The sequence below is a fragment of the Camellia sinensis genome, chromosome 6 (genome assembly GCF_055761805.1).
Source record: "Camellia sinensis isolate YWXY chromosome 6, ASM5576180v1, whole genome shotgun sequence".
In the NCBI taxonomy this organism is placed as follows: Eukaryota; Viridiplantae; Streptophyta; class Magnoliopsida; order Ericales; family Theaceae; genus Camellia; species Camellia sinensis.
In genome coordinates this window covers 189,298,402-189,370,490 of record NC_138966.1, presented here as the reverse complement: position 1 = coordinate 189,370,490, position 72,089 = coordinate 189,298,402, and the positions used below count along the sequence as shown (strand labels likewise).

The 72,089-nt window shown below is 40.4% G+C and overlaps 1 protein-coding gene across 1 annotated transcript; it reads right to left on the bottom strand.

The window, feature by feature from the left end:
• Positions 1 to 62,981: 62,981 nt before the first annotated feature.
• LOC114262630 (endo-1,3;1,4-beta-D-glucanase) lies at positions 62,982 to 66,325 on the bottom strand. Its single transcript, XM_028203002.2, has 7 exons — positions 66,042 to 66,325; positions 65,197 to 65,218; positions 64,503 to 64,629; positions 64,011 to 64,101; positions 63,790 to 63,879; positions 63,618 to 63,718; positions 62,982 to 63,340 (listed from the first exon to the last, which is right to left on the bottom strand). The coding sequence occupies exons 1-7, from the start codon at positions 66,187 to 66,189 to the stop codon at positions 63,200 to 63,202; spliced, it is 720 nt and encodes a 239-aa protein (XP_028058803.1). The 5' UTR covers positions 66,190 to 66,325; the 3' UTR covers positions 62,982 to 63,199.
• Between the last annotated feature and the right edge of the window lie 5,764 nt (positions 66,326 to 72,089).

The following is a 72,089-nucleotide window of genomic DNA, read 5'->3' as shown; positions in this document are numbered from 1 at the left end:
ATGGGTCGGGTAGTTCTTTTCATGCGGTCTTAGTTGTTGGGAAGCATACGCAATCACTTTACCATTCTGCATCAAAACGCATCCCAAACCCTTATAAGAAGCATCACTAAATATGGTAAAACCATCCGTACCTGAGGGTAGGGTAAGAATCGGTGCAGTCACAAGTTGAGTCTTTAACTCTTGAAAAACTGATTCTCTCTGATCGGTCCAGTCAAATGATATCCCCTTTTGAGTCAACTAAGTCAATGGTAAGGCAATCTTGGAGAAGTCTTTCACAAATCTCCTGTAATACCCAGCTAAGCCTAAGAAACTTCAAACTTCTGTAACATTAGACGGTCTGGGCCAATTCACTACTGCTTCAATTTTCTGCGAGTCAACTGTAATACCATCTTTACTGATCACATGCCCTAAAAACATTATATTATCAAGCCAAAATTCACATTTTGTCAGTTTAGCATACAGTTTCTGTTCTCTTAGGGTCTGCAAGGCAATTCTTAAATGATGTTCATGTTCTTCCGTACTTTTGGAATAAATCAAAATGTCATCTATGAAAACAACTACAAATTCATCTAGGAATGGTTTGAAAATTCTGTTCATAAGATCCATAAATGCAGCAGGTGCATTGGTAACTCCGAAAGGCATAACTAAGAATTCGTAATGTCCGTACCTCGTTCGAAAGGCAGTCTTTTCAATGTCTCCTGTCTTGACTTTCAACTGGTGGTATCCAGATCTAAGGTCAATTTTGGAGAACACTTGGGCACCTTGTAACTGGTCAAATAAATCATCAATACGAGGCAATAAAAATTTATTTTTCACTGTTACCTTGTTCAGTTCACGATAGTCAATGCAGAGTCTCAATGAGCCGTCTTTCTTTTTCACAAATAAGACCGGCGCGCCCCACGGTGAAGTACTGGGCCTGATGAACTTCTTATCTAACAGTTCTTGCAGCTGAACTTTCAACTCTTTCAATTCAGTCAGTGCCATTCTGTAATGAGCTTTAGATACTGGCGGTGTACCCGGAATCACATCAATGGTGAATTCAATCTCCCTATCAATTGAATCCCCTGGCAAATCATTTGGAAAAATATGTGGGAATTCTCTGACTATAGGAATACTGTTCACATCAGTTTTAGCATCAGTAGGTGCAGTCAATACACAACACAGATACCCTTTACACCCCTTTTTAATCAGTTTAAAAGCTTTCATGGATGAAATCAGATACGGGGGAGGTACTACACCAATTCCACTAAACACAAATTCAGGCAATCCAGGTGGACGAAAAACAACTTGTTTTGTTACACAGTCTATGGTAGCATGATATTTCGTTAACCAGTCATTTCCCAATATCACATCATAGTGATCAATATTCAGAGGCAGTAAATCAATATACAAATGAACATCCCCAACAATAATTTCACATGTAGGGTACATATAAGCACAAGTCATAGATCCTCCAACAGTTAAAGATACAGCTAACAGATAGTTCATAGGTTCTAGTGGTCTATTTAATTTTCGCGAAAAAGCATGCGATACATATGAATGTGTAGACCCCGAATCAATCAGAACATAAGCATTTTGAGTACAGATTGAGAGTATACCTGACACAACGGTCTTAGTATTCTGCACATCTCCCGGTACGAGTGCAAACACTCGGCCTTGCCTCATAGGCTCTTTTCTGGTAGCTTTCAGATTTGGTTTCGGTGCAACAATTGATGCTGCGACGCTGGCTGTAGCTTTACTATTGCCCTGAGGAGCAGAAGGGCAATCTTTGACCATATGGCCTACCTTGCCACACCTGTGACAAGCACCAGAAATCTTATAACAAACTCTTTTATATCTCTTACCACATTCTGAACAGGGCGGTATGGAGCCACTCCCCTGACTGGAATTGGTTATTGACCCTGTATTCTGCTTTTTGTTCGATGAAGTATTTCGGCCTTTTTTGAACTTAAAGCCCCGTCTCTTACCGCGCCATTTAGTTCCCGGTGTTTCAGTGCCTTGATATTCGGCTCGGCCATTATTGCTCGGTCAAGAACATCTACATATTTCAATAGTTTCAGAACGTTGATTCTGTCAAGTATTTCAACATTAAGGCCGCTTTCAAACTTCCTGGCCTCTTTGTAATCAGTGTCCACCATGTGTGGTGCATATCTGACAAGTTCAGTGAATTTAGATTCATACTCTGCTACCGACATGGTTAGGGGTGAGCATGGTCCGTATTAGACCGGATTGGGGTAAACCAAGACCAATCCGTTATCTACGGTTCTTGAAAAATTGGAACCAAATCCAATCCGTTTAAATCGTGGAACCAATCCGAACCAATCCATTTAAACACGGATTGGATCGGTTTAGGACCACTGATTTACATAATTAAATAACAAAAAAATATATATAACACTTTAATTTCATAAAAATATAAATATAGCACCATATTAGTTTCACAATAACATGTCTTTTCATAATAGCGACATACTGTTCTAGAATTTAAACAACCATAAGAAAATTGGTTCCACCATAAGTATTTAGACCATTACAAATTAACATTAAAAACTAGCAAACAAAAATAATAAAAGAAGATACTATGCGAGTTTAGGTTTGGATTTAAGTTTTATATAAAATAAGAGAAGATACTATGCAAGAGGGTGTATAATAAAAATATAGACTATTTGTATACGGTCCAGATCTGTTCTAATCCGGAACCGTGGGGTTCAATCTGGAACTAATCCGTGAACTACGGATTTTTAATTTTTCAATTCGAAACTGAACCACGAATTCAAAAAACCAATCCAAACCTACTAGATTGGACTGGACTGGATTAGATTACGGATTTCACGAATTCTTTGCTCAGCCCTAGACATGGTGCCTTATTTCAGTTGTTCAAACTCAGTCACTTTGCGGTCCCTGACACACTGAGGGAAGTATTTCTCAAAGAAGGCTCCCTTAAACTGAGCCTAATTCAGGGCAGTATTGGTGTCGCGGACCAGCATCCACCACCTTCTGGCCTCCTCTTGCAAAGTAAAAGTGGCCAATAGGACCTTGTGTGCTTTAGAACACAGAAATACTTCAAATAATTTCTCTGTTTCAAGAACCCAAGCTTCGGCCTTTAATGGTTCAAGGCCTCCTTGGAATAATGGCGGTTTCATTTTACTAAACTTCTGTGTCAGAGCAATTATATCATCATTAACATTCTGCTCGAGTTGAACTGGAGGAGGTGGGGGCTGTTGGTTCTGTTGTAGCCTCAAGGCCTCAGTCAACAGTTCAACTGTTCTTTTCAATCTTGCCATTCTGGCATCAAATGATTCTGTTTCATCGGTATTCCTTGTATTGTCCATTTCACTATATGCAATACAATGATAATAAACATAGGCAGTTGCATACTTAAACATATTAGCACATTAGCACATATATTCATGTCATGGCCACACACTTTTTCATGCTCATACAATGCCCTAATTACTTTTCTAAGACATCCTATAGCTCAATTGGATACGTGTGTGCAGTATAACTCGTGGTTTAGTATCGCTCTGATACCACTCTGTTACGACCTAAACCCGCCCCTATGGGTTTAGCACCGTAACCGGCCAGTAATCCGTGATTACCGAAGGCCTGCTTAACAGTAATAATAGTAATACAGAGTACAGGGGCTGGCGGAAGCCACAACAGTAAATGAAAGATGTCCAATGAGCTGTGACAATCTGTATGCAAAAAGACTTTTCATAACACATTCACATTCAGAATAAAAGTAATATGTACATACATCATATACAGGCATTCAGGGTAGGGACCAAATCCCTACCATAACAGTACAATACAAGTCTATACAATATTACAAAACAGAGACAGAAGGGTGAACTGAGACACCCCAAAAAGCCTACGCTTGGACACACTTGGAACCTCGTAGTGAGGCACGTTGGTTGGCTTGACAAAAAGGAAGTTTAACCCAACGCTCATAGCTCTGATCCGGTGCCTGGACACCTACATATATATATAAACAGTGAGCGAAAGCCCAGTGAATAACATATGCGTAAAGAGGTTAGGAATGAATGTCCTTCCAGTATTTAAAACAGTCATTTGAACAGTATATCAGTTATTTGATCATAGCAGTCATAAGTGGTACATCCAATAGCAAACAGTACAGTAGGTCTTAACAGACCGAACAGTCAGTTGATGGCCATCATATCAGTAAACAGTAGTGGTTCCAAACATGGGAACCAACAGAGATTTCTGTGACAGTAGCAGCACAGTACAGTAACAGTAAATTGCTATAGATGCCACGAATACAGTTCGCAAATAGGACAAGCATTCGTTCAGTAAGATATATCATTTCAGAAAGTAGTACAGTTGATTATTCAGAAAATATTCATGATTGAATATATCTTTACAACATTGTTACTCACAGAGCACTGGGCTACAGATAGGCTAGAGCGTCCTCAGATGCCAACCCTACACAGTTACAGAATGAACACACACTAAGTTACACACTTGGGAATCAACGACCTAGTCCCTAACTTGACTCGGTGTGGTTCTACATCAATATCCTCATTAAGATGCCTTAAACTAGGCCTAGGAATGCCTAGGATGAAATGAGGATGCAAAGATATACTTAAAAGCACTTTTCAAAATTTTCAGAAAACAAGGGTCTCGCTCGAGCATGGCTTTCTTCGCTCGAGCGAGCTTGTCAAAACAGTGGGGTCGCTCGAGCGTGAACTTCCTCGCTCGAGCAGTCTGTAAAAATGCAAAAAGTGCTGGATATTGAAAATTTTCGCTCGACGCGTGCTCGAGCGTGAGACACAGTCTTCGCTCGAGCGTAGGTTCTCTCGCTCGAGCGTGCGTCTGCGTGCACCAAAAACCTAAGAGCTTGCAATTTATGCTCGAGCTATCATTCCTTCGCTCGAGCGAAGCTCTGAACAAACGATGGTCACTCGAGCGTGGAATCCTTCGCTCGAGCGAGGAAGCCAAATTCTGGAATTTCTAGATTTGCATTCAAAGCTCAAACCAAGCATTCAACACCTCAAAACTCAACCTCTTGCGCCCATTTTCTGGAAAACACTTGAAAACCAACAATATAACATGTTTTGAAGATCAATTTGTAAAATCAAAGCCCAAAGGTGAGCCAATTAAACACAATTTCAAATAAACTTCAAGAACATGATGAACATACGACATGCAAGTGTTCAATTGAAATCAAAGCTTCCAATACATAATCAAATGAGTCGAAACTTCCAAAAATATGATGAATTCATGAACTATAATCAAGATATGGACATGCATGTAGCAATTTCCATGAAAATAACCTCAAAATGCTAGAACATGTACATGCATGCATGATTTAAGCTTCAATTCAACATTTTGAACCAATTCTAGACTCAAATCACCAAACTTCCCGGAAACACACAAGATACAACTTAAATACAAGTTCAAGAAGATGATTCTGCTACCTTAGGTCCTCAATTTCAAGAATGGAAGCTCAATTTGTGCAATTATCCTCCAAATCTTCTAATTCTCCAAGTAATTCTCTATATGAAACAATTCTCTCTCAAGTCTCTCTCTCTCTCTCTCTCTCTCGATTTTGGCCTAGAAAAATGGTTAGGATAGTGTATTAAAATTGAAATGAACTAATGGCCTAAAGATGTCCACTCAATGGCAAAAGGGTAATAAACTCATTTAATGTAATTTAACATTATTTAATCCAATTTAATCATACCAAATCAAATTTTAATTAAACATACCATAAAATCACATAAATTTTAATTAACATGAAACACTAATCAATTTCATATTCGGCCGCCGATAAGGCCTTCAATTCACAGTTTAACACTTAAAACATGAAAAGGTCAATTAACAGCCAAACAGATAGAAATGCGTTTAAACCAATACACTCAATCGATCAGTTCAGAATGTCAGTCAAATCCGTTTCTTAATCATGTTCAGTCACAATTTAGCAGTAATCAGTGGTATTATCAGTAAATAGTGGTGAAGGTTGTCACAGTTTAGCACCGTAACTGGCCAGTAATCCGTGATTACCGAAGGCCTACTTTAAAAGTAATGACAGTAATACAAAGTAAAGGGGCTGGCGGAAGCCAAAACAGTAAATAAAAGATGTCCAATGAGCTGTGACAGTCTGAATGCCAAAAGACTTTAAGCATAAGTCACGTTAATAAACAAAACATATATACATGCGACATATCCACAAACATCTAGGTCTGGGACCAAATCCCTAACTATAACTATACAGTCAAGTCTTAAACATTTATTACAGATCAGAAACAAAAAGGTGAAACTGAGACATCCAAAAATAGCCTTAGCTTGAACAGACTCGAAACCTCGAGGTGAGACACGATGGTTGGCTTGACAAAACTGGAGCTTAACTTGACGCTTCTAGCATTGGCCTGGTGCCTGGACACCTACATATAAATATAAACAGTGAGGTAAAACCCAGTGAATAATAGTTTTGTAAAGAGGTTAAGAATGAATGTCCTTTCAGTAATTAAACAGCATATCAATCATTTAGAAACCAAAGCAGTCATATGTGGTACATCTAATAGCAAAACAGTACAGTAGGTCTTAACAGACCGAACAGTTAGTTGATGGCCATCAAAACAGTAAACAGTAGTAGTTCCAACAGGGGAACTGACAGAGATCTCTGTAATAGTAGCAATAACAGTAACGGGAGGTTGCTATGGATGCCACGAGTACAGTTTACAAATAGGACAAACATTCATTCATTGAACAATAGCATTTCAGTAAGCAGTACAGTTGATCATTTAGAAAATAATCATAATTGAACATATCTTTGCAACGTTGTTACTCACAGAGTATTAGGCTACAGACAGCTAATGAGCGTCCTCGTATGCCAACCCTACAGTTGCAAAACGAACACACACTCGGGATTAATAACTTAGCTCCTAATCTTGACTCGATGTGGTTCTATAACATTATCCTCATTAAGATGCCTTAAACTTGGCCTAGGAATGCCTAGGATGGAATGAAGATGCAAAAGTTACACTTTAAAACACTTTTCAAAATTTGCTGAAACAGGGGTCTCGCTCGAGCGTGGCTTTCTACGCTCGAGCGGACATGCAGACAAAGGAGCTCCGCTCAAGCGTGACTTCCCTCGCTCGAGCGGACTGTAAACTCATGAAAAAGTACTGGATGCACAATTTTCACGCTCAACAGACGCTCGACCTCCACTCGAGCGTGAGCCTCAGATCCTCGCTCGAGCGTGAATTCTCTCGCTCGAGCGGACTGCAAAACATATGAACTTCTGGGCATACGCATTTCACGCTCGAGCGTGACCTTCTACGCTCAAGCAGAAGTGCATGTACTCAGAGTGTACGCTTGAGCGTGAAGTCCTCCGCTCGAGCGTGGATCCGAAATCTGGAATTTCCAGATTGATCCTCAAGCACAAAATTCAACTTCTAAAGCTTCAAACTCGATTCTTTTGGGCTAATTTCCTGGAAAACACTTGAAGATCATAGTACAACATGTTTCAAAGATCAATTTATGAGATCAAGCCCAAAAGTAAACCAATTGAACACAAAATTACGTGTAAATACGAAGAATAATGCAAAATCATACATGCATGAGTTTTCAAGAGCTTTAGTGTTCCAAAACAAGATCAAATGCAATGTTGAGCTCAAAATCATGGTGAATTCATGGACCTCTGCCAAAATATGAACATGCATGAGGAAATTCTCGTAAAACAACCTCAAAATTCAAGAATATGTACATGCATGCATGAATTAGCTCACAATTCAACTTTTTCAAATTAATTCTTGACTTTAAACTCCAAATCTCCATCAACCATGCAAGAAACAACTTAATTTTATAATGAAGAAGGTGAATTCCTACCTTAGGTCTTGAATTCTAGATGTGGAAGCGTAATCTTCAAGTCTCCTTCAATTTCTTCTAAGCTTCAAACCAAACTTTGTTGAACTAATTCTTTTCTTCCAAATCTCTCACTCTCACACGTTTTTCTTCAGAAAATGGGTGAAGAAATGATGCCTCAAATGTATAAATTAAGTCCTCAAACAATGACCCTGAGGTGGCCCACTCAATGGCATAATAGTAGTAAATGCAGACTAATGTAATTTAACTTTATTTAATCTAATTTAATCATTCCAAATTGAATTTTAATTAAACCTACCATAAAATCACATAAATTCTAATTAGCAAAAAACACTAATCAATTTCTGGTTCGGTTGTCGATAAGACCTTCAATCCGCAGTTCAAAGTTAAAACATGAACAAATTCATTCAGAAATCAAACAGATATAAATGCATTCAAAACAATACACTCATACAATCAGTTCAGAATTTCGTTCTTATCAGTTACTTATCATGCTTAATCATAGATTAACAATAATCAGAGGTGAGGGTTGTCCCAAGTAATTATGTTGGGGTAATAATTCATATTGTGTGTTTTTTTCAAATGAAAATGCATTAGCATTTTTTTTTCCATTTCATATATTATTTGCTTTATGTTAGTTTACTTTAGGGTCATGGTCATAGTGTCTATAGTTCTTAATTTCGACCTGTATCTCAATCTCAACCTCCCATGGGTCGCACAAGTGTTCATCATATCACGTATCCTACATATGATGTGAGTTATAATTACTTACATACTTTACATTCAAATTGGTAGTATACATTGTATCAATATTTTAATAAATTTAGCACTATTGCAGGGAAGTAACACGCCTCAGTCAATGCCTTTAGTCTATCCCACTCAGACATCGTTTCAGGAGTTGCTTCGAGGCACTATAGTTCAACACTTTCCAGTCCAAATGTCGCAAGCCTCACATAGTCTTGCTGACAGTCATGTACATGGACATCGTTGAACGAACGATGATGTTATTATATTTTAAACATATTTGGGTGTATTTTTTTATGTTGTTCAAAATTGGGTCATTATTGATGTTATTTTTTTCAATGGGAACAATGTTTGGAAAGGATATGTTTGGGAACAATGGTCACAACGTTTGCAATGAGAACAATGATTGATGCATGTTATTTGTTTATGACGTTATTTTTTTTATTCTTATGCTATGAATGAAAAGAATATTCAAAATTTATTATGTTAGGTGTTTGCTGTATGATTGAGTTAGAGATTTATTGGTTTAAATATTAGGAGCAGAATGCATGCATATATATACTTGGTAATCGGCAGATTAATGTCACTGATTTTGTGTTTTGATTGCACCTTGTAATGGACAGGTTACACTTAGTTTCTATTTGATTACACCCTGTAATGAACAAATTATGCTTATTTACTGTTTTGATAACACCCTGTAATTGACAGATTATGCTTATTTCCTGTTTTGATTAGACCCTGTAATGGACAGATTACGCTTATTTCCTATTTTGATAACACCTGTAATGGACAGATTATGCTTATTTCCTGTTTTGATAACACCTTGTAATGGACAGATTACGCTTATTTCCTGTTTTGATTAGACCCTGTAATGGACAGATTACGCTTATTTCCTGTTTTGATAACACCCTGTAATTGACAGATTATGCTCATTTCTTGTTTTGATTACACTCTGTAATGGACAGATTACGCTTATTTCCTGTTTAATTACACCCTGTAATGGACAGATTACACTTATTTCCTGTTTTGATTACACCCTCTAATAGACAGATTACACTTATTTCATGTTTTGATTACACCCTCTAATGGACAGATTACACAGCTCTGCTAGAAGAGGTTCAACATAACCATAACCATACAAAGTGAACAACATAACCATACAAACATATTACACAGATTACACAGCTCTGCCGGACAAAATGAACAACATAAAAATACCAAGTGCCACCACATAACCATATAACCATACAAAGTTAACAAGTCCAAATAACTATACAAAAAAATGTTTACAAACATAACCACATAACCATACAAAGTCCCACCACCAAGTCCATATAACCAAACAAAAATAAAGATTACAAAACTATTACATTTTTATAACTAACACGATACCAATTACAAGCAAGATGAACAACCCATAAATACGACACGAATTTTGATTTATGTCTGTTTCCAACTTAAGCATCTTCGCCCTCAGAAATTGGAGTTCTTCACTTTAAAATCGAAGTTGTTCGTTCATAAGTCGAAGTTGTTGTTTAGTGACAGTTGGCATATTTTCCATTTGCACTACTCCTTCACCTCTACCTTGTGAATTTGTAGGCAAGCACCATCCAATAAAATCGCTGCAATTTTGACAACAATAAAATAATTTGTTTCTGTTTCGTTCCGTCTCGGAAATTCGAATTGTTGCTTTCTTATGACATTTAGGACAATTTATGTTGCAATGTGTCAACTAATCTGAGGTACCTTTGTTAACACTTAAACTTGACATCTGCAAAATTATATATACAATTCATAGGTAAAATTATATACACAATTCATAAATTTCATTGAAGTCATATTTGTCACAGCCTCAACTCACACACCCTCTTAGGCTAAAGTCACATTCAACTTGGATCATATCATTCCTACATGCTGCTATGTAAATTGGTCTATGTCACACGTGATAGATTGATAACCCTTTCATCTAACTCTGGATTTGAAATCAACAACATCATATAAATCTATTGCTCTAGGTTGTTTTTTCCTAAATGTGAACACAACATCATATATACAGATTATTTTCTATGTATATATGTAGATTCATATATACATACCATTCTGAGAGAGAAAAAAGAAAGATATTTGAGTTTGAAAAACGGGAGTCTAAGTCTTGAATCATCTCTCCCTTCTTACACCATACAAAGTCCATAGTCCAAATAGTTTATTGGCTTATGAATGTCTAATTCATATATAAAAGGTTACACCATACAAACAGGGGTCTAATTCATATATACACCCAGATTTTCCAAACTTAGTTCAACTTATGAATGTCTTGTTTATTGGTTTTTTCCAAAGGAATCTGTTATCTATAGGAATCCAGCATACACCCAAATTTTCCAAAGGAAATTCTGCTCCCAAGTAATTCTGTTATCACATTCACAAAACAGATGTCTGCAGCAATCCAGCATACACACATGAAGAATATTTGAAGCCAATTAACCCATCACAAAGATTTTCCAAAGCTAATTCTATTTTCAACTAGAAGAATATTTCAGAATTAAATTTAAGAGAACTAAAGGGATTAAGGATCACATTTTTAAGCTAATTAACTCATCACCCAAATTTTTCAAAGGGGTGCTATCATTTTTGTACAGACATTCAGAATATGGCTGTTCTTTACACAAATTCACCACGCAGGGAGAGAAATGGTTAAGGGAGAAATAGATTTACGGATCTTAATCTCTAATAAAGATCAAAGGGAGAGAAACGGACCTCGTCACCCTCGCCGACTCTGTCTGTTAGTCTCTCGGCGCTCCAGTCGCCTCACCGCCACCTGTTCTCTGTCGCCTCTCCGTTCATCACCTCGCCTCACCTTGCCTCCCCTCCGTCGCCTCTCCGTTCGTCGGCTCAGACTCTCGTCCAGATCGTCGCCTCCATCAATCTGTCTTCAAGATTCGTCGCCTCCGTCGATCTGTCTAGGGTTCAAAAAAGGAAAGGAGAAAGCAAAATAAACAAAGGAGGAGAAAAAAAAAACTACAAAATAGCGTCATTTTGTAGTGCGGCAGGGAGGGCCGCAGGGTTGTGCTTTTCTTGTGGCCTAACAATTTCATATGGGCACTAAAGTGGCAAAATATTTTTTTAAAACCTTTTGTATTTAAATTTTCTGAATTCATAATTTTATTTTTTTAAACCTACTCAACAAAATTTATTAATCTAGATCTCAATTGAAAATAAAATAAAATAAAATATTTTATTTTTTTGGTCCTGACCAATTCTTTGCGGAAACAGTAGCATCGAACAAATTAATATAATTTATTATGTTATTAGATATTAGGGGTAAATTAAACATATATCTTTGAGATTTATTTAAAATATAGATTATCTTTTATGATTTGAAAAATTACAAATATCTATTATCATAATTTTTTATTTAACAGAATTAATTGTAAAAATAAAAATTTTAACTATTCTCATATACAATAATAAAATAACTTGAATTATTAATTTAAATAAATTTCTGATATCATTAAAAACTGTTAATTAACTTAATAATTTATTAATAAAATAAGTTATTTATTATGAAATTGAACACTTCAAAGAGTAGGATATAATTTCCAAAACCATAGGAGACAATTTATATTTTAAATAAATTTCAAAGGTATTTGTAATTTTCCCCAAATATATTAATTACAAGGACTAGGTACGAAGAAAAAGAACATGAACGGGTAGGAATGGCAATGGGACGGGAGATGACCCTCCCCGTCCCCGATCCCCGACAATAACAAAATTCCTAGCCCCGTCCCCGATCCCCGGCAGGGAACCCATCACCTCCTTCGTCCCCGTCTCCTAATGGGGATCGGGTTTCCCCCATCCCGAAAAATCTTTGACAAATCTATTCAACACACGCACAAACACAAGAACAAAAAAACAATAAATAAAATAATATGTATGTATAATGCACGACAGATCTGTTCAACACGCATACACACAACAGATATAATATTGTTCATCAACAACAACAAACAACAACAGATATAATATATATAACAACTTGAAAAAAAAAATTGTTCATCAATCAACAATAGATATATATAGAGAGAGAGAGAGATGGGGGGCTTCACAATCTATCCGTTGATCAAGACATCAATCGGACCATGATCTGTTCAGATCGGTGGCTTCACGGTCCTGGTCATGGTCCTGGCTTTACGGTCACGGTCCTGGTCCTAGTCTTGTTCAGATCGGTGGCAACGGAAGGCTTCACGGACGGACCACGGTTCACGATCTGTTCAAATCGGTGGTGGTGGTGGTGGTGGATCTAGATGATGTTAATGATAATAAGAAGTGAGAGATGAGAGATCTGAGTGAGTGAGTGAGGGAGAGAGAGAGAGATAAGAGACGTGAGTAAGGGAGAGAGAATTGAGACGCGAGAGACTGAGAGAGAGAAAAGTGTTTGGTTTATATATATAAAGGGGTAAAATAGTAATTTTGCTTCGGGGATAAACAGAAACGGGCTTGGTACAGGGCTGGGACACTTATCCCCATTCCCGGCCGGAAACTGATCGGGGATTGATTTTTGAGTACCATTCCCGTCCCATTGGGGATATTTTTCGAAAAAAAACCACTTAAATCGGGGTTGGGGAGTCGAGTCCCCATCGGACCGGGTTCAAATTGCCATCCCTATGAACGGATCATATAAATACAGAGAATTTGCAAACAAACATGTTGCAAACATAAAAATAAAAAATTATATAAATACAAAGAACACAGTGTTGAATTCATTTTAGTGAGGTGCAAGTTCATTCAACATGAATATATTTCTAGTAACAATACACAGTTCAAGTTTTTCTTTTATTTTCCACTGAAGAGCGAATCTTTGAAAATACAAGAATTTATTGTCTTTGAAAATATAAGAATTTATTGTCTAATAAAATGTGTACCAAAAACCCAACAAGCACAAAATGCATCGATGTCTCACAAAAACCCAACGATTGTCACCCAAGGGCGACTCTTCGAAAATACAATAATTTGTTGTCTAATAAATTACATAACAAAAACCCTACAAGCAGAGAATGCACCGATGTCTCGCAATAACCCAATGATTGTCCTTGGAATAGTGGTGTATCATTCCTCAAACTATTTGGAACTTTTTTCACTTGACATACTTTTTAAACCAGCTCAACATGTCGCCATGGGACTCTTCAGCACTCTTAATGGCTGATTCATCACCAAGATCATATCTTACCGACCATCCATGAGATACACCAGGGAATATTTTCACAAAGCTGTCGATCTGAAAAATAGGGTAAACAAGTAGACAAAAACAGTCAAATGATTCCAGTTCTTTCAGCAGAGATGACAGAAGGTTATGTCAACAAGATATACTGAAATTTGTGTACACAATATGAAAGTTGCATAACAATGCCAAAGTCAATGAGAGTAATAACATGATGAAAGGGTTTGAAAATTTTATTTTTTTCTTAAATAGCTATGCAACATTTTGAGAATCTCTTACCCCGGGTTTTGCTGATAGAATCTCCCCAAACTGTTTCAGTTGTTCAGGTGGAGATGCTCGGTCAATCTCGGCTCCCAATATTGAAATTGGGCACTTAACCTCTATAAGAACAAGCTGTCAGTCACATATATACAAGTTATGAGCTTGAAAAGTGTGAAATTTACCTTTGATTTCATCTTCTGTAATGGGTCCTGGATGCAGTAACACTGCAGCTTGAATGTCATCAGTCCCTGCTAGTTTTACAACTACCACCCCTGAGCCAAACACAAAAATAACCCATAATCTTAGCAGCCGAGTCCTGACTCGTGGGTGAAGAGCAGCCCAGTTCAAATATGTCAAATATCTTACCGCCCCAGCAAAAACCTGCAGCCCCTATGGAAGTGACTCATTTGCTTCTTAAAACAGAAATTACTGGCTTGGCATCTTCAAACCCTTTATCGTGGAATGCAGAAAGTTCACATTAACACAACTAATTGAATTGTAGAAGAAGGAATTATTTTTTTCCAAACCTATTGTGTTCTAATAGGATCAATATGCTTCTCATAACATTTTAGTGATGAATCTATCAGCCTAAAGTTGATCTTTATTGTTTTTTTTTTTTTTTGTTCTATAGTTAACTTTTTAATTTTTTAATTATGTCAAATTTTTTACTTTTTAGCCTATCTCGACTCGACGACCCTAAAAATTTTAAAAATTATACATGGTGACAATTTGGAACCTTTTGATGTTGCAATAGAAAAACTGTGTGCTATCTCACTTCTTTAATCTTTGAAACTAGCATTTCAATTTTGATGACCAACTTTTAGATAAGCGTAGCGAAACCAGAAACTAACCATGCCATGAGCCTTTATCCACGAATCCCAGCCCATATTAGGATTGTTAGGATCGAATGGTTCACCATAAAGGAAATCAGGAACCACTACTAGAAATCCCTTGGCTGCCACTTTGTCTGCAAGTTTCCTTTACAATGACAAAATGCAAAATGTTAAACCAAACCAAACCAACCCAACCCTTAAGTTTCATCAAATAGGGTTGGCTACATAAATTCTTCTTCTCAACTAGGCTCTATCAACTATGTGAGAGCTCTGATAGATGCGTTACTATTAATTAAAGATTGATCATGGTCCCTCATTTCTAAAATTCAAATTTGTTTTTTCAGTTGAATGAACAAAGAGATAGCGTTCACTTAACAATAGATAATAGTAACAATTCAGCATACCTCAGATTTGGAGCTTCATACCCTGCAAAACATTTTAAGAAAACAAAACAACTAAAGTTTAGTTTGCAAAAGAATATTGAGAACTCAAAACATATATCATGATGTAAACTTTTATAATTTTTCACAATAAAAATCATACACATTTTTTTTCTCATAGCTACTTCCCATCATTCCAAACAATCGAAAGGCTTTAATAAAAATGAAGAAGAAGAAGAAAGAAATGAAAAATGGGAATTGGTGATGGAAAAGAAAAGAAAATGTAAAGGAAACAATCATTCCCTATTTTAGTTACAAATTTTTAAAATTTGATCAAGATGTTTTTATTCTTAGGTCTTCCTAGTCTTGAGAATTTATCAAATTTGAAAGAAAAGTTCAAATAAGATAAAAATAAGTCAATTTTTTGGGGGTCAACTCAAAGTTAGCTTGTTTTCATCTTATTAATGACTTTCCAATTTGATTGAATTATTTTCTTTTTCTTTTTTAGGTTCCACATGACTAGAAGATCCTAAAAACAGAAAATGATCACATTATATACATAGTTTGACATAGCTATCAAGATGCACAGTCAATTACCCAGTTCAAGAAACAATAAAATTTGAACTTAAACAAACAACAAATTTGAGAAATTGAACACAAAAGTAACAAAGATTGATGAAGAAATGGAGATGGGTAGTGTGTGAGTGATTTTCTAGTCACACTACCCGTTTAGTAATCAGTTAGAGAGTACCGGTAAAATAGATGGCTTCAGTTAACCTGTAACAAAAAGATAAGGTTCTGGCGGTGGCTCTTCTACCCGGGGGCACTCTAACAATCAAGTCAGTATATTTCTCAAAGATAAATCAAGTGCTAAACTCACTACTTAAAGCATAAATTGCGTACCTTAAACCCACGGGAGTGCCTCTCTTTTATAGTTTACTTAATCCTAGTCCTACTAGAAGCCTCACTTCTATGGATTCCAATTCAGTACTTACTTTGGACTCCTCAAGAGATAAAGATAAACTCCCTAAGAGATTTATCCTCATCTTGACTAAGTCTCCTCTTCATTCTAGGGCTCTTGTCCCTTATCCGTTTATCTCGGATTCCGATTTCTTCAGAAATAACTTCGGCAATGCTGAGATAACCTCAGCATAATGACCAGGACACGTGGCACCTCGGCTGACACATCGGCTTCGCCTTGCCACGTGTTGGTACTCAGAAATATATCCCCACAACTACCCCCTAGGTTCTATTACCTCGGCATTCTGAGGTGATGGAACCTATATCGGTCCTTCCTTCTGTACATCGGCTCAAGAATTCCTCAGCCGAGATCATTTTCTGGTCGACATGTTTTCTTCAGCAAACAAGAATTCCAGTGAATTTTTTTCACGCGTGTGAGTCGTCACGTATCATTTACTCAACCATTTCATTCAGGCGTCTCCACCTTACTGGACCGTGCTCATGATGCGCTTGCAAGCCATCTCTCTCTCACGTGCGCCATCTGACGCATTCGTTCTTTTAGGCGTATTGATTACGTTTTTGCCGCCGTTTCAAATTTTTAACAAAAACCTTTCCCCCTTTCTTCATTTTTCACTTTTGCATTCTATTTCTCTTCGTTTTTTCTCTCTCTAGCTCCCGGATACGCCATTGTTCCAGTCTTCAAGCTCTGCAACTGTCTTCCGTTCTCCCTTCCTATGAAGCTTTCGTCGTTCTCATTGCATCCATTACTGTCGTCTGACTTCGGCAATCTTCATACCGGCTTCACTTTTTTCTAGTAAGCCACTGTTCCTTGTGTTTTCAATTCTGTTGATATTCTTTATTTCTTGTTTCCATTGCTGTTTTGCTCAAGTATTCGATTTCATGAATCATGTATCTCAGTGTGTCTATTTCATGATTTTGTTTTTGCCCAAGTCTTGAATACACACTGTTCACCACTTTCTTGCACTCTTGTTACTATTCTTGACCATTTATTTCTCGTATTCTTTATGCTCTTGATAGCCCATTCTTGTTCTTGATTCTAAAGCACATCTTTGCCTTTCTGTCTTCCAGATCCGTGCCTTCAACCTTTGCTTTCATAGATCTAGGTTTGGGATTTGTTGTGTAGAACCCATGATTTAGGAAAAAACTGAAACTAGTACTTTACCTAAATTTTTGCCGAGGTATTATTAACCCTCTCGTGACATTTTTTCTCTGAAATCCAACCCCTCTAATTCAGGCCGATATTATGAGTATGTGGAGACATAGGGTAGATACCCCGACCAAACTTGAGTATTTTAGGCAAGAATTTTCTATCCCTGCCAATGTCCATCTGAGGCTGGCTGGAGATAACGACTTCATCATGCCCACAGATGATTCGATGCCTTTTCCCATTGTAGCTTTTACTGAGTGCAGACTCCGGCTCCCACTCAACATCCTTTTTCGTGAGATTCTCCACTATTATAAGTTGAACCCCATGCAACTGGCAATCAATTCCTACCGAGTGATCAATGGCATCATAGCCTTAGCTAAATAAGAAAATGCTAGGATCACCCTAGCCGATATCCAGTATTGCTATACCATGTGTGCCCTTAATTTGAAAGAAAAAAAGCTACATTTATTACCTTAAGCCGAGGTCTACAGAATTCAAAATCGTAGCCGACCTCCTAGACTCCAACAAGGGGGCTGGAGATGACTATCTCATTACCTCGGGAAATTGGGAGTTTGCTCTAGACGAGGACATCCATCTCTACACTCTTCCTCGATCAGTTTTAGAGGGCAAGGGTAAGAGCCCAGTATTCAGCTTTGCCTGTTTTCTTTCAAAGTCTTAAATACTTTGTCGGTTTCTGACGTCTGTTCTTCTTGCAGCTGTTCGTCAGCCACCGAAAAATTTTCACCAATCCTTTGTTCCCAGCAAGGATTTGAAGAAACTTCTGGACTTGCTAGTCCATAAAAGGAAAGCGCCTGCGCTTCTCAATTTTATTCCATCATACAAGTCAACTTTGCTCGACGTTCCCAAAAGGAAGAAGAAAAGCCTTTCTCCGCCCTCTGCTACAACTCCGTTGACTGCATCCACATCACAAACAGATCAAGGATCAACATCTGATCCAGCTGATCAGCCATCAACTTTGGCTGCATACGTGGTCCTAATATCAGAACGAAAACGTCGGCGACGACTTGTCCTTACCGCCGAGATGGGTCGCCCTAAGCCTGTTGCAAAAGATCTTCTGGCTAGTATTTCTTCAGCTGTTGATGAGCAGCCAACACAAATGCAACCTCCACCGAAGCCGAAAAGAATAAAGAAGGCTCAACCAAAGGCTAAGATAGCTCAGGTTGAATTTGAAGACACCTTGCCGATCTCAAAGTTGGCTGAGAGTGATAAATCTCAGCCTTCTGCTGGGAAGAGGCGCTCTGAGTCTCAACCATCAGAATCCCAAAATCTAAAAAAGCCGAGGTCTTCTTCTGTCACAACCTCAGGATCAAAAAAACCTGATGCCCCCTGGGCCCCCTCAATTACTCTAGAAGACAAACCTGTTATGGCAAGTGACAGTGCCGAGGATATAAACGTCGGCGTTGCACTCAGCACTGCTCTGCTGTTACCAGGCGATTTGGAGTGAAACGCCCAGTACAGTGAGTATGAGAATTACGCTTTGATGCTTCAGCACTCCGTTCAGGTAAATGTCTTCTGTTTGGTAATTCTCTTCTTTCTTTTTCTTTATTTTGTACTTCGAACATTCTTTAATACCTCTGTTTTCTTTCAGGCCATCCAGCATGCCCACTCTTTCTCAATGCAGTCTTTTGAGAAACGGGAGAGGTTTGCCGAGATGAAGAGGGAGTTCTCTTCCCTCCAAAAGACCAACAAAGGTCTTCAATCAAAGATGAAAAAACTGGAGGACCAAGCCGAGGCCGCAATAAAAGCTCAGACCAATGCCGAAGAGAAGGCTGAGGCTGCTAAAGCCATCAGGAAAGTGGCTGAGTCTCAGAAGAGAGAAGCTGAGGAAAAAATGGCCCAGGCCAAAAAGGAGCTTCAGGAGGCCCTGGCCACCAAGGACGCCGAAATCAAAAAAGCTGACGAAAAGGCGTACACTCAAGGTATGGCCGATGTTACTAAGGCCTATGAACTTCAAATGAAGCAGGCATGCAACAAGGGTTTCACCCTTAGTTGGATGTCCCTTCTGAAGAAACTCAATGTTCCTGAGGACTCACCGTTGAGGAAAGCCGATGCCATCCCTCTTCCATTCCCTCCAGCTCAACCTTCAAGTCAAGACGTCGGCAAATCTGAGTCTGAGGATGGTGACGAGGAAGAGGATGAGGCTTTGGTGAGAAAACCCAAAGATGTTGATGGGGCCAAGTCCCCTCTTCAAAATGAGCAGGTCCTAGACTTGACTCAAGATGAGGAAGACGATGAGGTTAACAAAGATGTTGCTGATGAGAAGGAATCAGCCGATGCCATCCTTGCTGACAAGAACCTTGAAGACACTCTGGCAGAAATTGACGCCGAGGTCACGGCGGATAAGGTTGCTGAGATGTCTTCTCAACAATCATCTGATCTTCAAATTCAACCAACTGGTGAAGAGGAGTCTTAGCTTCATGTTTTTCTTTTGTTTAATTTTATTTTGTTTCTTCTTTATCTTTTGGAACAATATAAGCCTTTTGTATGGCCGATGTGCCCTTTTCTTGATGAATGCTAATGCAACTTTTCTTCTCTAAGTGCTTGTACTCTTGTCTTCTCTTCATTACTTCTGCATGATTCTATACTTAGAATATTCTGCATGTCTTTCACACATTTTTCCTTCTTTGTACAATCTTCTCGGGGAGACACACCTCGGATAGAAAAACTTCTTGTAAACTTTTATCAAGTGTTGAACATCATACTACTTTAACTTAGCTTGTAAATTGTCCACAAATGTCAACAAGTGTTAAGTATTACTTCAACTTGTAAATTGCTACAAATTTTAACAAGTGAAGATAAACAATGATCTCGGCTTAACTTTAACTTTGTAAATTGCTACAAATTTCAACAAGCATTAAGCATTACTTCGGTTTAACTTCAACTTGTAAATTGCTACAAATTTCAACAAGCGTTCAGCATTACTTCGGTTTAACTTCAACTTGTAAATTGCTACAAATTTCAACAAGTGAAGATAAACAATAATCTCGGCTTAACTTCAACTTGTAAATTGCTACAAATTTCAACAAGCGTTAAGCATTACTTCGGTTTAACTTCAACTTGTAAATTGCTACAAATTTCAACAAGTGAAGATAAACAATAATCTCGGCTTAACTTCAACTTGTAAATTGCTACAAATTTCAACAAGCGTTAAGTAGTACTTCGGTTTAACTTCAACTTATAAATTGCTACAAATTTTAACAAGTGAAGATAAACAATAATCTCGGCATAACTTCAACTTGTAAATTGCTACAAATTTCAACAAGCGTTAAGCATTACTTTGGTTTAACTTCAACTTGTAAATTGCTACAAATTTCAACAAGTGAAGATAAACAATAATCTCGGCTTAACTTCAACTTGTAAATTGCTACAAATTTCAACAAGTGAAGATAAATAATAATCTTGGCTTAAGTTCAATTTGTAAATTGCTGCAAATTTTAACAAGCGTCAAGCATTTGTGTCTTCTCTCTGCCCCTAATGTGAACTTGAGTTCCACTTGGGTTCTCATTATTTAGAAACAACATTATGCATCTTTTATCAATTCACAAGTCTTTGAGAATGCTGCTAAGATTTTATTGATGATGTCGGCAAAAAAAAAAAAAAAACAAGGAGCATCTAATGATAGAAAAATTTCAAATTACAAGTGTTCCATAGTCTTGGCAATGCTTTGCCCTCATTATCTTCAAGCCGGTATGCTCCATTGCTCAATACCGAAGTAATTCTGTAGGGTCCTTCCCAGTTTGGGCCAAGCTTGCCCTCTCTGGGATCCTTCTTGTTGCCAACAACTTTTCTTAGGACTAGGTCACCGACCTGAAAATCCCTTGGATTGACCTTCTTATTATAAGCTCTAGCAAGCTGCTGTTGGTACGCTGCGAGCTGAATTGCAGCTTTCTCCCTTCTTTCTTCTAAGAGATCCAGATCTCGGGCTAGAAGTATGTCATTAGTCCCATTTTCTACTCCCTGGGTTCTGATCCCTGGGATGCCGATCTCCAGTGGGATGACTGCTTCTGTGCCGTAGGCCATGGCAAAGGGGGTTTCCCCTGTTGATCTTCTCGGCGTAGTCCGATATGCCCAGAGTACATTGGGCAACTCGTCTACCCACTTTCCTTTTGTTGTCTGCAGCCTCTTCTTTATCCCATCCAAAATTACTTTGTTGGAAGCTTCTGCTTGCCCATTGCTTTGGGGAAAACTTGGTGTTGAAAAGTAATTCTTTATCTTGAATTTCGTACAGAAGTTCTTGATGAGTTTGCTGTCAAACTACGTTCCGTTGTCGGCAACTATTGCTCTTGGAATGCCAAATCTAGTGATGATGTTTCTCCATATGAAGTTCTTGACGTCCACATCTCGGATTTTGGCAAGAGGTTCTGCTTCTATCCACTTTGTGAAGTAATCTGTTGTTACCAGCAAGTACTTCCTTTGCCCAGTTGCTTGGGGCAACTGTCCAATGAGATCCATGCCCCATTGGGCAAATGGCCATGGACTGGATACAGGGTTCAGGTCAGCAGCTGGCTGGTGTATCAAAGGTGCGAACCTTTGGCATTGTTCACACTAATTTATGTAGGATTCTGCATCTTTTTGCATGTAAGGCCACCAATACCCCTGGGTAATGGCCCTGTGAGCTAGTGATCTGCCCCCAGTGTGGCTTCCACAAATCCCTTCATGAATTTCATATAGAAAATCTTCAACCTGCAAAGGATGTTGTAGACACCCCATTTTTGACCGTCCTCGAGACTTGGACGTCACCGTTTGAATACTCGGTGATTATCCATGTTTGTGTTCGTTTGGAGTTCCCGGAGGCCTCGGCTCGCGTGCCTTGCCTCAGGATCTCCGAACTCGACCGTTTAGTGTCTGGTTTTGCACCAAACACTTGTGTTTTGCCTTTGAGAGGCAGGGTAGGGCTTGTAGACCATCCCCACCCACCACCGGCAGTGGCTAGAGGCCACCGGCTGTTTTTTTTTGCTGCTACCGGCAATGCATATTGCCGGCCGGCCGGCACTATTTGTTGCCGGTCAGCACTATTTAGTGTCGGCCGGCACTATTTTTGGCCAAGATGGCATTTTTGGCCAGCCGATTACTGTGCATCTGCTTTTGCAGATATTTTAAGACAGCTGTCTTGCTTTTGCCCCCCTCCATACACGTGTATGGAGGGATCTCCCTCTTGTGAAGCTTGTCTTGTAAGCTTTACACGACAAGAAGTGCCATATAGAGAGAGGTTGGTCTCTTGGCTTGAGAGGTTAGACATTTTAAGATATTTTGAGAGCTTAGACAGCCATTGTTAGGGTTTGAGTTCTAGGGTTAGGGTTAGATACACATTCTATCTCTCTTTCCATCTCTTTTGTGCTCTTGTGTGTGTTTTAGTCCATACTATTGCACACAAGCACCTAGTGTTCCACCTTCCTCTTGGAACTGAGATTCTAGGGGACTGATTTTGAGGTTTTGGTGTTGGATTCAAGCTAAGGAAGGCCATTGGAGCATCATTGTTGAAGAAGGCTTCAAGGGTAAGAATCTCACCCCTTTTTACCCCATTTTTGCATTGTATTTCTACCTATCTTAAATTCGTTTTTGAGCTTAGTGTATAATACAAAAAAGTTCTGTTTTTTAGTCCTCTTGATTGTTTATTAAGAGTGTTTTGTGGTTTGGGTAAGTTTGAACACCCTTAGGCCTTAAAAGGCCTCATTTTGTGCCCTTTTGTGCTAGCTCCGGGATTTTGGTGTTGGGGTCTCTTCACCACTGAAATCTTTAATGCCTTGTAAGGTTGTCATCTCATGCTCCATGTTTTGGTGATTATGCATGCCTTTGTTTTTGAGTCATTTGGATGCCATCTAAGTGGTCCTTAGGCCTTGTATTAATGTCCCAAAACTCTGTTTTTGGCCAATGAGTTCATGCCATGTTTGGTCTTGCTAAGTGTAGTTCAATACTCTATTGATTTGCTTTGAGCATTTGGGCCATTTGTTGCATGCTTGACTTGATTTATTGCTTGGTTTGGCACCATGTTTTAGCATGATTTCAATGCTTATGTTGCATGCTAATTAGTCCATGATTCCTCCTTTCAAATGTGTTTGAGGGTTGTCCAATTTGTGCCTAAGTGTTGGCCTTTCAACATGTGTATGTGTGCATGTGTATTTGGTCCTTCATTATAGCATTTTGGCCACTGTTTTAGGCCTATTTGGAGTTGCCTAAACCATGTATAAGCCCATCTTTCCATTGACGTGCATTGCCTAATGTATGCTTGTATGCTTGCATAAGCTTGTTGCCATGACATGATGCATCCTTAGCTTGCATGCTTATGTTGCATTGTATTTTGCATGCATGCCTTGTTCCTTGAATTGGTGATAGGAATTGGGCCTTGTTTGGTTTGATTTGGTTTGCATGCATTTGAAATCAAAGTTGCATACTTGGTTCTTTGGGCCATCATGCATGGAAATGCTTGATTGGTGGTCCGAGAATTGGGGCACATCCTCCTTTGAGTCATTAACCTGATAAGGAATGTGATGGGTGCATAAATTGCTTGAATTGCATTGCCATGCAAGATTTTGCCCTCTGCTGCTGTGAGTTGCAGGTTCTGCAGGAATTTATTGCCGGCCGGCAGTATTTAGTGCCGACCGGCAGTCAATCGATGGCCGATGGATCTATTTTGTGCCGGTGACTAAATGCTACTGCCAGTGGAAATTCTGCTCAGCCGATGATATCCCCCAGTGTCCTGAGAGGCATCCCTGAGACTTTGGCAGTTTTCAGAGGAGCAGAGCAGAGGAAACAGAGGCAAATTATGCATGGCAGTGCGATTCCGAGCCAGTCCCGAGCATGTGTTGCATCTGGCCCTCGCCCCGAGGCGGTTTACTGTTTTTCTTTAGTTTAGTTAATTTGTTAATTAATTAAGCAATTTGTAATATTTAATTAGCTTGCGTAGTTAATTAATTTGTATTATTATTTTGGTCCCTCCGAGTGAGGGTAAATATGTAATAAGTGTGCGTGAGTGTGTGTATGTCTTCCAACCTCACGTCTTTCTTCCCTTTTATTTACCTGCTTATGATGGTAGATTAGGGCACGTTTAATTTAGCATACCTTATGCTATGCATGCGTGTATTCATGCATTTGTACTGCATGCATTAGGCTCGGCACATCACGCTAACTGCATTTGTACTTCAAATCACAAATTGAATATGTGATAGTTGATCGCATTTCATATGCCATGCTTAGGTTAGCCGAGCCTATCTAATTGCATCCTGTATGTGTTACATTAGGCAATTTAACATGAACTAGGACACGCATGTTTTGCTAACTAGTTTACTGTTTTGGCACGGAGTACAATGTAAGTATTTTCGCTTTAGCATCTCGCATGCGTGTGAATGTTAACATGACAGTATGCTTGTCATGCGGCTAAATGCTTACGTGAGATTAAATTGTTTGAATGCCTGTGGGTGAAGGTTGGATTGTTTGAGTTGGAAAAACTCATTGAAATCCGTGTTTTAGCCTACTTGCGAGTAGCAAATCCAAAACATTTTCCAAAACAAACGGATATGCAATGCTTATTTCCAAATTAGGCAATCTAGTCTATACTTGTTTGCTGCGCGCATAACATAGTAATTCTAGGGTAATAATTGTAATAAGAACACGTAATGTTTTCAAAATCGGATATCGCGGTTAGTAGAGGCCGGTCTCCGGACCGGGCGAAAGGGGGTGCTCATAGCTGACCTTCCCTGATCGTACCCAAGCTCCCGAGCCGAGACAACTCCAGTGATGACGAACATGTGGCCTTCGGCACCGAGTCAGGGTTTCCTAAATTTCTCCATTTTAAAAAAATATTTAGGTGGCGACTCTGTATCTGGCAAAGCAGTCCATGTTTGGCACTACTTTTTCAAAAATCTGTTTCTCAAAACAATTTGCCAGATTTGGACTCTTTGGTTCAGATTGAGAACCGCGACAACAAAAATCGCGAGTCCGAACTGTAGTAGCGAGGCCCCCTCGCGGGACGCGTCTACAGATGTACGCACCTTAAAAGGAGTCCAGTGAAGGACCTTCTGTAGAGATGTCCGTCCGCTGTCAGATTGAATCTTGCCGACTTCAATCTGACCTTGTGTGCTTCTTTATGGTCTTCTGGCAGCTTTCCCTCTTTTAGGAATGCAACAATCACATCCATCCAGCTTGGTCCTAAGTCCACACACATTGCCTCTTGTTCTGTGATCGGTGGTTCTATGCTTGGGTTTGACAAATAGTCAACCATTATTGTCCTTGTTTTTCCAGTTTGTATTGAACTTGCCAAGTTGGCCAATGCGTCGGCGTGGCTGTTATCATCTCGGCTAACTTGCAAAAGTCGGCAGTTGCGAAACAAGGCTGCCAGTCTGATGACTTCCTTTGCGTATGCCGACATCCTATCATCTCGGGTTGCAAACTCTCCTGTTATCTGATTTACTATAAGTTGTGAATCACAAAAAATTATTACCTCATCTGCTTCTGCTGCCACTGCCAGCTTTAGTCCTGCAATCAATGCTTCGTATTCTGCCTCATTGTTTGAGGCCTTGAACCCTAATCGAATAGACTGTTCCAATATCACCCCATCAGGAGATATTAACACTACTCCTGCCCCCGCTCCTTGCCAGTTTGAGCTCCCATCGACAAACAGGTGAAAGGAGTCGCCGATGTAAATACTGCAGGGTCTGAGTTTTTCCTTTCCTTTCCTTGTTCTTTTGCCTTTGGCTGGGCTTCTCCTTGTTTGCTTAGACATCGTTCATCTTGGCTCAACGAAGCCCGATGTTCGATGGATTCCGGCATGAATTCAGCCACGAAGTCGGCCAAAACTTGGCCTTTAATTGCTGTTCTCGGCCTGAACTCTAGGTCGTACTGGCCCAAGGCCACTGCCCATCTTGCTATTCTTCCAGTTAGGTCTCCTTGTTATAACAAAGACTTCAGTGGGTGCTCTGTTAGCACTATAATCTTGTGCGCTTGAAAGTAATGGTTCAGCTTCTTTGAAGCCATTACTAAGGCCAGCATTAATTTCTCTAGTGGTAGGTACCCCGTTTCTGCATCGGCCAAGGTTTTGCTTACATAATAAACAGACTTTTGCTCCCCCTTTTCCTCTCGGATTAGCACTGCACTTACTGCGTGTTCTGAAACTGCCAAATACAAAAACAGTTCTTCTCCAGGTTCAGGTGTTGAGAGGACTGGAGCCGTGGTCAGATACTTTTTTAGGTCGGCCAAAGCGGCCTCACATTCCTCAGTCCATAGGAAGTCCGTAACCTTCTTCACCAGGTTGAAGAAAGGTTTACATTCTTCTAAGCTTTTGCTGATGAATCTGTTTAAGGCTGCGGCCCTTCCAGTTAGCATCTGCACCTGTTTTGCCGACATCGGGCTCTTCAACTCTAGGATGGCCTTGATTTGATCTGGGCTGGCCTCAATGCCCTTTCTTGTTACCAGGTATCCCAAAAACTTACCTGATCCAACTCCAAACGCGCACTTTGATGCGTTGAGTCGGAGCCGGTATGTTTTGAGTATATCAAAGACCTCTTTTAGGTCGGCAAGATAACACTTAGGTTCCTTGGTCTTCACGACCATGTCATCGATGTAGACCTCTACTGTTCGGCCAATCAGGTGTTTGAACATTTTGGTTACCAGCCTTTGGTAAGTTGCTCCTGCGTTTTTCAACCCGAAAGGCATTACTCTGTAACAGTACAGGCCTTTTGGGGTGATGAATGCGGTTTTTTCTTCGTCTAGGGGGTACATGGCGATCTGGTGGTACCCCATGTAGGCGTCTAGAAAACTCATTCTTCCATGCCCTGAAGTGGCATCTACTAGCTAGTCAATTTTGGCAGGGGAAAGTTGTCTTTGGGACAGGCTTTGTTGAGGCTGGTAAAGTCTACGCAGACCCTCCATTTACCGTTCTTCTTCTTTACCACCACTGTATTGGATAGCCATGTTGGGTAGTGTACTTCTCTAATGGCCCTGGCCTCCAGAAGTCTGTCTACTTCTTCTTCTACTGCTTCGACGTGTATCAACGTCGGTCTTCTGGCTCCCTAAATTACAGGTTTGGCCGACCTGTCAACATTCAGTTTGTGGCAAGTGACCTCGGAGTCAATGCCAGGCATTTTGTAAGGTGTCCAAGCGAACACCTCAATATTTGCTCTCAAAAAAGTTTCCAACTCTTTTTCCTTTTCTTTGGCTAAGCCCGAGCCGAGAAGAAAGAAGCGCTCTTCATCCTCATCTTGGACGAGGATTTTCTTTAGTGCCTCTTCGTTCTTCTCAGCTGGTTCTTTGCCGACGTCTTCTAAGACTTCAACGTCCTCATCTTCAATTTCTACATTCTCTGGCTCTCGCACGCTGCAGATAGATTTCATTGCTGCCATGGAGCAATTCTTTACCTGTAGCTGATCGCCTCTAACTTCCTCTATCCCATGCACTGTTAGGAATCGCAGTAGTTGATGCAATGTTGAGGGAACTGCCCCTATTGTATGCAACCATGGGCTTCCCAAGATAATGTTGTAAGGGAAGGGTGTGTCAATCACCATGAATTCTGTCTTGATCTTCTTAGTGCCGGCTTGTACTTCTAAGCTTGTTGCACCTAGTGGCCACGTCGGCATTCCATTGAAGCCGAACATCGGGCCATTGGATTGCTCCAAGTCATCAGGATGAAGGCCCAGCTCTTTGTAATATCTAGCATACATGATGTCACAAGAGCTACCTTGATCAATCAGGATGTGTTTCACTTGGCACTCCTCAACCTGGAGGGATACTACCAAGGCATCATTATGTGGATGTTGGACCATCTCTAGGTCGGCTTCAGTAAAGGCTATCGTCGGTCCCTGGCATTCTTCAGGCCGAGGTCTTTTATGTCCAACCTAGTTTACGTGCTGTAGGTGTTTTACCTTCTGGGTCTCCCCTCGTATGTCATTTTCGTTCACTTTTGAGTGAATTACATTAACCACCCGTAGTCCTCCTGCCTGTGGTTGCTGTGCTGGGGGAGGCGGAGCTGCTGGTGCTTGAGGCAATCTTGTCTGTTCTTCCCTTGTCCTGGCTTCATCGACAAGGTCCTTCAGATGGCCTTGCCTCACCAAGTCTTCTAAGTGTGCTTTTAGGGCTCTGCAACCCTGAGTTGGGTGTCATTCTTCATTGTGGTAAGCACAACGCCTACCGACGTTTCTTCCCATAAATTCCCCTGGTGTTCTTGTCGGTGCTCTGAAATAGGGTTGGTTTCGTATTTGATCCAGGACTTTGTGGACCGAGATTCGAAACACAGTCGTCACTGCCTGTTTAGACTTCAATTCCGTTTCTTGTTTGATCGATCCATTGTTACCTCGGCTTCGCTTTGGCGAGCCGTTTCCTTTTTCCTTCTTTGTCTCTTTGTTTCTCGACACATCCTCCTCGGCTCTAGTGTACTTCTCGATTCTCGCCATGAGTTCTTCCATGCTTTTTGGCAATGTCTTTGCCAAAGACTTCTGTAGTGGGCAGTCATCTTTCAGGCCGCTCTTGAAAGACACGACTGCCACCTCTTGGTTGCATTCGGGTATTCGATTGAACACCTCGTAGTACCTTTTTGCGTAGGCCCTAAGGCCTTCATCGTTGGTGATTTTTAAAGCCATCAGTGCGTCAACCCTCAAGGCCTGTAGTTTGTTCGTCACAAACCTGGCCACAAACATCTCGGCCAGGCCTTCCCAAGTCTTTACGCTTTCATTCGGTAGTTTATGGAACCAATCTGATGTAATCTCCCCGAAGGATGAGGGGAATACTTTGCAGAGCAACGGCTCGTTCCCACTATATAATGCCATTGAATTCAGGTATAGTCCAACGTGCAAGTAGGGATCTGACTTACCATCATATATTTGGAACCTCAGCATACTGAATCTCTTTGGTGCTTCAAATTTGTCTAGTTCCACCGAGAATGGTGTCTTCGGCTTAACTGAGGAAGTTACCTCGGCTTTAGCATTCTGTTGCTTCCTCTTGAGGTAATCTCTCAAGTCTTCTTTACTCCTCCCTGGAGCTCGGCTATCTTTGAACTTCAATCTTTTTGGCACACTACTTTCGGCCTCGTGGTGAGCTCGTTTTGATCTTTCTCCATGGGTTGTGTCAAAGCAGAGAGCCTGCCCTTGAACATGCCGATGTTCTTTGGGCTCTGGGTCTTTCGTGTGATACGTCCTGCGGGACTCCTCTCGTCTCGGCTCCTCTCGTCCGATTTCCCTGGAAGGTCGGTGAGAGTGCCTTCTGCTCCTGGTGTGCTGAGGGGCTTCGGGGATTGTTTTCCTTCCTCCCTTCTGGGTATTAGTTGCTGGAATCGGTGTGTCGTGCAGCAGGTACAGTGGCTGCATGACATTGTTTTGCATCATGAAGTTGACGATCGACTGCAGGTCTGCCAGCTTGTTTGCCAATTCTTTTACTTCTTCATCCCTCCGCAGGCACCTATCCCTCCATACCTAGAGGTTATCTTCGTTATAGTACTTGTTTTGGTTTGTCTTCACCCTCTTGGCCGACGTCTTTCTCTCCATGGCCCTGGTCACGAGTTTCTGCATTGTTGTTGTCTCCTTCAATATCAAGGTCGATAGGTCCACCGCTCCCAGCAGGAGTGTCGTCCCCAATATTTTCCTTCTGTCCGTTATTGGCCATCTACTCTTCTAATTTCCCACAGACGGCGCCAAATTGTGTGAGTGATTTTCTGGTCACACTGCCCGTTTAGTAATCAGCTAGAGAGCATCGGCAGAATAGATGGCTTCAGTTAACCTGTAACAGAAAGATAAGGCTCTGGCGGTGGCTCTTCCACCCGGGGGCACTCCGACGATCAAGTCAGTATATTTCTCAAAGATAAATCAAGTGCTAAACTCACTACTCAAAGCATAAATTCCGTACCTTAGACCCACGGGGGTGCCTCTCTTTTATAGTTTACTTAATCTTAGTCCCATTAGAAGCCTCACTTCTATGGACTCCAATTCAGTACTTACTTTGGACTCCTCAAGAGATAAAGATAAACTCCCTAAGAGATTTATCCTCATCTTGACTAAGTCTCCTCTTCATTCTAGGGCTCTTGTCCCTTATCCGTTTATCTCGGATTCCGATATCTTCGGAAATAACCTCGGCAACGCCGAGATAACCTCGGCATAATAACCAGGACACGTGGCACCTCGGCTGACACATCGGCATCGCCTTACCACATGTTGGTACTCAGAAATATATCCCCACAGGTAGTTACGAAAAACATCAGAAATGAGAAGGATTGCAAGCTTGGAGTCATGGGGACCAGTGACATTGGTCTTAAGCCCTCCAATCTCTTGGAGATTCCTTGATCCACATGTTGAGCTCAGGCTTGGTGCGTTCTTAAAGCACTGTGAGGTTGCCATTTCCAACTCTATAGAACCCACAACAACACTACTTCTATGCAATAGATATATATGTGTATGTGTGTGTATGTATATGTATATCTACAGAAGATTTGGAGAAGGGGAAGAGGGCATTGGTGGAGAGAGAGAGAGAGTGAAGGGAAGTGAATATTTATAGAATAGGAATTTCTCAGTTGAGCTACGTCATGGTGATAGGTCTGGCAGGTGCCTCCCTTAATTTTTGGAAAATCACTATTTGTCTTATTGTCGAAGTGAAGATTTTAAAAATGTTTGGACCCTTTTTGGTTTCACGGCCCTCAATTTGATCTTGACGTTTGATATGTGTGTGTGTGAATTGTGAGAGCTATGTATGTGTGAGGATCTCTTTCACAATTGTGAAAATTTATCAAATTGAAATTTCTTAGTTGAGCTACGTCACTGCTTACGTCATGATTTCGGGTTGTTTTAATTGTGAGTTAACCCGCAAGAAAGGGGAAAAAAAGATATTTTTAAGGGCTAGTCCTATTTTCAAGGATTATTACTCAACAGGTCTTTAATGGAGACTCTTTTTCTTATAAGTCCTAAACATTTTTGTTCATTCCATTTTTTCCCTCATATTTTATACTCAGATTTGTGAGATAAAAAAAGAAAAAAAAAAGCTCTCTCTCTCTCTACACATTCCTCCACCAACAACCACCAACAACCATCGCCATCTCCACTGTTGCCGACCACCGCGGCCTTCACTGTCGTCATTGTCGACGACCTCAATCGGCATCTTCTTCCACTTTCAACATTGCTTCCACCTCCACCAACGTCTACGCCTCCACCACCACCGACGTCTTCGCTTCCACCGCTACCGACGTCTTCGCCTTCACCTCTATCGTCATTGCCAACCACTGCCGCCTCCACCTCTATAGTCGCCGTCACCTTCACCTCTAGATCTAGGATATAGGCTCTTTGTCGCCAGATCTTCTCTCTCTCTCTCTGTATATTGAGGGAAGATCCCAGTGATAAATTAACTTAAATTAGTGATAAATTTGTTTAAATTAGTGATAAACCAGTGATAAGTTTATTTTTGTGAATTTATTATTGTTTAAACCGATGATAAGTTTGTTTTTGTGAATTTATCACTGAAATTTTTGAGTTATAGTGTTGAGTCTAAGGGTAAAAATGAAAAACACTGTTTGATTTTTTTAAGTAAGACCTGCGGGTAATAAGACCAGTCCATAGGACCGGCCCATAACTCCCTTACTAAAAAAAAGATAACAGGTGCCTCCCTTTGGCCTTTTTTTTTTTTATTTTTTATTTTTTGTTTTTAGATAGGTTTGGCTGGTGCCTCCCTTCAATTTTTTAGGATAAATTACAAATACACCCTCTAAGATTTGCTTAATATAGAGATTACCTCCTCTAATTTGAAAAATTACAAATATCTCATTGTTAGAATTTTTTATTTAACATAATTAACTGAAAAAACGAAATTCATAATTTCTCTCTTATACAATAATAATATTACATAAATTATTAATTAAAATATATTTTTAATATCATTAAAAACTGTTAATTGACTTGCTCATTTATTAATTAAAGGGACGATTTATTATGAAATTAGAAACCTCAAGGGGTGAAATGTAATTTTCAAAATTATAAGGGGTGATTCGTATTATAATTAAATCTGAGGGAGTGTATTTGTAATTTATTCAATTTTTTAAAAATCACTATTTGTCTTATTGTCGAAATTACCAACGAAACAAAATAAAAATAAAAATAAAAAAATCTGAGGTTTCATTCTTACAATAAAGTAAACTCTAAGTTTTAAAATTTATCAATTTAAATTATAAAATTTTGATTAATGTTTAATTTATTCCATTAGTCCATTTTTATTGAATAAAACTAACAGGAAAAAATATTTTAATTATTAAATTCACAAAAAAATGTATTTTAGACATTTTATATACACGTGTATATTTTTTTCCGCCGATTTATTTAAAGGAAATAAGTTTATGGTTTAAATTAAAAGTAAATACAAAATTTAGAATTTAAATCAACAAAATTAAAAACTTAATGTTTATTTTGTTATAAAAGTTCAATTCTAATATTTTATTTGTAGTTTTATGTATCTTATTTTATGGAAAATTATTTTTCAATTTGCCCCTTTTAAAATTTGAGAGAATTACATGCATAAATGGGAAGTTCAAAAATTAATTATTAATTTTTTTTTAATGACAGTGTACATGGAAGATTGAAAATAATTAATTACCAAAACATGACAATATATATATATATTTTTTTTTTTTTTTATTATGTGAAACCTAAAGAGGCCCTTAGAGTATTTCTAAAGAGCTTTAAATGATATTTGTTAACTATTATAATTAGTATTAATATATTTCTAAAGGGCTCTAATGGACTAGATATTATAATAGCTATATTAACAAAAAAATGTCTAGGTTAGTTATATATGAACAGTTTTAGGAAATTTTTTAAATAGTTTGTGTGTATAGAAATGTAAAATAAAGAGTAACGTTAGAGTAATAAATAAAAAATGAATAAGGTAAAATAAAAAAAGCATACCTTTCTTATATTTAAGCTGATTTAAAAAAAAAAAAAGTATTGGAATTGCTCTTAATTGCACATTGTTTTATCATTTAGCATTGTGATGTCGTTCTTCCGACATTGTAATTTGTAACATTTTTTTAAGAGCATTTTCAATCTTTCTCCAAATCTTTCATCAAATTTAAATTTGATAAAAATTTTAATGAAGATAAAGTCCAATCCTTTTATCAAATTTGTGTCAAATAAAGGGGGAAGCAAATTTTTTATCAAATCAAGGATAAATAAAATCTTTCACTAAATTTCTACCAAGTCTTTGTTCACCTAAGTTTGATAAAATTATTAAAAAATGAATAATTGGAGTTGGGACTTTTTTTACCAAAATTGATAAAAAGTGAAATTTGAAATGAGAAGATAATTTTATAAGAGATTTTGATGAAAATTTAATAAAAAGATTGGAGTAATTGATATTGTTAGAAATGGTTTTTGAAAAAAATCTGGAAAAATAGAATTTTTTTCTAAACTTTGGTATAATTTTTAGGTAGGACCCATGCGTCAAATTTTGCAAGTCTAAGTTGTGACGCGTTCTATGCCGCGTTGTGATTCACGTGGTATATTTGGTTGCTCAAAACCATAATCGAATGAATGGGAAATTGAAACCAAGGTGTGCTCCATGGAAATGAAGTTTTTGTGAAAAATCCCTAAAGGTTTGAATAAAGGCTTGTCCCAAATTAGTTTGGTGGGAAGAAATTTATAGGTTTATAAAGCTTGGAATTATAACTTTGGGAGAGCCCCAAGGGACATCCCAAGTTTGTAGAAAGGAGAGGTTATGGCCAAATTGGGCTAGACCCATTGGACCCAAAAATAACCACGAGCGTACGTCGCCATCCGTCCAGTCAGGCAGGTTGGGCGTGGGTGCGTGGTATGAGGTTGGTTAAGTTGGGCTTGTCCAGCCCAATACCTATCTTTTTGGAAAGACTCACTAAGAGACATACCCGACATACCCTTCAGAACAAATATCATGCAAAATTATTTGAAAATTTTGAACTTGAGAAATTACCGTTTGGGAGTCAACCATAATGAAATCCAGAAATTTACCGATAACAAATTTCTTCGTACCGGCATCCTCTGTCTTGTATTTTTTCTCCAAAGAATCTCATAATTCTTTTGTTGTTTTCAAAGGGCTGTAAACATTATACAGCATGTTGTCAAGGATATTGAGAATGTAATTTTTGCATAGGAAATCAGAATGTTTCCAAGCGTCTACAGCGGCAACAACTTGCCGATCACTTTCATCCTCTCTAAGTACTGAAGCCTCTTCACGGAGAAACCAGGCCAAATTTAGAGTTGTAAGATAAAACAGTATTTTCTACTGCCATCTCTTAAACTCAGTACCGTTAATTTTTTCCCCTTTTTCTCCATGATGTATTGGAACTTGAACATGGTTCTAGATAGGGACCGAAGTTGGTGTAACAATTGGAGTACCACTTCTAGTTGCAGTTTCAGTTACAGTAGCCATAATATCTGATTACAAAAATCAGAAAAAACCAAAGCACAAATTAATTTTCTAATTACTAAAACCAGAAAATAAATTATGACACAAAGAAATTTTATTTTCCTTGTTTCTAAAACTAGAAAAATAAAATACCATAATAATTTTTTGTAACACAAATTAATATTCTGCAATTGCTAATGACACTAGTATATTACTACTAATTGTCAAAGAAAATAAACAGCATATTATTACTGAGAGGGAGATTTATGAGCTGGATTGAGCCGCGGTAACGGCCGGGCAGATTATGAGCCGAACATAATTAGGCCATGGTAGCATGGGCCAGTCCAGAAAGGTTTTGCTCGGTTGAGGCAAAGGGCATGTGTGGACCGAGCTACTTGGCGTCTTGGTGCTGAAACCGGTCTACTAGGAGTGCGGCTGGGCTGTCCGTCCACCTCTGTGGTTTCCACGGAGGCAAGTGTTAGCTCGACAGAAGGGCCGACGGCTAACCTGACCGACCTCTCTCGGGCTCGGCTCGTCGGAATGCGGCCGAGCTCGGTTGTACAGGAGCACGACGAATGGATCATACAGGTTTGCCGCGCAGCGCGGTCAGGTTAAACCGATGAGGTTCCACTGATCTGCCGAGCTTCGCTAAGGTACCCTAACAGATTGGTTAGGTGGTGATTGCTGGATTTGTGCTGACTAATGAGATAGTAGCACCACGTGTCGAGAGACTAATGGGAGTAGATTTGGGACACAGAAGGTATATAAGCATGTCTGCACCCCCCATGCTGGGACAAATGATCATTTGGTGAGAAAAACACTTACACTCAACTCTCTTTTCTCTCTCTCTACCTGAGTGTGTGTTAACTTGACCGTCGAAGGGGTTTTCCGGCCACACATCGTCGGGTAGCTCACCGCCGTTGTGTTCGCAGGGCGATCGGACAGACAGAGAGCTTGGAAGAAAGAAGTACGAGCTCGCCGGAATATTTGCTCCCCGTACAATTGGCACCGTCTGTGGAAACTTGACAGGCAAAACCTTGTCTTCCAGGCTCATCTGATCGCCGTCCATGGCGAACAATGACGAGATTCTGTTGTTTACCATTGATGGAGTTACCCTAGAGTCAGGCAGACGGAGAGAAGGACATCCCGCCATCCTTCCTATGGCGGACCTAGAGACTTCTCCAGGAGGACATTCAAGAGACGCGCGGGATAAGCGTGGAAGAAGCTTTGGTCATTCACGGAGTCCAGACGGTCACCGACGGCGGAGAGAATCGCATGCCAGACGACTGGAACACAAGCTATGGGACCAAGACGCCGTCATCCGGCAAATGGCGGCGGAGATGGAGGATCTTAAGTTGCATGTCAAAGGGAAGGGTGTAGCTGGAGTGGGAGACCACAGTGAGCGCACCCAACCCCGTCGTTCAGGCAGTCCGAGCCAGCGGCGTACTCCGTCCATCTCAATCACAAGAAGTTACAAGGTTGGAGATTCCGACGTGCACGTAGAGAAGTCCAGCGCACAAGACAGCACCTATCAACCCTCACGTCCGGCGACGACGTTGAGGTATTCTTATTCCGCTCGTTCAGAGGATTTGTGGGTAGTCTTGAAGGAACGGGCTCGCCGGCGGGAGGCTCAGAGGGTGCCGGCGTTCCAACGGCTATCCTATGGGGTTCACGCCAATTAAGATATCGGAATGCCTCCATCCCGCCTAGCTGCGCCTCTCCTTCTAGACACAAACTTGGTGAGGCTGAGTGCCACTCCTTTCTCCTTGGAGATAGAAACAACACTGCTTCTGACGGGCTTCCATCAGCCAAAGTTCACGCTCTACGACGGAAAAACCGATCCATATATGTACGTAAGCCACTTCCGACAGGTCATGGCCAGACATAGGCAAAATGACACTCTTATGTGCCTTATCCTCCCGTCAAGTTTGGGCAAGCTGGGCTTGAAATGGTTCGAGAGGTTGCCGGAGGGAAGCATCGAAGGGTGGAAACAGTTGGCGGAAGCCTTCGTGACACGTTTCAAGACCAACACCAAAACGCCGAAGGAAGTTGACCACCTTCTCAGTGTCAAGTTGGAGCCGAGCGACACACTTAAAGCATACAACTCCAGATACTGGGAAACTTTCAATGAGATCTTGGATTGCCCGATCAACCTGGCAATCACTCAATATAAGCGTGGTCTCCCGGTCAGACATAGGCTGCGGGACTCGCTTACTATGCACCAGCCGACATCCATGGGCCAATTTATACAGCGCATCAATGAGCACATCCAAGTAGAAGATGATGCGGCAGCATCTACCGCGAAGGCAACTCCGGTAGCAATAGACAAGAGGTCGGCTAGCAAGGTGTACGCAATCGGACAGGAGACCAACCGTTCAAATGATCGCGCCGAGGAATCTGACCGAGGTTCAAATCGTCGAAACCGGGGTAGGAGTCGACAGAATGACCGAGATGAATACCCCCGCGACAACGTAGCTGATGCGAACAAAAGGTTGAAAGCCAGGACAGGCATCACTATGGTCTTTAAGATTCCAATTTATCGCATACTTAGTGAAATCCGTGACGAGGATTATGTCTGGTTTCCTGCTAAGTTAGGTGTTGCGCAGAAGGGTTTCAATCCACGGTACCGCTGCACATTTCACCGGGAGCGCAGACACCGGACAAAGGATTGTTTGCCTCTGAAGCAACACTTGGAGGAGCTAGTCACAACCAGACACTTGGACCTTTACATTGATAGGGGTGTTAAAGCCGCACATCCTACTCCGGTTGATCCGCGTGGACCGGAAGACTTGGAGGCACCCCCTCAGGGCATTGTTAATGTTATCCACGGCATTGTGGAATCGGCACGTGTATGTGAACTCCAAGGTATGATCAAGAAAGCGGAGCACATAAGGGAAGTTTTGTTGGTCCAGCCCGCGATCAAAAAGGGCAAGACCGAAGAAAAAGACGTGATCAGTTTCTCTACAAGGGACCTAGAGCGCATTCAGACGCCGCACAACAATGCCTTAGTGGTCACACTTCGCGTCAAAGAATTCGATGTCAAACGCATTTTGATCGATCAGGGAAGCTCGGTCGAGATCATGTATTACGACGCATTCAAACAGCTCAAGCTCCAAGATACAGACTTGGCTCCGGTAACTTCGCCATTGGTTGGTTTCAACTCACAACCTGAGTGGCCTTTGGGAAAGATTATTCTGCTGGTCAAAGCAGGATCCGTGGTCAAACAAGTGGAGTTCTGGGTATTGCAAGTGCCATCCACATACAACCTGATCCTTGGAAGGAGATGGCTTCACGCTATGCAGGCCGTAGCGTCAACCTACCACCAGGTGATGAGATTCCCTTCGACTATGGGGGCAATCGAGGAAGTTTGGGGCGATCAAGTCATGTTGAAGCAATGCTTTGTGGCAGTCAACGGGAGCTGAGCTGCCAAAGGCTTTGTCCAAATGATTGAGGGATCGGAAGACCAGGGAGTCCTTGACGATGTGGGCACCAAGGCTGAGGACAAGGCCGTTGAAGAATTGGTGAAAGTTCGGATTGACACAGAAAGTCCAAACAAGTTCTTATTGCTCGGTCCAAGCCTTACCACCCAAGAAAGGACCGATATGGTGGAATTCTTGATGGCAAACATCGAAGTCTTCACATGGTCGCGTTATGACATGCTCGACATCGATCCGAGTTTCATTTGCCATCACCTGAATGTTTTCCCTGGTGCAAAGCCGGTCATTCAGAGAACGAAGAGATCGGCATTGCATCACGAAGAGGTAGTTGCAGAAGAGGTGAAGAATTTGCTTGAGGCACGAGCTATTCAGGAAGTGCACTACCCTCGGTGGATTTCAAACATAGTTGTTGTACCCAAGAAGAATGGGAAGCGGCAAGTTTGTGTTGACTACAAGACCGTCAACTGAGCTTGCCTTAAAGACAGCTTTCCACTGCCCAGAATGGACCAGCTTGTGGACTTAACGACTAGACATAACAGGCTCAATTTCTTGGATGCCTACCGTAGTTATCAGCAGATTGCCATGCATGGCCCCGATCACGAGATCACCTCCTTCACTACACCGAGGGGACTCTTCTGCTACCGAGTCATGCCTTTTGGTTTGAAGAACGCCGGGGCAACTTTTCAAAGGATTGTGACCAAGATGTTCACTCCTCTACTAGGCCGGACAATGGAGGCTTATATAGATGATATGGTGGTTAAGAGCCGGCATCAAACAGACCACTTGTCCGACTTGGCCGAGATATTCGCCATTCTCAAACAACACAAGCTACGCCTGAATGCGTCTAAGTGTGCCTTTGGCGTGGGATCCGAAAAATTCTTAGGTTTCCTAATTACAAACCGAGGCATCAAAGCAGACCCCACACAGATCAGAGCCGTACAAGAATTAAAACAGCCTAGCTCGGCTAAGGACGTGCAGCATCTGGCTGGAATGGCCGCCGCACTTAACCAATTTATAAGCCGGTCATCAGATCGCTGTCGCCCCTTCTTTCAAGCTCTGAAATCAAAGTTCTCATGGGATGAAGAATGTGACCGGGCTTTGGCCGAGCTCAAGGAGTATTTGTCTTCAGTACCCCTGTTGGTCACACCGAAACCTGGCGAAGAACTCTACTTTTATCTGGCCGTTTCTCAGCACGCAGTCAGTGCGGTGCTTGTCCGATCAGAAGGAATCAAGCACCTCCCCATCTTCTACGTCAGCAAAACCTTGCTACCGGCAGAGTTAAGATACTTGCCGCTGGAAAAACTTGCATTGGCATTGATTATAGCCTCTAGGAAGTTGGCGCACTATTTCCATGCTCATACCATCATCGTTTTGACCGAGTTCCCCCTCAAAGCTTTGTTCGAATGGGCGGATTTCTCCGGTCGAATTCTCAAGTGGACGGTCGAATTGGGACAGTTTGACGTCAAGTTTCAGCCACGCACTGCCATAAAAGCCCAGACATTGGCCGACTTCGTTGCTGAATTCTCACCTGGAACTATGCAGGCTCGACCGAAATTACGTAGCTTAGCGATGTTGGCTCGACCGAAATTACGCAGCTTAGCGATGTTGGCAACGCGGACATTGCGCGCCCCGCCAGAGAACCTTCAGCTAGTACGACAATTCCGTCCGGGGATGCGTCGACGGAGTTGGGTATCACCGACCAACCTGCTCTGTCCGGTGCCGTACCACTAAGGAGGAAGGAAGTGGAACCGATCACCATTGAACCTGAAGTCGGACAGCCGAGCTACCGTGGTAACATCAATCTTCAAGCCTCCCAGGACCCTTCAGAATGTTGGAAGCTCTTTGTGGAGGAAATATGAAAACTTTTTGTTGATGGGGCTTCTAACCGCCACGGTGCCGGGCTGGGCATCGTTCTGATTTCGCCAGACGGACTGACCATCGAACACTCTATCACCCTTGGATTCCCTACATCAAACAATAAGGTTGAGTACGAGGCGCTTTTGGCCAGGCTTAAGAGCGCGCTGCAGATGCAAGCATTCGAGCTAATAGTTTACAGTGATTCCCAGCTTGTGGTTAACCAAGTTTCTGGGATTTATGAAGCCAAGGATGACAGAATGGTGAAGTACCAAGCTCTGGTCCGAGACCACATCAAGCGATTCCAGGCGATAAGGTTCCAACAGATCGGCCGTAAAGAAAACGGCCACGCAGACGAATTAGCCGGCCTTGCTGCCATGGTCAATAACACATCTTCCAGCCCTCTCCTGATTGAGTTCCTACTGAGGCCCAACATTGAGGAAACCGGGCAGACAAAAGTACTCTGCGCCGAGCTAGGTCCTTTTTGGATGGACCCTATTATCCTCTTTCTCAGAGAACGGACCCTTCTAGCCGACAAGAAGGAAGCACGTGAAGTCCGGGTGAAGTCAGAGCGGTTTTGGTTCTCTCCATCAGGCGCTTTATACAAGAAGTCTTTCACCGGTCCCTATTTAAAGTGTATGCACCCAAGCAGCGTGGAAGCCTTCCTGTACGAAATTCACGAAGGCATCTGTGGAGTCACATAGGGGGCAGATCTCTGGCCTATCGGGCTATATCACAAGGATATTGGTAGTCGTACATGCAAGCAGACGCGCAGAAGTATGTTCTCAAATGTGAGAAGTGCCAGAAGTTTGCCCACCAAATCCACCAGCCGGCCAGGGAACTTCTTCCCCTCACCAGCCCTTGGCCCTTTGCGATGTGGGGGCTAGATATAGTGGGGCCACTCCCAACGGCGCCAGGCAACTGGAAGTTCTTCATCGCGGCCACAGACTACTTCACCAAATAGGTTGAAGCTGAGCCTTTGGCGACAATCAAGGAGAAAGACGTCAAACAGTTTGTCTGGCAGAATGTGGTAACGCAGTTTGGCGTCCCTAAAATTATGATCTCGGATAACGGTACCCAATTTGACGACCGCCTATTCAGAGGATTTTATGAAGACTTGAAGATTGAATTCTACAATTCTACCTCGTCTTACCCGCAGTCTAATGGTCAAGTAAAAACATCAAACAAGACCATTCTTGATGGGTTGAAGAAAAGGCTTGAGAAAGCCAAAGACAAATGGGCCGAGGAACTCCCAAGTTTCCTTTGGGCATACCAAACGACCCCGCGCTGATCAACTGGGGAAACTCCTTTTGCCTTGGCATATGGCATGGAGGCGATCATCCCTTTAGAAGTTGGTATGCCCACCTTCAGAAGTGAAAGTTTTGAGCCCGAGCTGAACGCTGAAGCCATTGCCCTGGAATTGGACCTAGTGGAAGAACGCCGAGAAAAGGCTCTCATCCATGTGGCCACCTACCAACAAGAGCTTTCAAGAAAATACAACAAAACGGTGCACCCCAGACCGTTCAAACTGGGTGACTGGGTCTTGAGGAAGCTCATGGGCAATACCCTGGTGCCAGGTAAAGGCAAACTAGGGGCAAACTGGGAAGGACCCTACAAGATCACCGGTCTAGCGAGCAAGGGGGCATACCACTTGGAGGACCTGGAGGGAAGAGGAATACCCCGGGCATGGAATGCGGCCAACCTCAAATTGTACTATTTTTAGCTTTTGTTTTCTTTTTCTGAAAAAGAATTTTTTGCCTTACACTTCAGAATGTAATATTCATTTTGTCAATATATAGAAGTGTCTCTTCTTTGCCATAGCATTCCGATTGTTGCTTTTTAATTTTGAGATTCTCAACCGAGATGTTTTACTCCGGTTGAAAGAGTTGGTGTTTTGCTCAACTCTGAGATTTAAACCGAGATGTTTTACTCCGGTTGAACGAGTTGATGTTTTGCTCAGCTTTAAGATTTAAACCGAGATGTTTTACTCCGGTTGAACGAGTTAACGTTTTGCTCAACTTTGAAATTAAAACCGAGATGTTTTACTTTGGTTGAACGAGTTGATGTCTTGCTCAACTTTGAGATTCTCAACCGAGATGTTTTACTTTGGTTGAATGAGTTGATGTTTTGCTTAACTTTGAGATTCTCAACCGAGATGTTTACTCCGGTTGAATGAGTTTATGTTTTGCTCAACTTTGAGATTTCAACCAAGATGTTCTACTCCGGTTGACTAGGTTGATTATTTATTCAACTTTCGTGGAGCTTTATTCCGGCTGCCTGAGTTGATGATTTGCTCAGCTTTTATATTTAAATCGAGATGTATTGTTCCGGTTAAAACAGTTGATGATTTACTTAACTTTATGCTTGAAACCGAGATGTCTTTTCCGGTTAAGTAAGTTAAACAAGATGATTAGTTTGGCCGAGGTATTTTTCGGCTGAAGTTATTTAGCTTAAAGACCGTGCAAACACTTGATGGAAATTGAACTTTTTCATTGATGTGCAAAATAACTACAAGAGGAGGGGCAAATAGCTCGGTTACATGTTCAGACACAAATGAAAAAAGACAAAAGAAAACTAAGCTAGGGGGAAACGTCAGTGAATTCATCACCGCTTGCCTCCAAGTTGACCATTGGTGTTTGGTCTTGGACACCGGTCTCCGTTTGGCCAGGCTACTCTTGGCGGTTTTCTCCCTCCGCGTTCTCCTCAGCATCTTCAGCTCCCTCTTCCTCGGCTTCAGCCTGCAACGCGCTGAAGACGTCGTTGGCGTAGGGCACAAGATAGCTCGGTAGGAAGGCAACTGGAGGGGAGGCGAACACGTTGGTTCCCGATCACTGGCCGAGCTGTTCACAAGCAGCCTTCCATCCTGTCTTAAAGAAAATATCTTGGGTGGCGCGGACTTGCTTTGTGTAACTCTCCTCGGCCTCATGGAAACTGGCGTTGTTAGCGGCCTTCAGCTCATCTTCCCTTGATTGTTTCATCGAATCTAGCTCAGCCTGGAGCGCATCTCTTTCTTTCTCGGCAGATCCAAGTTGGCCGAGAAGCGTAGAGTTATCAGAGTTGGCCATCTCCAGTGAAGACTTGGCTCGCCTGAGCTCGGTTTAAAGGCTTTCGACCTGGCTGGCAGAGTCAGTTGCCCTCTGCCGGAGTCGGTGGATCCTTTCCATCACCAAGTGCTGCTCTTGGATGGCCTACAAGGAGTAAGTTTGATTAGAATGGAAACCGAGCAAACACTTGTGAAATTCGAATGAAAAATTTAAGATGCTTATCCTGGCCATGGACTTGACCGAGGATTTCACCAACCGGGTGTCTGGCACATGGTCGCTGCCAACTACGTCGCTCGGCAGAATGAGAGCTTTGGAGAGATCGAAGGTGAGCAGATGCTCCTTGTTGCCTTTGATTAAGGCGTTTGGCGGGATCACCTTTCCCCGGTGCTTAAGCTGCGGCCTCCATGGCGGAATTGGGTCAGCTGTCACGGCCGGCTGCTCGGTGTTGAGCTCCGCAACTAGCTCGGCGGAAGGGTCTGCGCGAGGCCTTTTGCCAGCCCGGCGGTTGTCTCCGCTAGCTTGCCCGGCGGCGGAAGACGCCAATGCAACCACGGTCCCGCTGGGTTGCCCGGCAGCAAGAGAGTGGGTTTGGATACTCGGTATCTCGGTGGAGGTGGTAGTGATGAGGTTCTTGATGCGGCTTCTTTTGGCCATCTCTTCTGCCTCGATCAACCGGATGAATAGCACGTCCGGTAATGTGGGATCGGGAGGTGGAGATGGAGCGCGAAGAAAGTCTGTGACTTTAGTCCAACGTAGAGCTGAATATCTGTATGTCGGAGTGTAACCGAGGAGGTTGTGGCAATCCCGGTTGCGGTAGCGGAGCACGGTTCTGATGGCGGCTTTGTTAGGATAACGGTAGTTGGCTTGCAAAGCGTCGATTGTTGTAAAGGAAAGAAGGAAAAATGCTAAGTACAGAGCAATGAAATATAGAAAATCAACCGAGCAATTAGCACGGCTTACGGCACCTTGGCCGTTTTATAATTGCCGGACACCTAGAAAAAGTCATCGTCATACAAGTTCTTGTCTGGGGTACCGGTCACTATTTTCTCCTTGCCCGGTCTGATCTTTAAATAGTAGGCGAGGCCATCGCCTGTGTGCCCTTAGGTGTATTAGCGAAGTATCTCGGTCAGACCAAGGTTGGTTCCTAACCAGTTGTTTAGCTCGTGGACCCCGTTGATTATTCTGTAAGTGTTGGTTGAAACCTGGGTTGGAGCTAGCTCGGTACGCCGCAAGAATTCGCAAATAAACGGGTTGACCGGGAAGCGAAGCCCACCTTCTATGATAGAAAGTACGGTGAAGGGGCACTGGTCGAATCAACCCCAAGGGATCGTTTCCTCTTCACCGAGCTCTAGGTGGACATCGTCCGGGATACCGTATTCTTCCTGGAACGCGGCTAGAGCGGCCGGCGTATCGACCAAAAAGCGGTAGCGCCCCATGTGTGACCGGCTGGTCTTAGCTCGGCTGAGGTGGTCTGGCAAACTGGTGTTTGGTGGCTGCTTGGTCTTTGAGAGCCTCAGTATTTGGTCTGTGGTCCCCTTGGACTCTGCAGTAAAAGGATGGCAAGTGTAAGTGGAAGCGCGGTCGCGCAGAATGAGCTTTTAGCTCGGTCATAAAGAGTGCCAGACCACCTCGGATGCAAAGGCAAACCAAGGAGCTCGGTCGCTCAAGCGGACCAGTTGTTAGCCCAGTCGAGCGGCCAAGTCCTCTGTCTACCTCAGTTTCTACTAAGGTTTTGGCAAACTTGTAAGTTGCTCGGTCTCAATGTTTTTTGGAATCAAAAGAAGACTTGGAGCTCGGTCTGCTCCAGATCCTCATATGTTCATGTGTTCATCACTGGGACTGAAGAACATCGAATAGAATAGGGGCATGAGAGGGTTTTGGGGGGTATATCCTAAAACCTACGGATTTAGTGCCCTGAAATGTGAAATATCAAATGAAATAGCAATAAAGTGCTCGAAGGACTTACCAGAAAGGGGGTTGAATCTGAGTCTTCACGCACAAACGAAGAAGAGGAACAAGAATGGAGGTTGGAGCTCTGGAACGTCGAAGGTTGAAGGGGAGTCAGTAAGAGTGAAATGAAGGGGGATATGGCGTGTTTGTAGGGGTGAAGAACCGCCAAAAATTTGAATGTGAAGGGACGTGATGGTTGGCTGCTCGAGGCCAATGGGCGAGCGACACGTGTCCCTATTGATGGCGGCGTCAGTACTGAAGAGACAAGATGGCAAGTCAAGGCGTTGACCGGGCAAGTTTGGAAGCCAGTCGTATCAACTAGCCCGATTGTCGTCTTGCAAACCGAAGACCGAGGAAGGGTCTACCTCGGTTGGATCATGTAATCTCGGTCACGCTTTTGCGGACGGAATTAAGGGGCAATTGAGAGGGAGATTTATGAGCTGGATTGAGCCGCAGTAACGGCCGAGCAGATTATGGGCCGAACATAATTGGGTCGTGGTAGCATGGGCCAGTCCAGAAAGGTTTGGCTCGGTTAAGGCAAAGGGCATGTGTGGACCGAGCTACTTGGCTTCTTGGTGCTGAAACCGGTCTACTAGGAGTGCGGCTGGGCTGTCCGCCCGCCTCTGTGGTTTCCACGGAGGCACGCATTAGCTCGGTAGAAGGGCTGACGGCTAACCTAACCAACCTTTCTCAGGCTCGGCTCGTTGGAATGCGGCCGAGCTCGATTGTACAGGAGCACGGCGAATAGATCATGCAGGTATGTCGCGCAGTGCGGTCAGGTTAAACCGGTGAGGTTCTGCCGATCTGTCGAGCTCCACGGAGGTACCCTAACAGATTGGTTAGGTGGTGATTGCTGGATTTGTGCTGACTGATGAGATAGCAGCACCACATGTCGAGAGACTAATGGGAGTAGATTTGGGGCGCAGAAGGTATATAAACATGTTTTCGCCCCCCATGCTGGGACAGATAATCATTTGGTGAGAAAAACACTTACACTCAACTCTCCTTTCTCTCTCTCTACCTGAGTGTGTGCTAACTTGACCGTCGGAGGGGTTTTCCGGCCACACACCGCCAGGTAGCTCACCGCTGTTGTGTTCACAGGGCGATCGGACAGACAGAGAGTTTGGAAGAAAGGAGAATGGGCTCGCTGGAATATTTGCTCCCCGTACAACTACTATTTGTCAAACAGTATATTACTACTATTTGTATTTTCCAATCAAAATATCACTTTGTCACTTTGTGAAAACACAAAAAATTAAATACAATGAAGACATCAGTCTTTATTTATCGAAAAATAAAGATGATGCAGTGTCTCAGTTAAACTACTCCCAAATCATTAGAAGCCTAATATACCTAATGAATTGTACTCGTCCTGATATAACTTATGCTGTCAGTAAATTGAGTAGGTACGCTAGTAACCTCGGAGAAGACCATTGGAAAGCAATCATTTGAGTTCTTAGATATCTAAGATTTACCCGTGATCATGGGTTGAACTTTACTCGATATCTAGCAATATTCGAAAGTTATTGTGATGTCAATTAGATATCGGATACTAAAGATTCAAAATCCACCAGTGGATATGTCTTTACTCTGGGAGGCGCTGTTGTTTCTTGGAAATCCACGAAACAAACATGCATCACATGATCCTCAATGGAATATGAGTTTATTGCTTTAGACAAAGCAAGAGAAGAAGCAGAATGGCTTCGTCACTTCTTAGAAGACATTCCAATATGGCCAAAACCTGTGCCAGCTATTTGCATTCATTGTGATAGTCAATCTACAATTGGCAGGGGACATAATCATATGTATAATGGTAAGTCACGACATATTCGTCGTTGACGTAATATTGTAAGGCAATTACTCTCTGATTAAGGCCGAAATGTACATCATTGAGGCCGCTAATTCGAATCTCTTAACTTCACTTGCTGGTCAAACTGTATACTTTATGTGTATTGAATGTCAATCAGGTTGTACATCGTCGGAGCATAAAATGGGCAAAAAACAGATTTGGACAACGTTGACTTTCCCGCACGTGCGTTGACTTTTTCTGGGAAAGTCAAACTGACGTTTTAAACCTGTTTGGACGAGATTGGAAGTATAAAAAGGAAGGAAAAGGCTTTTCTAGGGTTCGACCTAAAGAGAGAGGCTAGGGTTTGGGAGATGAGAGAAACTAAAAGCTTCAAGGATGTTTCCCATGGTGGTTCCTTCTCCATCTACCTCCTTCCACTCCTCTATGAGTGGCAAGTCTCCTTTTCTAGGGTTTTGATAAAACCCTAGCCATATAATTATTTTGTTTTCTTTTTGATTCTTAATTATGTAAAGGTTTGAACAATTGTATGGTGATTTAGAAGTTTATATGTATATTTTTCATTATCTTTTCGAATATTTGACTTTCTGTGATTATTGAATGTTATCCATACATGAGTTTTCTATTCCTTCACATTCAAGGTATGTGACGAACCATGCTACGAGGAACGAGTCGTATCACTACCTTAGTTTAGAGTGAACGATTCGTATTACTTGAGATGGTTCATGCTCGTACATTGAATGTGATGATCTTCTTGTTAAATGCTTTGAGCTTATAGTTGCGAAGCATTAATTCGTTCAAACCATAGCATAATTGATTTCAATTGGAAACCCTAACTATGTGGTTAGTGGTGAATTCTCTATTCTAGGATTTTTCCCCAATTTAGTAAACCCAATTTCATTTATTATTGATAATTTAATTCCTTAGTTTAATTTATTCGTTATTAAAATAGGTTATAAACAATCAATCTTTTATTCAAAATTAATTTAGGAATTTGACAATTAAATTAGTTTAATTTCACAATAGTCCCTGTGGATCGATACCTGAACTTGCCATTATTCTGATTGAATTTGGTATCGTTTAGTATTTAATTTTGGTGTGTTCAACGACCCATCACTCTCAAATGGAATAATCTCAATAGATTATATAAAATCTAAAGAGAATATTGCGGATCCGTTAACAAAAGATTTGACAAAAGAGCAAGTGTATAGTTCATCGAAGGGAATGAGATTAAAGCCTATTACATAAGAGTCATCATAATGGTTACCCTACTTATATGATTGGAGATCCCAATAACTAAGTTCAAAGGAACAACTAAGTTATGTGTGGCTCGCCAGGAATCACCAAGAGATTAAAATTCCCTATCCATTCTTACGGTGAGAGTGATATCTACAACATATGTTGTATGCAGGGGTTTAAGGATAAGCTTTGCTTTTAATGATTACTTATATCTTGATTTAGGCATAAAATCAAGACGAGTATAAGAGATATTCACAATAAGAATCACCTATATGAGTGTTGAACTAGGGCCAGTTTTATGAGAATAAAGAGGCTAAATTCTCTAGAAACACTCATGAACAAGTAGGAGCGTTCAAGGCCAAAATGAACACAACCGTAAGAACCACGAAGTGTCAGAAGATATTTTGTGTGAAATCTATTGTCTTGGCTTACACAAACGATTGAACAATTCAAGGCATCGCATCCATTGGTTAGCTAATAAGTCCGATAGGTTATCACTAGGGAAGGTTCAAGGCCGAAAGCTACCTATCCTGATGCAAGATATTTTCAATTTATACTCTTTCGAAAAATTCTACATATTGTTGCATTTCCATTATCATCAAATTCCATTCATGTAGGGGATTTTAGAAATGGTTTTTGAAAAAATCTGGAAAAATAGAAATTTTTTCTAAACTTTAGTCTAATTTATATGTAGGGCCCATGCGTCGAATTTCGCAGGTCTAAGTGGTAACGTGTTCTATGCCGTGTTGTGATTTAAGTGGTATATTTGGTTGCTCAAAACCATTATCGAGTGAATGGGAAATTGAAGCCAAAATGTGCTCTATGAAAATGGAGTTTTGGTGAAAAATCCTTAAAAGTTTAAATAAAGGCTTGTCCCACATTGGTTTGGTAGGAAGAAATTTATGGGTTTATAAAGCTTGGAATTATAACTTGGGGAGGGCCCCAAGGGGCACCCCAAGTTTGTAGAAGGGAGAGGTTATGGGTAAATTTGGCTAGACCCATTGAACTCAAAAATAACTACACACACGCGCGCCGCCGCGGTCGAGCTGGGCTGGGCTTGGGCACAGGTGCGTGGTGTGAGGTTGGGTTGGGCTTATCCGACTCAATACATATCTTTTTGGGCCAAAAATATTTGAATTTTATTTTATTTTTTGGTAAAATAAAATCTGTCCAAAATTCAAAAATTAATTTCAGAAAAAATTGTCCAGTTTTCCCTACACCCAAACAGGTCCATATATGTCCAAAGAAACTGAATAGATTCAGTTATTTGTTCAAATTCAAACCGAACAGATTGTATCTGTTCAAAACAATGCCTTACTGTAGACAACCCATTTTTGACCGTCCTCAAAACTTGGACGTCACCGTTTGAACACTCGGTGGTCATCCTTGTTCGTGTTCGTCTTGAGTTCCCGGAGGTCTCGGCTACGCGTCCTGCCTCAGGATCTCTCGACTCGACTGTTTTGTGTCTGGTTTTGCACCGAACACTTGTTATTTTGCTTCTGAGGGTGGAAAGTAGCTTGTAGGCCATCCCCACACCTCACCGGCCGTGGCTTGAGGCCACCAACCTTGTTTCCTTGCCACCGGCCATTGGTGATGGCCGGTCGGCACTATTGATGGTCGGCCGGCCACTGTTTCTGATCAATCGGCCACTTTTCCTAGCCGAGACCTTTTCTTGAGGGAGCTTGACCCTTTTGAACCCTTTGTCTAGCTTCTCCAAGAAGCTTGACCCTTTTTTTTAGCTTCTCCAAGAAGCTTGAACCTTTTGACCCTTTGTCTAGCTTCTCCAAGAAGCTTGACCCTTTTTTTTAGCTTCTAGAAGAAGCTTGAACCTCTTGACCCCTTTGCCTAGCTTCTCCAAGAAGCTTGGCCCTTTTGCTCCAAGCTTCTAAGAGAAGCTTGGCCCTTTTGGTCAAAGCTTCTAAGAGAAGCTTTGCCCCCTTGGTTTCTCTATAAAAAAAGAGCCTCTCCTCCCCTTTAGAAGGTTAGAAAAATCTGATATATCACATATATATCACTCCCTCTCTATATCTCCCTCTCTCTCTACATTTGTGTTGGTTAGAGGGTTCAAAAGGGTCTAGTTCTTGGCCATTTGAACTACAACTCTTGGCCTAACACCTCCATCATCAACCTAAGGAGCTTGGAGGCCATTTTCAGAGGTTGAGGGTTGCATTTTTGGGTCTAGAGACTGCTGTCCCCTTTTGGCTACAAAGGTAACCCATTTTCCCTCTTTATTCCCCGTTTTTACACACCATTTTAGCCTGTCTTGCTTTCGGATTTGGGCTTTGTGTATAACATAAAAAAGTTCTATTTTTTTGTGTTTAAGATGCTTTATTAAGACCACTTTTGTGTTTGGGGTCGTTTACCCCCCCTTAGGCCTTGTTTGGCCCCATTTTGTGCTATTTTTGGTGAGCTTCGGGACCACCTTGTTTGGGTCTCCTCACCACTGAAATCTTGAGGGATTTCAGTGGTGAGGATGGTGGTTTAAGGTCCTAAGAAGGAGAGGGTCATCCCCTCTCCTTGTTGTCTTGTTTGATGCCCTTTTTGGCCTTACAAATGGGCCTATATTTGCACACTTCTTGAGCTCGGTTCAGGCATTTTTCAGTGGGTGTTAGTACCCCCAAAAGCCATTTCCAGAGTTGTTCTGGTCATATTGAATGTCTATCTTGCATGTGCTTAATAACTCCTTGCATGGCCCTCTAAAGTAACTCATCATTTTTGCATGCCACGGTTGCGTATCAGTGGTTATTTGGGCCTATTTTCACATGTTTTATTCATTAATTTTTGATGGTTTTGTGAGATTCCATGTGCATCATACACTTGTTTTGTATTCCTCTATTTTTGCCTAGAAAGGCATCTTGCATTTGGACCACCATGCTTGCATGTTTTGGCTTAGCTTTGTGAAGTTCTTAGTCATGTTTTAACATGTTTAAGTTCTGTTTGGTGTCATTTTGGTCATGCTTGCCATGCTTTGTATAGCCCCTTTACATTCTAGCTTGTTAGCCTTGGATGTGTGTGTCACTAGCATGCTTTACTTGGCTTGTTCTCATGATTTGGCATCATTGGAGACCATATTTCAGTCCATGTTCCATGCTTTCATACTTGCATTTTCCATCCCTTTTCATGCTTTGAAGAGTTGATAGCTTATGCTCCATATTTAGGCCTTTGTGCATGCATGCTTGTGTGTGAGTTTTCATGCCTTTGTTATACCATTTTGGCCACTGTTTTGGGCCTTATTAGAGTTGTCCAAATCATGTTTAAGTCCAATCTTTACATGTTGTTACATGTCTTACACTTTGCATGCTTTGATTGCACCATGTCTTGCATGTCCACTAGCTTGCATGCTTGTTCATTGCTTGCTCATTTGCATTGTCGTATTGCATGCCTAGTTAACATGCTTAGGTTGCATTGCATTGGCATGCATGCTTGACCTCTTGACTATCCATGATAGAGGTTAAGTCCCATTGGTTTGATTGTTTGCATTGCATTTGACATGGAAATGCATAACTTGGTCTCTTGGGCCATCACGCATTGAAATGCGCGATTGATAGTCCGAGAACCAAGGAGCATGTCCCTTTGAGTCACTAACATGATAAGGGACATGATTGGTGCATATATGCCTTGAATTGTATTGCCATGCTCTGCCTTGCCCTCTGTTGCTGTCAAATGCAGATTCTGTAGGAACCTTCTGCCGACCGGCAGTGTCCAATGCCGACCGGCAATCTTTCCATGGCCGATGGATGCATTCACAGCCGGTGATCACAGGCCACTGCCGGTGGGCATTCTACTCAGCCGGTGGTGTCTCCTAATGTCCAGGGAAGCAATCCTGAGACTTTGGCAGTCTTCAGAGGAGCATAGCATGGAAAACAGAGGCAACCTATGCATGGCGGTGCACTTCCGAGCAAGACCCGAGCACGTATTGCATTGAGCTCTCTTCCCGAGGCAATTTATCTGTTTTCCCTAGATTAGTTAATTTGTTAATTAATTAGGCGATTTGTAATATTTAATTAGCTTGTAGGTTAATTATCTGTAATATTTATTCGGTCCCTCCGAGCGAGGGCTAATTTGTAATAAGTGTGGGTGCGTGTGTGCATGTCTTCCAACCTCCACTTCTTTCTCCCTTTTACTTACCCGCTTTGATGGTTAGTATTAGGACACGTTTAATTTAGCATACCTTATGCAATGCATGCGTGCATTCATACATTTGTCTTGCATGCACCGGGCTCGGCGCATCATTCTAACTGCATTTGTACTTCAATTCCAAGTTGAATACGTGTTAGTTGTATCATCATCATATGCCATCTTAGAATAGCCGAGCCTGTCTAGATTGCATCTTTGCATGTGTTGCACTAGCCATTTTTAACATGAACTAGGATCATGCATGTGATTACTAACTAGTTTTTTTTTTTGGCACGGAGTACGATGTAAGTATTTATGCTTTAGCATCCTTGCATGCGTGTGAGTGTTGCCATGATAGCATGATTACCATGAGGCTAGCTGCTTATGTGATATAACTGCTTGAATGCCTGTGGGTGGAGGTTGAATTACCTAAATTAGAATAATGCATTAAAACTATGAGTTTTAAGCCCACTAGATAGTGGCAAAATCATCTTTTCTAAAGCCCACTTGAGAGTGGCAAAACTTGCATTTTAAGCCTACTTGCGAGTAGTAAACCATTTTCAAAACAAACATGCAATGTTTTGTTCCAATTAAGGCGACTTGGTCTATACTTGTTTGCTGTGCGCATAACATAGTAATTCTAGGCTAATAATTGGAATAAGAACACATAAAGTTTTCAAAAATGGATATCACGGTTAGTAGAGGCCGATCTTCGGATCGGGCGAGAAGGGGTGCTCATAGCTGACCTTCCCCGATCGTACCCAAGCTCCCGAGCCGAGACAACTCCGGTGATGACGAACATGTGGCCTTCGGCACCGAGTCAGGGTTTCCTAAATTCCCCCATAAAAAATATTTAGGTAGCGACTCTGTATCTGGCAAAGCAGTCCATGTTTGGCACTTCTTTTTCTAAAAATCTGTTTTCTCAAAACGATTTGCCGGATTTGGACTCTTTGGTTCAAGATTAAGAACCGTGACACGAATCGAGTCTGAACTGTAGTAGCGAGGCCCACGGGCGCGTCTACACTTACCTATTTAATTCAAACTAAACAGCTTTTGTATCTGTTCGAACAGGTACTGCACCTATTGAGTTCAAAATGAAAAGCCACAAATTCATCTATAAATAAGACAAGTCCCTCACTTGGTTTCTTACTCCAATTTTCGTTCTTCTTTGCTGCATTTAATTTCTGCATTCTGGTGCATTAAATTTCTGTGAGAAAGAGTGTAAACACTTAGTGTGTTCGTTGTGCAAACAATTTGTAGTGCGGCTGTGACAACCCTCACCACTGATTAGTGCTAATCTATGATTAAGCGTGTTAACTGACTGATTGACTGAAATTCTGAAATGATTGATTTAGTGTATTAGTTTAAATGCATTTCTATCTGTTGACCGTTAAATGATCTGTTCATGTTTTATGTTTTAAAGTGCAAATTGAAGGCCTTATCAACAGCTGAATCTGAAATTGATTAATGCTTTGTGTTAATTAGAATTAATGTGATTTTATGGTATATTTAATTAAAAATTGATTTGGTATAATTAAATTGGATTAAATAAGCTAAATTACAAAAGTTGGACTTATCTACAAGTTTGCCACTTAGTAGTTTGACTCTAGACCATCCCTTACTACTTCATTCATGTTTGTTATATCATCCATTCTATCTTTAGAGGCCAAACGAGAGAGAGAGAGAGAGAGAGACTTGGGAGAAAATTGAGTTCAACTAGAAAACCTTGCTTGAATTTAGAAGACTTGAAGGGTAGATTGCAAATTGAGCTTCCATTCTTGTAATTGAGGACCTAAGGTAGGAGAATCATCTTCTAGAACTTGAATTCTAGTTGTATCTTGCATGGTCCATGAGCCATTAGTGATTTAAGGCATGATTTAGCTTAATATGTTGAATTGAGTAGGAATTCATGCATGTATGTACATATTCTTGCATTTTGAAGTTGATTTTCATGAAATCTTGCATGCAAGTTTACATTCTTGTTCTAGTCCATGAGTTCATCATGGTTTTGAGTTTAATCTTGCTTTGGATCATGTTTTGAGGCATTAGAATTCACTAGAATTCATGCATGTCATATGTTCTTCATGTTCATGAAAACTTCTTTGAAATTGTGTTTAATTGAACTACCTTTGGGCTTTGATTTCTCAAATTGATCTTTGAAACATGTCATATTATGAGTTTACAAGTGTTTTCCAGAAAATTAGCCCACAAGGATCGAATTTGATGCTTTAAAGTTGAGTTTTGAGCTTGAGGTTCAAATCTGGAAATTCTAGATTTTGGACTCACGCTTGAGCGGGAAACTCCACGCTCGAGCGTACGACCTGAGTTCATGCAGTCCGCTCGATCGGGGAAAGTGACACTCGAGCGGGAAACGCGTGTATCCAGTACTTTGCATGTGTTTATAGTCCGCTCGAGCAGAGGAATACACGCTCGAGCGAGGACTTGTGTCTCACGCTCGAGCGGAGGTCGAGCGCCCATCGAGCGTGAATTTTGTACATCCAATACTTTTACAGTCCGCTCGAGCGGGGAATCCACGCTCGAGCGGAGCCCTTTTGTCTGCATGTCCTCTCGAGCGAGGAAACCCACGCTCGAACGGGACCCTGTTTCAGCAAAATTTTGAAAAGTGTTTTTAAATGCATCTTTGCATCCTCATTCCGTCCTAGGCATTCTTAAGCCTAGTTTAAGGCATTTTAATGAGAATATTGATGTAGAACCACACCGAGTCTAAGTAGGGACTAAGTCTTCGATTCCTAAGTATGTGACTTAGTGTGTGTTCATCCTGTAACTGTGTAAGGTTGGCATCCGAGGACGCGCACTAGCTTATCTGTAACCCAAAACTCTGTGAGTAACAATATTGTAAAGATATGTTCAATTGAGATTATTTTCTGAACAAATGGTTGTACTGCTTTATGAAATGACACTGTTTACTAAATGAATGTTTGTCCTATTTGTGAACTGTATTCGTGGCATCCATAGCAATTTACTGTTACTGAACTGTTACTGCTACTGTTGCAGAGATCTCTATCGATTCTCATGTTTGGAACCACTACTGTTTACTAATATGATGGCCATCATTGACTGCTTGGTCTGTTAAGACTTACTGTACTGTTTTGCTATTGGATGTACCACATATGACTATTATAGTTTCTGAATGACTATTATGACATGAAATATGAGCCACAAACTAAATGACTGATATATTGATAAATGACTGTTTTCAATAGTGAAAGGACATTTATTCTTAACCTCTTTACGCATATGTTATTCACTGGGCTTTAGCTCACTGTTTATATATATATATATATATGTAGGTGTCCAAGCACCGGATCGGAGCTAGGGGCGTGGGGTTTAAACTCTCTTTTTGTCAAGCCAACTAACGTGCCTCACTACGAGGTTCCAAGTGCTGCCAAGCTAAGGCTGCGTCGGGGTGTTTTAGATTCTCTTTTTTTTGTCTCTGTTTTGTATATACTACATAGACTATTACTGTACTGTTATGGTAGGGATTTAGTCCCTAACCTGAATACCTGTATATGATGTATGTATATACTATTATGGTTTGAATGTGTATATGTTTAAAAAGTCTTTTTGCATACAGGCTGTCACAGCTCATTGGACATCTTTTAATTACTGTTTTGGCTTCCGCCAGCCCCTATACTCTGTATTACTGTTTTACTGTCAAGCAGGCCTTCGGTAATCTCGAATTACTAGCCGGTTACGGTGCTAAACCCATAGGGGCGGGTTTGGGTCGTGACAGCTGCTATTGTTTGCTATTGATCATTTTATCCTGGGAGATAGACGTCTACATTCTAAAAGTACTGTGAAGATGACGAATCTGTCTTAAGGACACAGTGTTAAACACTGGACTCGATCAAAAAAATTTGTTCAAGAAATTAATTAAGTAAGTTGTTAATTTATTTTCTGATTTTTTTGTTTTTCCTGTTTCAGATTTTTCATTTTGTTTTTGTAACAAAATGAAAATCTTTTTTTATTTATTTATTATATTTTCTAATTTGATTTTTGTAATCAAACATTCTCCCTCATTTCCTTTAGTTCTTTTGTTTGTTGTTAAGTACACAAACTTAATTTATTTAGAATATAGTGAAAATTGTCCAACAGATATCAAATTAAGCTTTTTACTTTTATATTTGCAATCAAATCAAATTAGATGAAGAAATTAATGAATGGTTGAAGATATCGTATGGTGCTAGGTAATTTGGAAACTTAGTAAAAAGTCAATTTTTTGATTTTTTAATTTTTTTTGCATTAAAAAAAAATCACAAAACAAACAATTTTTTTAGCCAAAAAAATACCAAAAAACTAAAAAAAATCAAAAAAATTAATTTTTACCAATTTTTTAAAACACCACGTTGTCCTTTTGAAGGAATTAAGAATCCCTATTTTAAAAAGAAATTAAAAAATAAAGTTAAAGTTTACAGTTGAGCGTGTGATTCGCTATCACCATCAACCACCAAATTAAGCTTTTTACTTTTTAATTTGCAATCAAATCAAATTAGATGAAAAAATTAATGAATGATTGAAGATATCGTATGGTGCTGCTGGGTAATTTAGAAACTTGATAAAAAGTCAATTTTTTAATTTTTTAATTTTTTACATTAAAAAAGAATTCAACTTTTTTAACCAAAAAAATCACTAAAAAACTAATAAAATCAAAAAAAATAACTTTTTACCAATTTTTCAAAACACCACGTTGTCCTGTGAAGGAATTAAGAATCCCTATTTTAAAAAGAAATTAAAAAATAATGTTAAAGTTTACAGTTGAGCGTGTGATTCGCTATCACCATCAACCACCAAAACACGTCGGTTGTTCTCTTCCTTGAGAGTTTTTTTTGTAGGGTTTCACTTTCATCTTCTTCTTTGTACAAACCCCGCCAATATATTATATACACATACAGAGAGAGAGATAGTGAAATGGGTTCTCTGAAAAATGGAATCGAGAGAGTACAACTCGAAGACAAAGAAGAAGGAGAAGAAGAGGAACCCATATTAATGGAGAAATCGCAGGTGTTTTGTATGTTTCCAATTCGATACCCACAACTTTGGGAGATGTAAGGAGTTTCAAGCTAGTTTTTGGACCGATAATTTATATCTATGTCTATATCTATATATATACACAGACAAGCAATACACATATTTTGATATGTTAAGAGATAATAAATTGAGATGATTCAGTCATATATAATCGAAACAGATAAAAACAGTAGAAAAGAGATGCAAATAGAAGTGTCAGTGGAAATGACATACCTAAATTGACATGTTAATAGTAGATATTATTATATGTAGATCTTATAATAGTAGATAATATATGTAGATATTATAGTAGATAATATATGTAGATATTATATTTAATAGATTATATTAAATATAGATAGTTGTTGCATAGTTGTTGCTAGCCTAGCACAGAGATGCTTTCTTTTCCTTTTGCTATCTTTCGATGGCTTCATCATTTTGTCTTGTAAAACATCTCCTATATAATGGAGGTTCCATTTGGTTGCAATATATATCATAAAACACAGAGCTAATTTGCTCTCTCAATCTCTCTCAATTTCTTATATGGTATCAGAGCACAGGTTTTCTGCCTAGCCTCTTCTTCCAACATTTTTTTTTTTTCTGCAGATTGCATTTCATCTGTATCCCTTTTTCGTCCATCTCTGAAATACAGTTTTCACCACACCAGAGCCTTCGTCTCCTCCGGACGATTCCAACGCCACCAATTTCAGTCCAATCAGACGTTACACGCGCTCTCACGCGCCACTTCTGTGAACGGCGCGTCGCCTGACTCCGCCTTCTGCCTCACACGCGCTCTACGCGTCCTCCACACTGTCCTGTGCTAACGTGCACCGCGCACTATCTTGCTAACGTGCGCCGCGTGTTTCTGACGTCAGCACACGTCAGCCCTTCTGCTACCGTGCACTGCCTGGCCTGTTTTGCTAACGTACACCGCGCCCTTTCTTGCTAACGTGCGCCGCGCCCTTTTGCCTCTTATTTTTGTGCCTCTGTGGTCATATTTTGGGTCGTTTCACTCCTTTTCCCACTAATTTCGGCCTTCTGAATTCACTGGTAACCTCGGTTTTTTCAGATTCTACCACCATTGTGCTATTTTTCCCTCATGGATCGCCCGGATTCCTCTAATCACCCTATTTCCGTTATTCTTGACGGGACTAATTATGTCCTTTGGGCACAAGCCATGTCTGGCTTCCTCAAAGGCAAGAAACTTTGGCGTATCATTACTGGGGATGTGTGCAAACCAGTCCCAGCAACCACGGAATCCGCTGCCACGGACTCCGCTGCCAAATATATCGACCGACTAGAAGATTGGGATAGTAAAAACTATCAGATCATCACCTGGCTTCGCAATACTTCTATTACATCCATCAGCCTTCAGTTTGGTAGGTTCCAACTTGAGTCTGCTTCCTCTCCAGCCAAGGCCATCTGGGATTTTTTGCAAGAACGCTATCAGACTACTGGTCTTGCTCATCAATATCAGCTTCTGAGTCATCTTCACCGTATGCGCCAAGAAAACACTCAGACCATTAATGATTTCCTCTCCTAAATGTATTATGTTTGGGATCAACTCGCTCTTTCTGAGCCTCCATGGCCTCATACTGAGGATGCTGCCTTGTTTACTACCTACCGTGACCAACAGCGCTTGGTTCAGTTTCTCATGGCTCTCACTCCTCGTTTTGAGCCCGTCCGCGCATCTCTCCTACATCGCACTCCTTTACCCACTCTTGAGCACGCCGTTTCTGAACTCCTGTCCGAGGAAACCAGGTTTGGTACTCTCCATCCACACCTTGTGGACTCTGTTCTTGCTACTCCCCAGATTCGGAGTTCTCCTTCACCACAGCGGTCCACTACCTGCAACTATTGTCACAACCGCAATCTTCCATCGACTCATCTTCTGGTTCATTGTCCCGTTCGTCTTTGTCGATTTTGCAACAAGACTGGCCCCGGTCATCTCCAACAAGATTGCTTCCGCAATCCTACCCGTGCCTCTCGCCATGGTCCTTCCACCGGGAATCTTTCCCGCAGCAACTCTCACCGTTCTGGGACTCCATTTAAAAACATGTCTGCTCCACGCACTGCTGCTGCCGCCTCCGAAGATTCACCTTCTTCTGTCCCTGTAGATCCTTCCACTCCGGTCTTTTCTCATACCGATGTTGAAGCCATGTTTCAACATTTTTGGCAGCATTCCGGTACTCCTCCATCTACTGCTTTGTCTACCACCGCAGGTAACACTTCTTGGTACTTTGACTCCGCTTGTTGTAATCACATGACCTTTGATCCTACTATTTTTACTCCTCTCTCTTCGACTCCTCATGTTCCTTCTATCCATACTGCTGATGGGTCTCTCCTGTCTGTAAGTCATGTTGGGTCTGTTTCCACCTCTCACTTATCTTTATCCCATGTATATCTTATGCCTGCTCTCACTTTAAATCTTATCTCCATTAGTCAATTATGTGAGCATGGTCTAACTGTTACATTTTCCCATACTGGTTGTTTGGTGCAGGACCCTCGGACCAGGCAAACTCTTGGGATAGGCCGTAAGCAAGGACGTCTCTACGAACTTATCCATCTTCATGTTCCGGATTCCTCTCAAATTACTGCTCCTACCACTGCTACCACTGCTCCTCCTTTATCTCATTTTCAGCTTTGGCACTATCGTTTGGGCCATCTTTCTGTTGGTCGTTTGAAGTCTTTAATTTCTAGTGGTCATTTGGGTACTGTAAGTTCTGATGCTTTCAATTGTGTGTCCTGTCAACTTGCAAAATAACCTGCTTTGTTGTTTAATAAAAGTGATTCTGTTTCTCTTGCGCCTTTTGATCTCATTCATTCTGATATTTGGGGACCCTCTCCTACTCCTACTATGGGAGGCGCACGTTATTTTGTTGTTTTTATAGATGATTTTTCTCGTTTTACATGGTTGTTTCTTATGAAAAATCGCTCTGAACTCAAACAACTTTATTACAATTTTGCTGCAATGGTTAAAACCCAATTTTCTAAAACTATCAAGATTTTTCGCTCCGACAATGCCATGGAATATAAAGATTTTGACTTTCTTTCTTTCCTTAGGAGTCATGGTACTCAACCTCATCGTTCCTGTCCAGGTACGTCCCAACAAAATGGCCGTGCTGAACGAAAACATCGGCATCTACTTGACACTACTCGAGCCCTCCTTCTCTCTTCCTCTTGTCCAGAAAATTTTTGGGGTGAAGCTGCTCTCACTGCTGCTTACACTATCAATTGTATCCCTACACCAGTCCTTCATAATCACACTCCATATGAGCGTTTACATGGCACCCGTCCCCCTTACGACACCCTTAGGGTTTTTGGCTCTGCCTGTTTTGTTCTTCTCCAACCTCATGAACGTACCAAACTTGAACCTCGTTCTCGCCTTTGTTGCTTCTTGGGGTATGGTATTGAACATAAAGGGTATCGCTGTTGGGATCCTCTCTCCCAGCGTCTCCGTATCTCTCGTCATGTGGTCTTTTGGGAACACACAATGTTTTCCTCCCTCTCTCAATTCCGTTTATCCGTTCCCTCACCCTCTCTGTGTTTTACTAACCCTTCTGCAGATCTGTTTTCTGATGAGCTTCCTTCACTGCCCATGCCTGACTCTCTTGAGACTGCCTTGCCTACTGGTCTTTCTCAAGCACCTGCCAGCTCTGATGGTCCTGATCTTGCTCCCTCGGACTCCTCACCCCTGTTGAGTCTCTTCCTCTGGCTCCTCCTCCTCCTGCTCGACCACACCGGGTAATCCAACCTTCTACTCGTCTTCGTGACTTTATTGTTGGTTCTACTGCTTTTTCTACTTATGAACCCACCTCCTATCGGGAGGCTCGCTCTAATCCTCTTTAGCAGCAAGCTATGACTGATGAATTACAGGCTTTAGACAAAACTCACACTTGGGACATTGTTGATCTTCCTCCTGGCAAGACTGCCATTGGCTGTAAATGGGTATACAAAATCAAAACATGTTCTGATGGCTCTATTGAGCGCTATAAAGCTCGCCTTGTTGCTAAAGGCTTCAATCAAGAATATGGTATTGACTATGAGAAGACCTTTGCTCCTGTTGCTCGTCTCACCTCTGTTCGCAGCCTCATTGCAGTTGCTACTACCCGACACTGGGATCTTTATCAAATGGATGTGAAAAATGCCTTTCTTAATGGTGTTCTTCTTGAGGAGGTCTACATGCAACGTCCCCCTGGGTCTACTTATCCACCTCATAAAGTCTGCAAACTTCAACGTGCTTTATATGGTCTCAAACAAGCTCCCCGCGCTTGGTTTGCCAAGTTCAGCTCTACTATTCATGACTGTGGTTTCACCTCCAGCTCTTATGATACTGCACTGTTTATCCGCAAAACTGCTCAAGGGACCACCTTGCTTCTTCTTTATGTGGATGATATGATTATCACCGGTGATGATGTTAATGGTATTCTTCATCTTAAACAATTTCTTAGCCATCATTTCGAGATGAAAGACCTTGGTCCTCTCAGCTATTTCTTGGGTCTTGAAATCTTCCATGATTCCACGGGTTCTTTTCTCTCTCAGGCTAAGTACACATCTGATCTTCTCACCCGTGCTGGTCTTACCGATTGCAAGACTGCCTCAACTCCCCTGGAGCCTCAGAGTCGTCTTACCCCTCTTGATGGCACTCTTCTCTCTGATGCTACTCTATATCGTCAGCTGGTTGGCAGTCTTGTCTATCTCACTGTTACTCGTCCTGATATTGCCTATGCCGTCCATATTGTCAGCCAGTTTATGTCGGCTCCTCGTACCACACATTATGCTGCATTAATTCGTATCATTCGCTATCTCAAAGGCACCATGTTTCATGGTCTTCATTATTCCGCCCGCTCCTCTCTCCAGCTTCGTGCTTTCTCTGATGCTGATTGGGCTGGCGATCCTACTGACCGCCGCTCTACTACTGGGTTTTGCTTTTTTCTGGGTGATTCTCTTATTTCTTGGCGCAGTAAGAAACAATCTCTTACTGCTCGTTCTAGTACCGAAGCCGAATATCGTGCCCTTGCTGATACTACTCAGGAGCTTCTCTGGCTTCGTTGGCTTCTTGCTGACATGGGTGTTACTCCCTCTGGCGCTACTGCCCTCTTTTGTGACAATCACAGTGCTCTTCAAATTGCTCACAATGATGTTTTTCATGATCGCACCAAGCACATTGAGATTGACTGCCATTTTATTCGGCAGCACGTTACTCATGGTACTGTCCATCTCCATCCGATCTCTTCTGTTGATCAACCTGCTGATATCTTCACCAAAGCTCATTCTTCTGGCCGCTTCGTTGACCTTGTCTCCAAACTCAAGTTGGCTGATGTTTGTCCTCCTTGAGTTTGAGGGGGGATGTTAATAGTAGATATTATTATATGTAGATCTTATAATAGTAGATAATATATGTAAATATTATAGTAGATAATATATGTAGATATTATATTTAATAGATTATATTAAATATAGATAGTTGTTGCTAGCCTAGCACAGAGATGCTTTCTTTTCCTTTTGCTATCTTTCGGTGGCTTCATCATTTTGTCTTGTAAAACATCTCCTATATAATAGAGGTTCCATTTAGTTGCAATATATATCATAAAACACAGAGCTAATTTGCTCTCTCAATCTCTCTCAATTTCTTATAACATGGACTAATATAATAAATAAAAATATTCTTAATTTGACTAGTCCATTTGATGAGGTGGTTTAGTTTGGTTCATAGAAGTACACATGACAGTGTTGAATTCATTTTAGTGAAGTGTAAGTTCATTCAACATGAATACACAGAACAAGTTTTTTCTTTTTTCTTCCCCCACCCAATAGTCTTTGAAGATACAAGAATTTATTGTCTTATAAAATGCCTAACAAAAACCCTACAAGCACAGAATGCACCGATGTCTCACAAAAACCCAAGGCTTGTCCTTGGAACAGTGCAGTATCATTCTTCGAATTATATGGAACTATTTTCACTTGACGTACTTTTTAAACCAGCTCAACATGTCGCCATGGGACTCTTCAGCACTCTTGACGGCCGATTCATTACCAATATCATATCTTACCGACCATCCATGAGATACACCAGGGAATATTTTCACAAAGCTGTCAATCTGAAAATAAGGTAAAAAAGTAAACGAAGAAAGTCAAATGATTCCAGTTCTTTAAGCAAAGATAACAAAAGGTTATGTCAACAAGGTGTACTGAAATTTGAGTACATAATATCGAAGTTGCATAAGAATACCAAAATCAATTAGAGTAATAACATGATGAAAGGGCTTGAAGCCAAGACAAACTATCTTTCTGAACTTTCAAAGCTTTACAAGACAGCTTTAAAATTATTTTTATTTTTTTTTAAATCAGCTATGCAACATTTTGAGAATCTCTTACCCCGGGTTTTGCTGATAGAATCTCCCCAAACTGTTTCAGTTGTTCAGGTGGAGATACCTGGTCAATCTCGGCTCCCAATATTGAAATTGGGCACTTAACCTCTGTAAGAACAAGCTGTCAGTCACACTCACACACACATACAAGTTATGAGCTTGAGAAGTGTGAAATTTACCTTTGATTTCATCTTCTGTGATGCAACCGGGATGCAAAACCACTGCAGCCTGAATTTCATCGGTCCTTGCTAGTTTTACAACTACCACCCCTGAGTCAAATGCAAAAAATAACCCATAATCTTAGCAGCCGAGTCCATGACTTGTCGGTGAAGAGCAGCCCAGTTCAAATATGTCAAGTTTCACAGCTTATTTCATGTAAAAAGCAATAGAAATATCTTACCACCCCAGCAAAAACCTGCAGCCCCTATTGAAGTGACTCCTTTACTTCTTAAAGCAGAAATTACTGGCTTGGCATCTTCAAACCCTTTATCCTGGAATGCAGAAAGTTCACATTAACATAGCTAATTGAATTGTTGAAGAAAAAATTCTTTCTTTCCAAACCTCTTGTGTTTTAATAGGATTAATATGCTTTCTCATAACATTTTAGTGATGAATCTATCCGCCTAAAGTTGATCTTTATTGTTTTATTTTTTTTCTTTACTTAACTTTTTTTTTTAATTTTATTTTAATCATGTCAAAAATTTTAGTTTTTAGTCCTATCTCAACTGAACGACCTGGAAAATTTTAAAAATTAAACATGATGACAATTTGGAACCTTTTGACATTGAAATAGAGAAAAACTGTGTGCGCTGTCACTTCTTTAATCTTTGAAACTAGCATGTCAATTTTGATGACCGACTTTTAGATAAGGGTGGTGAAACCAGAAACTAACCACGCCATGAGCCTTTCTCCAAGATTCCCGGTCCATATTAGGGTTATTAAGATTGAAAGGTTCACCATAGAAGAAATCAGGAACCACTACTAGAAATCCCTCGGCTGCCACTTTGTTTGCAAGTTTCCTTTAAAATGATAAAATGCAAAATGTTACTTCAACTAAATTACAAGAGATGATGATGCAATTAGTGAAGCTCTCTGGAAATATATTTCTTTGTGTTGGTCAAAGTTAATGACACTAAAATAGGGCAGTTACAAGTTACAACAGAACAAAGCAGGCCAACCTTGTACAATTGCTGCACCTGGGTTATCAGCATTTCTTGAGTGACATTGTTTGGCATATGAATGAACAGTCTTAGCTGTGAGTAAATTATGAATTAGTAATATCAGTTATAGAGAGTAGGATTTTTGTTGTATTTGATCTTTTGGGGGCAAGGTTGAAACATGTTATTACTCTTCAATTTAATTAAAATTATTTCACACAAGATAACATACAAGATTGGAGTTTCCAGAGACCAAGGAAAAACAAATAACTGGGCAACCAATCTATGTTAGAACTCTGACAGATGCACTACTATCAATTGAAGATTGATCGTGGTCCCTCATTTCTAAAATTCAAATTTGTTTTTTCGGTTGAATGACAGAGAGAGAACACTCATTCAACAATAGATAATAGTAATAATTCAGCATACCTCAGATTTGGAGCTTCATACCCTGAAAAACATTTTAAGAAAGCAAAACAACTAAAGTTTAGTTTGTGAAAGAATATTGAGAACTCAAAACATATATCACAATGCAAACTTTTAAATTTTCACCCCCAAAAAAAAAAAAAAAGCATACACATTTTTTTCATACCTACTTCCCATCATTCTAAACCATCAAAAAGCTTTAAAAAAAATTAAAAAATAAAAATAAAAATAAAAAAAATTGAAGAGTAAGGAAATGAAAAATGGGAATTGGTGAGGGAAGAGGAAAGAAAATGTAAAGGAAAACTTTCATTCCCTACTTTAGTTTGACAAAAATTAGTTTATTTTCGTTTTATTACAAATTTTTAAAATTTGATCAAGATGTTTTTATTTTTAGGTCTTCTAGTCTTGAGGATCGAAATAAAAAAATTATAAAATTTGAAAAAAAAAAAAGAAAAAAAGGTTCAAATAAGATTTTTTTTTTTTTTAAAAAAAAGATAATTTTTGGGAATTATTGGTTGAGGAATTTGAAAAGAGAAAGTAAAAAGGTAAAATTATTTCACTTCCCTTTTCTCTTTTCCTTCCTAAATCCCCAACCAACCCCAACCAAACAGTGTAAAAGTTAGCTTCTTTTAATCTTATTTCAAATTTGATTGAATTCATTTTTCTTTTTCTTTTCTAGGCTCCCATGCTTCTTTTCTATTATACATAGTTTGACATAGCTATCAAGATGCACAATCAAATACCCAATTTAAAGAAACACTAAAAATTGAGCTTGAACAAACAACAAATTTGAGAAATTGAACACAAAATTAACAAAGATTGATGAAGAAATGGAGATGGGCAGTTACCAAAAACATCAGAAATGAGAAGGATTGCAAGCTTGGAGTCTTGGGGACCAGTGACATAGGTCTTAAGCCCTCCAATCTCTTGGAGATTCCCTGATCCACATGTTGAGCTCAGACTTTGTGGGTTCTCAAAGCACTGTGAGGTTGCCATTTCCAACTCTATACAACCCACAACAACACCACTTGTATACAATAGATATATATATATATATATACGTATATCTGCAGAAGATTTGAACAACGGGAAGAGAGCATTGGTGGAGAAAGACAGTGGAGGGGAGTGAAGATTTATAGAATTGGAATTTCTCGGTTGAGCTACGTCACTGCCTACGTCAGGGAGTCTATTTTTAGAAAAAAAATTTTTAGATAGTTCTGGGAAGTGGGAAGAAGTTATTTTAATAAATTTTTAATTTTTTATAAAATAATATATATATAAAAATAATAATTTAATAATTTATAGTATTTTTTTAATTAAAATAGTTACTTTTCAAATGAGTCTTTGTTTTTTTAAAATGACTACTTGTCTTATTATCAAAATTACCAACCAAAAAAAAAAAAAATAAGGATTCATCCTTAGAGCATCTCTAACCCATACATCTCTATTTCTCTAATATAGAGGAACAAAAAAATATTTTTTATTCAAAAAGTGAGTTTAGAAGATCTTATTATTTATGACAGCTCCAATCATACATCTCTATTTCTTCAAAAATTTGAACATTTTCTCACTTTTCTTTCAAATTTTACCCAGTTTTTCTCCAAAATTTAAATTATTTTATTTAATTTTTTGTTAAATATAATTAATATTGGTCTCATTTTAAAGGTATTGTTAATATCTTTTTAATGAAACTAATTTTATAAATATTGAATATACATATTAAGTTATAAAGACAAAATTAAAGATCAAAAAAGAGTGAATAGTGTTTTAGAGTGATCCTCCATTTTTTCATCCTCCCTCTATATTTGAAGGATCAATTCATCCTCCTCCATTTGAGAGAAAGATATAGAGGATGGGTTGAAGTTGTTTTTGGGAGAGGCTCCTCCATATTTGAAGATATGGAGCATGCATTGGAGATGCTCTTACAATAAAGTAAATTCTAAATTTTAAAATTTATCAATTTAAATTACAAATTTTGATTTATTTTTAATTTATTTCATTAGTCTATTTTTATTGAATAAAACTAACGAAAAGAGATATTTTAATTATAAATTCATGAAAAGATGTATTTTAAATATTTTATATATACGTATGTATTTTTTTTCACCGATTTACTTAATGAAAATAAACTTATGATTTAGATTGAAAATAAATCAAACATTTAAAATTTAAATTGATAAAATTAAAAATTTAATATTTATTTTGTTATAAGAGCCAAACTCAGTAGTTTTTTTGTATCTTATTTTCTGAAAAATTATTTTTCAATTTGCCCCTTTTAAAATGTGAGAGAATTACATACATAAATGGGAAGTTCAAAAATAATTATTGAAAAAATAATAATAACAGTGTACATGGAAGATTGAAAATAATTAATTACCAAAACATACAATATATATATATATATATATATATACCGGTAAAGTATGCTGGTGCAAGACACGGGCTATTTACACATAATATTTGACTTTTAAATAAATTAAAAATATATTTCTTGAGTTTTTTTTAAATTATATATTGTCCTATGTAATTGTAGAAATTATATTTCGGCTTTTTAAGTTTTTAATTGTATAATAAATGATCCATTTTTTTAAATCATTAAGTTAATTAGTAATTTTTAATAATATTATAAATATATTTCAATTAACAAATTGAGTAATTGTATTGTTGTATAAAAAAGTTTTAGGATTTTTTTTGTTAATTATATTAAATAAAAAATTATAATAATAAAATATTTATAATTTTCCAAATCATAGGGATTTATTACACTCATACATAACAAAGAAATTTGACACAAATTTTGACTTTAACAAATTTTAGTTTGAAAATTTGACAAATAATTAGTATGTGTTTGGTAACGTTTACGTTTTCAGTTTATATTTACAAAAAATTTATAAACAGGTTTTTGTTTATTTTTTTGTGTTTATTTTTAGAAAAACATAAATTACAAACGCGTTGGTAATTGACAAAATATTTAAAAAAATTTAAAAATATAAAAAAGAGTGAGAAATGGCAAGTGACGGCAAGTGGCGGCAGAAGACAGTGGTGGAAAGTAGTGACGGCGGGTGGTGGATGGTGGTAGGTGGGTGGGTGGGTGACGGTGGCGGGTGGTAGCGAGTGAGTGGTTGTGGTGGTGGTAATGGGTGGTGGGTGGTGGTGGCAGGTAGGTGGCGGATAGCGGGTGGTGGTAGGTCGTGTCGGGTGCGTAGTGGTGGCGGGTGGTGGAGGTGGGTGGGTGACGGTGGCGGGTGGTGGGTGGTAGCGAGTGAGTGGTGGTGGTGGTGGTGGTAATGGCGGGTGGTGGGTGGTGGTGGCAGATGGGTGGCAGATGGCGATTAGTGGTGGGTGGTGGCGAGTAAGTGGTGGGTGGTAGGTGGCGGTTAGTGGTGGGTGGTGGCGAGTAAGTGGTGGGTGGTGGCGAGTAAGTGGTGGGTGGCGGTGGTGGTGGTGGTGGTGGTGGGTGGGTGGGTGATGGTAGGTGGTAGCGAGTGGGTGGTGGTGGTGGTAGTAAGTGGTAGGTAGTGATGGCAGGCGGGTGGCGGGTGGATGGTGGGTGATGGTGGTGGTGGTGGTGGTGGGTGGTAGGAAGTGGTGGTGGTGGCGGGTGGGTGGCTGGTGGCTGGTGGTGGTAGATGGTGGATAGTGGTAGTAGGTGGATGGTGAGTGGTGGTGGCAAGTAGGTGGCGGGTGGTGGTGACAGGCAGTAGATGGTAGTGGCGGGTGGTGGCGGCTGGCGGGTGGATGGTAGGAATGGCAACGGGGCGGGGCGGGGCCGGGGATCACACTCCCCGTCCCCGATCCCCGATGGTCGAATTTTCCCCGGCCCCGGCCCCGATCCCCGACGGGGATCCTATCACTGCCCCCACCCCCGCCCCCAACGGGGATCGGGTTTCCCCGACCCCGAGCATTCCCCGGCTAAAAAAAAAAAAAAAATTTCAGCTGCCTCACACACACAGATCTGAAACAAAAAATACTATGTTTTATCATCATCAACAACAAAAAATACAGATTTAAACTTTAAAAAAAAAAAAAATTGATCTAACACAGACACAGATCAGATCATCACTCGCACAGAAAAAAATTGATCTAAAAAAAAAAAATTTGATCTAAAAAAAAAATTTGATCGACGACAGATCTCACACACACACACAGACAGATCTCACACACACACACAGAGATAGATCTCACACACACAGATCTGAGCGACGCCGTCGGTGGGTTCGGTGGTGGTGACACAGATCGAGATCGAGAGTGGCTGGCGGTGGCTGTGGGTTCGGTGGTGGTGGCAGAGAGACAGACATTGTGCGGCGGTGGTGGTGATGTCGCCGTCGGTGAGAGAGAGGGGGAGTCGGGGCCAGCGGTGGTGCTGACGTCGCCGTCGGTGACCGCGAGAGAGAGAGTTGACAGCGAGATGAACGACAGAGTGGGAGAGAGTTGAGATGAGAGTGAGGGAGAGAGAGAGAGATGAACGAGAGAGACTCTCAGAGAGTTGAGTTGAGATGAGAGTGAGGGAGAGAGTTGGTTTATTATTATTATTATTATTATTATATATATATAAATATATAAATATAAGGGGTATAAAAGTAATTTCACTTCCGGGAAATTCGGGGATGGGGCTGGGGACGGGGCCGGGCCGGGCCGGGGATCAAACACTGATCACCGTCCCCGGCCCGTGACAGATCGGGGATTGATTTTCAAATACCGTCACCTCCCCGTCGGGGGTATTTTTCGGAGAAAAACCACTTAAATCGGGGTCGGGATCGGGGATCCCCGTGGGGCCGGTTTCAAATTGCCATCCCTAGTGGATGGCGGGTGGGTGGTGGTGATGGTGGTAGCGAGGGGTGGGTGGTGGCTGGTGGGTGGTGGTGGCGGGTGGTAGGTGATGAGTGGTAGTGGCAGGTAGGTGGCGAGTGGTGGTGGTGGGGGGTAGGTGGTGGTAGCGGACACGGTGGTGGAAAATGGTGGCGGGTGGTGGCTAGTATTGGGTGGTAAAAAAAAAAAAACTCAAAACTGAAAACGGAAACACATTTTTTTTGTTTTCATTTTTTGGCCAAATTTATAAACTGAGACCACTGATTTATAAATCAAAAATTTTACCAAATAAGTTTTTATTTGAGTTTTTTAAATTTTTATAAATATAAACAGAAAATTGAAAACGTAAGTGTTACCAAACGGCACCTTAAAGTTTTTGTTTTTGTTTTATTTTATTTTACATTTTATGAGAGTATATATAATTAGTTGGGACTACCAATCAATCATATTAATTAAATTTTTTTACTTACAAGTCATGTCTGATAAATTTATCACTATAAATTTATTCATAAAACAATAAAGACTGATTAATTTAGACCATGTTTGACAACCTTCAGTTTTAGTGAAAAAGTCAAAAAATCAATATAAATTACTAAAATAGCATGTTCCCAAACGAGACCTAGTCTAAAAGCAAGACCTATTGGTAAATGAGGTTTTTAGCTATTATAACTGGTATCCACATATTTTAGTCACTCCAATGGACTAACTATCACAATAGTTATATCAATAAAAAAATTCAAAAGTCTTGAGAGACTTTTTAAACAGTTTGTTCATATAGATATGTAAAATAAAAAAGTAGCATTAAAGTAATAAATAAAAAATGAGTTAGGTAAAATAATAATAATAAAAAAAAATGCCTTTTTTATATATAAGTTAATAAAAAATAAAATAAAAGTATAGTTGGAATTGCTTTTAATTGCATATTGTATTTGCATTTAGCATTACGATGTGGTTCTTTAGACCATCTCTAACGGTGAATCAAACTTGGCATCAAATTCAAATTTTAGTGAAAAAAATGTTTTTTGGTGCTCCAACCGTTTCACCAAATTGATATCAAAATGAAAATTTAACAAAAAAATCATCAAGCTGAGAACAAGGTACTGATTTTACCAAATTACTGTTCCTGACAGTTGGAAGAGCTGAACCGGTCAACCAATCGGTTGCTTGGCCGGTTCCCAACTGGTCGACCACTAAAAGGTTCAAACAGTTCAAATGGGTTGGTTCAAACAATTCAAAAATATATATATTTTTTTTTTTTTGCCTTACCGATCGACTACTAAAAGGTTCAAACAGTTCAAATAGGTAGGTTCAAACAACTCAAAAATATATATATATATATATATATATTTTGCCTTATCGGTCGACCGGCCGGTCGACCAACTGGCTGTCCCTAGAGCAGATTTGATGAAAATCAACCATTGGAGCATTCTGTATCAGATTGAGAAAATGGTCATTTTTTTACTCAGATTTGGTGAAAATTTTGGTTCACCGTTGGAGATGCTCTTAGACATTATAATTTGTAACATTTTTTTAAGAACATCTTCAATTCTTCATCAAATTTAAATTTTATAAAATTTTTGATAAAAATAAAGTCCAATCCTTTCATCCAACTTGTGTCAAGTCAAGAGAGAAGCAAAATTTTTATTAAATCAAGGATAAACTAAATATTTCATCAAATTTTTAACAAGTCTTTTTACACTTAACTTTGATGAAATTGTTAAAAGATGAATGATTGAAATTATAAATTTTTTTCATCAAAATTAATAAAAAATGAAATTTGGGATGAGAATATAATTTTATAAAGGGAGATTTGGTGATAGACCCCTCACTTTCTAATTTATTTTTTAAAAAGACAAGAATTATATAGATCCTTTCAAAATCTCATAATATTTTAAAACTTGTTTATTTTACTATACTGCTCTCGAGTATATATGTATATATATATATATATATCAGCTCTCTTGTAAAGTCATCCTCACAGTGTATTTCATAATAAAATTTTATTTTGAATCCTAGTAAAATTTTACTCTGAATCAGAGTAAAATTTATTATGATTCAAAATAAAATTTTATATCGTTAAGCGCATA

Bases quoted from the DNA above. Each gene is read 5' to 3' on its own strand.
- LOC114262630 (XM_028203002.2), bottom strand. From the start codon at position 66,189: ATGGCAACCTCACAGTGCTTTGAGAACCCACAAAGTCTGAGCTCAACA. The intron at 65,219-66,041 runs GTAACTGCCCAT...AATGTTTTTCAG, and splicing joins TCTCATTTCTGATGTTTTTG to GGTATGAAGCTCCAAATCTG. The intron at 64,630-65,196 runs GTATGCTGAATT...ATCATTTTAAAG, and splicing joins TATGAAGCTCCAAATCTGAG to GAAACTTGCAAACAAAGTGG.